The sequence below is a fragment of the Ammospiza nelsoni genome, chromosome 19 (assembly GCF_027579445.1).
Source record: "Ammospiza nelsoni isolate bAmmNel1 chromosome 19, bAmmNel1.pri, whole genome shotgun sequence".
NCBI classification, from domain to species: Eukaryota; Metazoa; Chordata; class Aves; order Passeriformes; family Passerellidae; genus Ammospiza; species Ammospiza nelsoni.
This window is the reverse complement of record NC_080651.1, coordinates 1,162,946-1,231,340: the sequence shown is the minus strand read 5'-3', so window position 1 is coordinate 1,231,340 and position 68,395 is coordinate 1,162,946. Positions and strand designations below refer to the sequence as shown.

Here is a 68,395-nt window from a genome sequence, read left to right as displayed (position 1 = left end):
ATGATCAACGGGGTCTCTGCAGTCAAATTTCAGTTTTGATAGGAAATCAAAATGTTCTGCAAGGAGAGAGGAGTTACTGATTCTTTCTGATTCTGCTTTTTTCCTTCCCTCCACAGCAAAGCTGAAATCGCAGGGCCAGTTTCAATGTGGGAATTCTGGGATGCAGCAATGGTCTGCAGTGGACGTGGTGGTGTGACAGGGATGGGTGACACTGCCACGGCCCAGCCACTGTGAGCTCCTCTACCCTGCCATGCTCTGCTTGCCCAGGCTTCCATGGGAGATGCCAGCTGGCTCTGTGAAATGCACACAGTAAAAGCGACGCCTCCCATGTTGTACTGAGTTTTAAACAATGGTTATTTATTTGCAATATAGGGTTTATCAGGATTTTCTCTGAGTTGGCTCAGTTTTCTTTCCTGTTAGCACATTTTCCACTGGTTTGATGGACAAAATCAGCAGAACCCCACTGTACCCACAAGTGAGCCCCCAGTCTAGGCAGAGGCAGCAGCTCGGGGTGCACCAGCCACCAGCCGTGACCTCCCTCTCTCCATTTCTCCATCCAGATGTGGTGTGTGATGTCCCTGCCTGGTGCCACCTCTTTCCCCAGCCCTGCTCTGGACCCCAGTGCCACGTGCCTGCTCCACAGGCACCCCTCACGCCGTGCCCGTGCAGGCCTCGTTAGCATTTCTCAATCAACGCTTTCTCATTAGTGGCTGGGGCCACTGGGAGCTTTGAATGAAGGTGGAGCCAGGCCAGAAAAAGATCCTCTCCTGAAAAATCATAATGAAAGCAATAATGGCTGGGTCCTTGAGCAATGCCTGCCTATGACAATTGTTGTCTGGAGGCTACTTAATTACGAAACTCTGTTCTCAGCCTGGGGCTTCACGGTCTTGTGCCTTTACTCTCTCTTGAGCAATGTTTTATTGCTATTGTCCTCAACCTCCTTCGTATCAAGTTCAGAGTATCTGAAAATTATATGAAATATATGATGGTCCTCTATTCTATTTGCACGAATTTCTTGTATTGTGGGGTTTGTTTGGTTTTTTATCGGTATCTGAAAGCCTAAAGCTGGGATTATCTGAAGGATTATAGAAGAATTAGGCACCCAAAGCCAATTGATTTTTCGCTGTGAATTAGCCAAGTGCATTTGGAGGACTGGAGGTATTGGTCTGTGCTCATGGTTTCAGGTCCACCTTGTAGCATCTCAGTAGAGAGCTCAGCACAACTTAGGTGGCCTTGAAAAGGTGCTGAAGCAGGAGCAGTGAGTAGGAAAGTGCAGGTACAGAGAGGGAGACATGGCCCTGGGACATTGAACCGCCTTTGAAAATCTCCTTCTGACTCCCTGAGGCTCTCTTGAAAATGCCACTCTAAGTTACCATCAATTTTGATAATTAAGCACTGATTTAATTTTAGAGTAACAATAATTGTCAACATTTTCCAACCCAAGCACCTTAAATTAGACACGCAGCTCTAAGGCTGGCGCGGGATCAAAGCGAGGTTCTGGGAGATGCTGAGCACACACGGAGGTTGTGCTCAGGACTTCACAAACCCAGGCCATGTGGGCTTGGGCCCCTGCCAAATGAGGTGCACTCAACATGCGTTTCAACACCTCGCTTTAGGCACCTCGGATTAAAAAAAATTAAAGGAAAAGAGTTGGCTGGGAGTGTTGCTGTGATTTTCCCCGGATGGTGAAAGCGCAGCTTGGCTGTGGTTCTGTGAGGGGAGGGCTGGGGCACACCTCAGAGCCCGGGCAGGGTGTGACAAGGATGTCACCAGGACGTGGCCAGGTGGATTCTCTGAGCCTCCTTCCCCAGGTTTGTTCCCCTCCAAAGGGACTCGGTGTCCCACGATGGCTTTGTGGTGGGTGCTGGCAGCAGGGAGGGGTGGCCAAGTGTAGCCCCACATTTCTCTTGACAGAGAGAAGCAAGGCACAATTCTTCCCAAGAATATTCTTATCTCATTTGCTGTGCAAAAATGGAATGCAACATGGAGATTGTTTACCCAAATTCATGGTGTTTTGTTTTCTTGGTCTATCAGGACCAGGTGTGTGTGGGGACTTTGGGGTGACAGTCACGAGATTCTGGGCAGTTGAGTACTTGGCAGATTCAGTTCAGATGTAATGTAACATAGTGTAATATAACATAGAATAATATAGTATAATAAAGTAATTAATTAGCTTTCTGATATCAACAGAGTCCTCCTCATCTTCTCTCTCCCCCTGCAATTTCCATAGCCAAGGCCCCCTTGGTGACAGGGGGTGCAGGTGCCAGGGATGCTGCTCTGGCAGGGAAGGGCAGGAAGGATTCCCTCTGGGGCATCCTACATGGGATGGAAGGCTCCCAGAGAAGGAATCCCCCGTGTGTGTCCTGCTGGGATGGGCCAGTCCCACCCTTGTTTTGGGTGGGGGTCCCTGCTGGGGCTAGGGAGGGTCCCCAGCGCCCACCCCATGTCCCGTCCTGCAGGGCGAGGTGTCCTGGCCAACATCAAAGGCTGACGAACCCAATCCTTTGCCCGTATCTCTCCTCCCTTTGATGAGGCTTCACCTCGCCGTGCTCCCCACGCCCAGCCCCACCCCGGGCTGCTGCTTTTGCTTTATTTTTAGCAGTGATTTGGAAATTGCTGGGGCTCCTCTTTTTTTTTTTTTTTTTTTTTTTCCTTTCTTTCACCCCCCCCCCTTTTTTTCCCTCTTAATCTTTCCTTTTCCCCCCTCTTCATCTTTCCTTTTTCTTTTTTTTTTTTTTCTCCTTCTCTTTTTCTTCCCAAGCTGTGAAGAAAAAGAGCCCCCCGAACCCCCAGCCCGCCGTTAAGGGCACATTCACACCTCTTCTCCTTGCCTTGTCTCCCCTTTATTCTTATGAAGCTCTCATTGATTATTGCCCTTAAATTCCTCAGTCCGGTCATAGATAAAAGGATAACCACTTCAAAGCAAAGTGTTAAGAGTTTAACCTCGAGCTAAAAGAGTGGACAACAAGGTAATTGAGGGTAATAACTGATCACAGACCTACTTTCAAAGGCACATGCAAGCTTCACTTTCAGATGGCTTTAATTTTATTAACATTTGTAGCAGCTCTAGATGCTTTTGAATCATTACAAACTTCAAAGCTTGAGGTAACACTCCAAATGGAGAACCTGACACCAGGTTTTTTGTTCGGGCCCACATCATATTGATAGTCTCTCTTGCAAGCATGTAACATCTCTTCTCAAACTATAAAAACCTAGATGAAGAAAATATTGCCAATAGAGAAGATCAAAGCCTGAACCTCCCTTTGAATGATCCCAAAGAAGTCAAAACAGAAAACAACAAGGGGAAAAAAATGCATCTATATGACTCCAACTGTCTTTATCCATATTTAAACTTGTCTGCTGAGGCAGATGAGGATGGATCATTCTCCCTGAGTTTTAGCAAACTATTTGGCTGATCCTCCGTTTCTCTTTGGGCATTTGGAGCTGGCCCTTTGTCTTTTTATGGCCAAAACCCCAAGAATTTGGGACCAGCACATAGAGGAACAGCCCTGACCCAGCTGGGAGGGCAGCCAGGTGAGGCAAACAAACAAACAAACAAAATTATAAACTGAAAACCCAGAGACAAAAATGAAAATTATAAAAACACCCACAGTGCTCCCTTCTCCAGCCCCTGATAATCCCAGGAATAAAGGTCATGTGTGGATGTTGAGCTGGTTTGCAGTCAAATGGGGTTGGTGCCCAGGATGTGCCCATGGGCACCCTGGGCTGGGTTTGCTGCAGAGCTCCTTGTGCTGATCATCCCAGGGGCAGCACGGTGAATGAGCCCAGGAGTTGATCCAGGGTATAAATAGCCATTTTCTTTGTCTGTTTTTTGTGAGGGAAGGGTTATTTTTAGCTGGGTGAGTTCCCTGAGCTAATGCCTGAAGCATTCACAATGAAGCGGGTGGCCCAAGGAAACGGGCTGGCCCTGCTGCCAAAAAACACATCCCTGCTCCCCTCTGCACAGGGGCTGTGCCACTTGAGCTGTGCCCAGGCTCTGAGCAGCTTCAGGCTCAGGGACAGCCTCCCCAGCCTCTGTAAAGTCATCAAGAGAAGAAAAATCACTTGGAATAATTTTTTTCTTGCTGGTTTTATAGTGGTGTAATCCTTTCCTCCTGATTTGCATGGGTGTAACGGCAGCATCGGGCAGGTTATTATTTTAGTGCACTCCAGGACAAAGGGCTGGCTCTGGCTGCAGGGGCTTGAGCAGTGTCCCAGCTGTGGCTGCAGCTGCTCCAGGGGTCACAGAGCCGTGGAAGGGTTTGGAGGGGAAGAGACCTTAAAGCTCATCTCATTCCACCCCCTGCCATGGTGGTGCCACCATTTCATGCCACCACCTTCCAGTGTGCCAGGGTGCTCAGAGTCACATCCAGCCTGGCCTGGGGCACTCCAGGGATGGGCACTGCTCCTCCTGGCACAGCTCAGAGCTCCCAGGGCCATCCCAGCTGAGCACAGGGGGGTTTTCAGGCTGGAGGCCAGGGCTTGGTGACCAACTCTGACCCGGGGTTTCATCCTCTCACTGGGAGCCACGGGTGACAGATCCACGTTCCCAGTGCTGGCTGGTGTCAGGTGTATCACAGGAGAGCCTCATTATCCATGTTCACTTCAAGAGTCAACGTGTCTGAGCTTGTGGAAACCACATCCTTTAAATGTATTAAATAGCTCTGCCTTGAGCCTGCTCTGATATTACATTCTCCATGAACTGAAATCAATTTCATATTTAAAAAATCAATTTAATATAAAAATTTTAAATTAAATTAAGTTAATTTTTAAAATAGAAATCTATTGAATACAATCCAGTTTATTTATAATAGAAATAAATATAAAAAATAAATTATAAATAAAAATTTAAATTTAAATAAATTAAAAATATTTATAAATATAAATATATTTCTCGAGATAAATTATAAATATAAATATAAATATAAATATAAATATAAATATAAATATAAATATATTTTTATATCTGCTCTTCGCTCGGGCATGTGCCTGTGTAACTAAAGGACAATGGTGTATTGCTTAAAACTATGGGATTTATCTAATTTTATTGTCTAAAGTTATGGCTAGAAGAATAGTCAGCTGTCCCAGCATTTCTTTCATTGAGTCCATCATCAGACAGGGTGGATAAGTGGCACCCAGCACTAAAACATGTCATAGGTGCCCAAGGGAAGCCCTTGCAGAGCTGGACCTGCACGAGGTGTGATCAGAAATCCAAATCCCTGTTCCTGTGACCAGTTGGTTCCTCTGGAGCTCTGCCATCCCCCAGGCCAGCAGGGAGCAGGAGGTGCCCCATTCTCCTGGGATCTGATCACCCTGCCTGTGACCTTCAGGGAGGGAAGTCCATCATGAGAGTGCTCTCAGTTAATCTGAGCAGCCAGCCATGGGATGGGGATCATAATCAAAGAGTTATTTCCATGATTTCCAAAGTTTTCTTTTCCATTCCCAAGCAAATTCCCTTCATCCATGATTGAGATGAGGTAAGTGTTCTCCTTCCAGCTTGCAGGGGGCTTGGGTGGAAGCTCTTATTTCCATTCCATGCACAGAGGTGAACAGACCCTAGATCTGAATCAGACCCTAAAAGTATCTCTGACAAATTCCTCAGAACCAGTGTTTTTTGGAGGTGAAACACCTCCAAGTGTTTTTTGGAGGTGTGAAACACCACAGCAGCGTGGTTGTCCTGCAGCCAACCTCACGCTGCATCACCCACAGCAGGATTTCAGCTTTTACTGCTTTCTAGGAGTTTTTAGGGCTTCCCCCAGGTGGAAATGTTCCCTTTACAAACTGAACTTATCTCAGGAAGCAGCAGCAGCTGGGACTCAGGAGGTGACAGCCACCTCCTGCTCCCCTCAGTGCTTCCTGCCATGGCCACCATCCCCTGCATCACCGCTAATGAGCTGATCTGCAGCTCTGATTAGTGTGCAGGGGGTGTGCTGGCCTTTTCCAGGGGAATTACAGCAAGGTAGGAACTGCTCCAGTGCCAGAGCATCCTCCTGGGGATGGGTTTTGCTCCCTGGGATGGTTGTTGGAGGAACAGCAGTGCTGGGGAAATGATTATCCAGACACTACCAAAAAAAGGGAGGGAGGATCTCTCAGTTGTGACGTGATAGTCTGGATTATGCTCTCAGGATAACAGGAGATTTGAGTTAGAATTGTTTTCAGATATTAAAAAAAAACCCCAAAGTGTTCTAATTTCAGTCCTGCTGGGAAAAGCCCAGAAGCTCGTTTGGGGCTGGGATGCAGAAATGGGGATTTGGGCTGATAACACTTCACTTTCTCCTGAGTTTCAGCAGTATGAGGTTCCCAGTCCCCCCAGTTTCCTAGAGAGAAAGGATACTGGGTAATTTCCAGCTTCTGTGAAAGGATTAGAAAGCAAAAGGAAAAAAAGATTAAAATAGTATTTTGATGGTTTCTCCCCCAGCATAAACATTTCTAGTAAAAAGAAAAATAATCATTAATGAAATGTATGTCCAGGCAGCCTTTTTGGGTCTGGCCAAGAGAGAGACTGACCTCACACTCAGCAAGTTTCCCTTCCTTTTAATGAAAAGGGAAAACAAAGCTGCCAATATTAATTATTTAAGGATTATGGTGGAGGTTCCCACAGAGGAAGAAAACACCTTTTCATACAATCAATAGGGCTTTGGCAGAGGAAGACACAATCTGCTAAAAGGAAATGTAGATAAACTGGGAGAAGGGGGAGCAGAAAAATGTGGTTTTAGATGAAATGGCCCCAATAATTTGGTGCTGGTTTGGGCACAGCTGCTCAGGAGGGGTGACCTGAGGATGTGGGGGTGAGAATTTCTCCATGCAAAGCCTCCTCTCTCCAGCCTGCATTTCACACCTGGAAATAAAAGCATCCTTAAGAAAATTATTGTTTCTTTTGTGGCCTCAGGACTGGTCCAGCTTTTGAGAGGCATCACCCAGCTCCTGACAGCACCACGGGGCTGGGATGGATCTCACACCCTTCACTGTCCTTAATTCTGAGAATTGAATGGACAGGCAGAAACAAACCAAAGCAGGTATGATTTTAGGGTATTCAACTCTGACAGCACACCTAAAAATAACCATGCACAAAGGGCTTGGGTTTGGTTTGTATTTTTTTCTACCTCTGGAACTGAAAAGTTTTATTTGACTTTATGATCTGCAAGTTTTCCACTAGTCAGGAAAGCCTGTTCTCTCCTAACTGTTGTCTCTCCTCCTGCTTTTTCCATTACCATCCTGCTCTGAGGGCTGTGTGGATCAGGATATTTGGGTCCAGGAAGGTTTTTTGGGATGCCCTGTAGCAGGCAGGGTGGGAGTGGGCTGTGGCAGCCCAGCAGGCACGGGAAGGGTTAAACTTCATGCTGCAGCTGCAAAGCCCAATTTCTTTATTTCCTGTTAATGACATTATTGCCTACATAAAACCATTGAAACATGTTTCTTTCATTTGTTTAATTTCAAATTCTGAGCACACTAGCTGGAAACTATGTTTAATAGTTAAACTCAAAACATTTGGATTTCCTTTCCCTCGCTGAGATTTGCAGGGAGTGCACTTCATCCTTGGTTGGGTTTTCAAGGAGCCATTTTTACACAGCTATAGGAGCCAGCCAGAAAACAAACCAGATTAAATTGCAGAATCAAATCACATCAGTTCAGGCTGGTAACACATCATATATTTCCCTTCCTCTGCAGTCAGGCCAAGATAGCATCAGCCCCAAGTCGTGTTGGAGCATCCAGAGCCAGGACACCCCTCTGTGCATGCAGGAGAAGGGCTTCCCTGAGCATGCCTGGAAAAAATGTTCCCGTTTCCATGAAAAAATGGAATGGAATCTCCTCCAGGCCCTGCTGGCAGCGATGCTCCTGTCACCTCCCCACATTCTGAGTGCCCCAGAAGGGCGGTGTGGGAAGGAGGAGGGCGCACCAAGGTGGATCTGAGCCACCCCAGGCTGGAAGGGAAACCCTTAAATCCGAGCCTGTTGGGCTGATAAAGCTGCAGGCTGCCATCACAGTGTCTGGTGATGGTTTTAGCAAAAGCTCTGTCCCACTGTCAGGTTTGTCCCCTCAGGGTGATGGATGCTCACAAGTTGCGTGGAGTGATTGCTTGGAGCGTCTCAAAGTCACTTCACGAACACTCACAGGGTTAGAGCGTGGAGAAACTGGGCTTTGAACCACTTCAGATCCAGCTTCTCCTTGGCACCGTGTGCTAATGAAACCCAGAACCAGCACTGTGAGCAAAAGCAGTGAGCAGAGGTGGGAAAATGAGGAATGTGGCCCTGAGCAGGACTTTAGGAAGTCATCACTGACATGACAAGAGAACCACACTCGTTGTTCTGCCATGGCATCAGGGTACATCCCTGGGAGCCACAGCAGTGCACAATTTCCCATTAAAAAAAATCTGCATTTGACAGAAAAACTCAAGAGGATTTAAATGTTACATTCCAGGGCCATATGCAGGGACACCTTCCATTAGACCAGGTTGCTCCCAGCCCTGTTCAGCCTGGCCCTGGACATTTCCAGGGATGGGGAATCTTGCTGTCCTTGTTACAGGAAGGTGGCAGAGGCTTTTTAATTTTTTAAGGATATTTAATTTTTTTTTTTTTTGTTAAAGGCTATTGATTAATTTATATAGGATGATCAGTTTTTTAGGTCAGCTTTAAAGTGGCAGGTTTTGACGTGGTTTTTATCACAGTCTCACTTCTAGTTTTGCTCATTTGTGCATGGTGAGGAAGGGGTGGTGGAAAAAATAAGCCATGGGAAGCTGGTCATAAATATCCTCATTTACCTCTTTTGCTCCCACCCTCTCTTCAATCTCTGTTCTGTGCAGGTGATGGAAGGAGTTCAGAAATGTTAATAGATAGCAAAGTGCTCGTGCGTGTTTTATCAGCTCTCCTGGAATGGTTAATGCTGATACCGTGCCCCTTTCAAGTCTAAAAAATCTGGGCAAGCGTGTGCAGATAGCAGGGAGTGCACTGAACAAAACATCAAGGCAAAGAGTCTGTGGGGGGGAATGGAAATGGTAAAAGGATTATAGGAGAGAAAATGTATCGGACTTATCTGGCGACGGTCGCTAACAAAAGTGTGTCAGTTTATGGAATGATCTTCAAACCCCACAAAACTAATTGTGTGTTTTCTTGTCTTGTTTGTGAGTATCTCTGGCAGTGTTCTTCCCCCCCACTGGAAAAGCATGTCTTTGTGTGGATAATACCCTGTGCCTGCAGAATGTGGGGAGATTGCACAGCCCAAAGGGTTCATACCTCTTAAACTAATGATGTTCAACTAGTTTATTAAAAAAAAAAAAGAAAGAATAACTTCAAAAGTTCACATGTGGGTTGCAAACCTCTCATGTCTTCTGTATACAGGGTCTTCCTCTTATTTTGATCAAGGCTGTTCCCAGCACTTTTGTTGAAACAGTCCCAAGCCTTTGATGTCGTTATCAACATGACCACCAGTGTGAGCTGGGTGACAGAGGGGACATCAGCCACACTGGGGGGCTGCATCCTCCCCTCTGGGGGAACCTCATGGGCTCTGCATCTCACTGGGCAGCTTTCCTGCTGGGAAAGTGATTTCTAGACCCTGAGCCCCTGGCCCGCTCTGGCTTGGGGTGGGAAGGGTGAACAGGGAAGGGAAGGCACAGGGATGGAGTGGGGGGCAGGAGGGAGGGCTTGGAGGGGTCTTGGAGGGGATGTGACCCCCAGTGGGGGCTGTGCATGGAGAGGAGGGAGCTCTCAGCATGCTTGATTCATGTTTCCTCTCTGTTTTCCATCCATGTCCTTGTGACCCCCTGGCAGTGCCCAAGGCCAGGCTGGACAGGGCTTGGAGCAACCTGGGCCAGTGGAAGGTGTCCCTGGCCATGGCAGGGGCATGGAACAGGATGAGTTTTAAGGTCCCTTCCAACCCAAACCAGTCTGGGATTCTGTGGTTCAGTGATCCTGCTGTGGTTTTAGCAGAGGGGCATCAGCACAGTCAGGGTCAGGCAGCAGCACCGTGCCCTGGCCTGATGGTGAGGTGTGGTGGCATCTCCTGGGCTGGACAGGTTGTGCTGGCATCTCCTGGTGGGTTGGACAGGCTGTGCTGGCATCTCTTGGCATGGACAGGCTGTGATGGCATCTCTTGTTAGGCTGGACAGGCTCTGGTGGCATCTCTCAGGTTTTTTGAGGTTCCCCATGAGGAAGGCAGTTCCCTGCCCACGCTGTGTCCCCGTGCACAGGGAAGGGCTCTGACTTTGTCCTCTGGTTTAGAACTTGTGGCTCCTGACAAGCACAGTGTGGGCACTGCTCTGATGTGCTGGGCTGCTGGATTTGATTTGATTTGATTTGATTTGATTTGATTTGATTTGATTTGATTTGATTTGACTTGATTTGAGCTCCTGGTCCCCTGTCACTTCCACAAAGCCCCTCAGAGGGACCAACAGGAGAGCCCTGGGCTCTGGGCTGGTGCTCTGTGGGAGGACAAGAACACAGAGCCATCCCTTTAGGAGCCCCATGGGCACACAGGAGCCAGCTTAGCTGGGTGCAGTCAGGAGCAGCCCAGGCAGTGTGCACTGGCACATCTGCAATGCTCTCAAAGACCCCTCTGCCGCTTTCTTTCCCACTTTTTTTTTTTTTTTTACTACCTGCTCTATAAAAAGCTCAAAGTAAAAAAAAAAAAAAAAATTAATTTCTCTTTATTGTGCAGCTTCGCTGTGAACTGATTCTTTTAATCTAAAATTATTCCTTTTTGGTGGCACAATCTGACTTGAAGCTTCTGTGGTGGCTGTGAACATGACACAGAGCAGCAGCCAGAGAGGAGGGACAGGCTGTGTCTGCCCTTTGCTGGGCACCAGGAGGGCTGAGCACGGCTGGAGGACGCTGCTTTAAACAGCTTTTTGCAGCCTTTTCTCCCTCATTTGACTGGGTTTTCATCTCAGATGCAGAGAAAGGCTAACAAATAAAATATAAATAGTTAATTTTCCCCTCTGCTCAACCTGGGAATTCAGATTCAAGTTTAGACAGGAAAATCAGAAGGAAATTCAAAGATCCTCCTCTTTCTTGATGACTGCAGCTGCTACCTGAACACAGAGATTCCCTGTAGATCTGTGAACAAGGACTTCCAGAAGCTGCTAAAGATGAAGAAAACTCTGGAAGACCTTCCTGTACCTGCCACCGCCTGCCTCGTTCACCACACTGCTTTCAAATCCCAGGCAGGACCTGACTCTTCCCTGTGAGCAGGAGCAGAAAAGAGACTCCTGACTGGACATGAGTGGGGCCACCTCTGCTCTGGGCAGGACAGGCTGCTCCCTGGTGCCTTGGTTTCAAAAGAAAGGAAGGCAGGAGTCTCCTCTGAAATGGAAAATTTAAATTTTTATTTTTCTGAATCCAACCCTTGCCATGGCAGGGACACCTCCCACTGTCCCAGGGTGCTCCAAGCCCTGTCCAGCCTGGATTTGGGCACTGCCAGGGATCCAGGGGCAGCCACAGCTGCTCTGGGCACCCTCCCAGGGAAGCATTTCTTCCTAATAATCAGTGTAGCTCTGCCCTTAGTCAGTGTGCAGCACTGCCCCTTGTCCTGTCAGTCTGGGCAGGGCAAGTGGCAAAGCCTGTGGCCAAAGAAATTATATATATATATAATATTATTTATATATATATATTTATATAAATAATATAAATTTATATATATTTATATATCTAATATAAATTTTTATATAAATAAATATATTTTTATATATAAATATATATTTATATATAAATAATATATAAATAATATATTTATATTTATATATAATATTATTATTAAGTTTTATTTTTATTTTTAAATTTTTTATTTGTATTTTTATTTGTAATTTTATTTGTTTTATTATTATAAATTATCACCTTCCACACTGGCTGTGCCAGGGCACCTCCTGATTAATGCCAAGGCACAGTGGACCCCCTCGCTGGCCCAAGAATTGCTATAAATTTTAAATTAAGGAGATCGCAGGTAAAAAAAATGGGAGCAGGGAATAACAATCAGGACACCTGGGCAGCTCCCCACAAAGCCACAGCCCCAGGGGCTCTCCCTGCCCTCCTTGTGTGCCCCCAGGGTCCCTTTGTGGCTGGCACAGAGAGGGTGGGGACTCAGCGGGTGTTTGGGTGGGCTGCTCCTCCGCACCTGCAATCCCCAGGGTTTGGTCAATGCAGTCCCTGTCTGCGTTCCTGCTTGCTCTCCCAGGGTGGTGTTATTGCACAACGGGATTTGGAGAGAAGCGCTGGGCTAAATGACGTTTTTATGAAACGGGATGAATGAGCCTTAATGAGATTTTCTTCCAAAGGGAACGAGTCTGAGGTTTTCAGCCTCCATTACGAGGTTTCATTTTCTGTGCTGTAGCAGTAATGGGACTAGGAGAGGTTTTATCCAACATTGTTTCAAAGAAAGTTGTAAGGAGAAAGGTGGTCAAGTCACCTTGTTGTGGCTGGAGGTCCTGGGCTGGAGGTGACACCACTGTCACCATCCCAAGGGGCCCAGAGGGACACAGGCTGTTCATTCTCCCAGGAAAGGACCATATTGTATGGCTCAGCAGCATCGTGGCACATTGATATTTGGCATTATGAGCAGCAAAAAAATGAATAATCCTAATAATCCATAACTCTTCTTGGGCCTTGAAAGGGCTTTTACTGTTCAGCTCGTGGGCTTGGCAGAACATTTGCTTTCCATGTCCAGTGGGAGCCATTCCTAGGCCTGGGAAATGTGTAACTGGGCAGCAACAACAAATTCACCCTCTTATTTTTTCATTATTAGCCCAGCAAATTCACCCTCTTATTCTTTCATTATTAGCCCAGCAAATTCATCCTCATATTCTTTCATTATTAGCCAGCTTGCCCAGCCCAGGCAGTTCATGGCTGTGTGAGGCTCCAGGATGGATTGTGCCATTGGATGGGTGACAAAATTGTGGCTCCAAAGGACATCCCATCCAGGGCCACCACAACACTCATCCTCTGGGGGTATTTGCTGTTTGTTCTGGTGCAGAGGGGCTGAGCAGGGCCTGGAGCAGGAGCAGCTCTGTGCTCTGGGGTTACTGTGAGCTCTGAGCTGGGGATGGTGCGAACCAGCAGCTCTTCCTCACAGAGAAGGTGGGAAGGGACAGGGACAGGCCTGTGGTTGTGATCCTGGCTTCTGAGCCCTCATTTAGGATCAGGCTGTGCCTGGGATATCCAGGGACATGCAGGGACCAGGGATGTCCACTGGAGCGTCTCTGGGGTGCTGCTGTCCCAGGATCCCCATCCTTCCCGTGGGGTTTCCTTTTGCAGGGCAGGAGGAGAGAGGGGAGGCGCTGGGAGCAACCAGGGAGCAGGGTCTGTCTGGGCTCTGTGCTGGCAGCAGGGTCTGCCTGGGCTCCAGTTTCCTGGGCTCTGGGCTCTGTGCTGGGAGCAGGATCCATCTGGGCTCCATTTCCCAGGGCTCTGGGCTCTGTGCTGGCAGCAGGGTCTGCCTGGGCTCCATTTCTGGGGTCTGTCTGGGCTCCAGTTCCTGGGCTCTATGCTGGCAGCAGGGTCTGCCTGGGTTCCAGTTCCCAGGGCTCTGGGCTGTGTGCTGGCTGGAAGGGGCAGCTCTGCAGTGTGCCCTGGATGTGGGACAGGGCCCGGGGACAAGAGCTGGGCCAGCAAGGGACTCCACTGTGCCTTGGCATTCCCCAGGAGGGGCCCTGCTGATGCTCAGGCACAGCCAGCATGGAAGGTGACATTTCTTTGGCTTTGCCACCTGCCCTGCCCGGAGTGACAGGACAAGGGGCAGTGCTGCACACTGACTAAGGGCAGAGCTACATTGATTATTAGGAAGAAATGCTTCCCTGGGAGGGTGCCCAGAGCAGCTGTGGCTGCCCCTGGATCCCTGGCAGTGCCCAAGGCCAGGCTGGACAGGGCTTGGAGCAGCCTGGGACAGTGGAAGGTGGATGAGCTGGAATGGGATGAGCTTTAAGGTCCCCCCCAACCCAATCCCGTCTGTGATTCTATAATAATGATAAAAACCAAGCCAAGCTGGACCCACCAGCTCTGCCAGCCAGGCCAAGGTGGGCTCTTGACAGAGGGAACTGCAGAGCCCCCAGGTCCAGGCTCGGAGCAGGCTGAGGAGGAGGAGGGCAGGAGCCTCCTTGGATCTGGAGGGCAGGTTTGGGGGCCAACCCCTAATTAAAACCTTTTGTATGAAGTTCCAAACCCTCCATTCCGTGCCTGGTTAATATTTAACAGCTGGGGCCGGAGATGGGAACACAACTGCGGCCGGGCTTTGGCTGCTGTGCCAGTTCTATTGCAATCAGGGATTGTTTAATTAGCCTGCAGAGCGAAAACAGGCCCGCGGATTATACATATATATATAAATATATAAAATAATAATAATAATAATACGGGGACCCGCCCCATTTTCTCCCCGACATGAAAACTTTTAGCAAAGTTTTTAATGCCGGGGAGTCGCCCCCGGCCTGCAGCGCTGATGTGGTCTGGGGAGGGGGACGGGGGATGCGCGGGGGATGCGCGGGCGCTGCGCGGGGCGGCGCAGCAAAAGGGGCGCTGCGCCTTTAAGGCGGCGGAGCGGCGGCTGCGATCGCTTCCCTTTGATAAGGTCCTGGCAACTCTGTAGCCGCCGCGGGATGGGCGCAAAAAATAAATCCTGACCCCTAAAAATATAAAATAATTTGATTTTCCTCACCAGCGCTGATTACGCGCCTTTCCTGCCGCCCCCGGCCGCGCTGGAGCCGCCCCCGCGCCCGCCTCGCACCGGGGATGCCCCGGGGCTGGGAGCCCCGGGAGGGGACAAGGGTGCTCCCCCGGCTTCTCCTGCTTTCTCTTTTTAATTTTTAAAATTCTTTGGGCCCTTTTTTCTCTTTTTTTCCCTCTTTTTTTCTCTCTTTTTTGTTTTTTTTTTAGTGCGCTACCGCCCTTGCAGGACCGCTCCGCCGGGCTGCGCTTTGATGCTGCGGGGGGAGCCCGGGGCGGGGGGCGGAGGGAGGGGGGGGGCGGGACCTGCGCTTTTGTATTTAAAATAAATAAAATAAATAACCAGGGGAGGGAGGGAGAGGAGGGAGGTGCGGATCGCAGTGGGCTCCTTCCCTCGCAGCCCCCCCCTCCCTTTACCCCCCTCTTTCCCGATGCTCTCCGATGCGGTTGCACCGCCGGGGAGGAGAGGAGGAGGAGGAGGAGGAAGGCGAGGAGGAGGAAGGCCGGCGGGGGGAGCGGGTGCAGCCTGCGCGCTGCCGGCGGCGGGGAGCGGCGGGGCCGCGGGCGCGCAGCGAGCTCCGGCTCGGCGGTGAGTGGCAACTTCGGGGGCGGCGGCCGCCGCTTCTTCTGCTTCAGATACGGAATTTTCTCTTCATTTCAGTTATTTCCTTATTTTTTTTTTTTTTTTAATATATACATTTTTTCCCCCGTGGGGTGCCCGCGCTGCCGCCCTCCGCGGGCGCGGAGCCTCCGCGCTCCCCGTGCCCGCCGCGGCTCGGCTGTTGCTCGCGGCTCGCTCGGAGGGCTCCAAGTCGCTCCGGACTTTTTTCCCCCCTTTCCTCCCCGTCCGACCTCCCTCCTCCCAGCCCGTCGCCATTTCTGGAGCAGGTTTTTATTATTATCATTATTATTTTGCACGCCGGGAAGCTCCAGGCTGGGGGCTGCCCCCCTGCGACCCCCCCTTCCCATTTATCGCCCCTTTTTCCGAGCCGGGGGTGCTGTCCTGGCTGCAGGGGGGATGCGGGGGGCCCGGGATGCCCCGCAGCGCCCAGGTACGGCCGCCTCGCCTTAGCCCAACCTCGGGGGTGCTTTTTGGCGAGGGGGGGGGCCCTGCTCCAGCCCGGCTCCCGCAGGGAAGCGCCCCAACATCGCTGCTGGCGTTGGGGGGGACACACGCGGGTCGGCAGCGCGGGGGGAGCGGGCTGGGCTGCGAGAGGGGCAAATGGAAACCAGATGCCGGGGCAGGGACGCCCCGAGCTGCCCAGGGCTGCGGGGGGGCCGCGCTGACACCCCCGCGCCGGCCCCGGCCCCGCTCAGAGTGAGCCGGGAGTTCAGCGGAGCGGATCTGATAGTCGCGATCGGGCTGGCGATAGAGCCGCGCTCCCTCTGCCCTGCCTCCCTCCCTCTCCCTCTCTCTCTCTCTCTCCTTTTCTTTCTTCCTTTTTTTTTTTTTTTTTTTTTTTTTGACTGTGAGGAGTTGAAAAGCCTGTTTACTTTTTTGCCTTTGATGTTGGGAGGATCTGGTTTTGATTAGATCAATACTCCTTTTTTCTTTCCCCCCCCCCTCCTTTTTTTTTTTTTTTTTTTTTTTTTTTTTTTTTTTTTTTCCCCCTTTGCAGAGAGGAGGCTCCGAGGATCCCCTGCTGACTCCAGGCAGAGGCAGGCAGAGGCACAAGGCAGCTCCTGAAGGCACCGGGAGCCCCTCTCCCCGGCCAGCTCCGGAGCCATGAGCAGCGCCGTGCTCCTCGCCCACCTCCCGGACCCCAGCAGCAGCTTCAGGGAAGACGCCCCCCGACCCCCTGTCCCGGGGGAGGAAGGAGAAGCACCATGCCCGCAACTCGCCAGCTCGTTCCTCGCCAAAAGCCAAAGCTTCAAGGCCATGCCGGTGCCTCCTGCCCCGCGGAGGAATGAGAACGGGCTCGGGGAGCCCGAGGGCAGCGCGTCCCCGGACTCCCCCCTGGCCAGATGGACCAAATCCTTGCATTCCCTCTTGGGAGATCAAGATGGTGCCTATCTTTTTCGGACCTTTCTGGAAAGGGAAAAATGTGTGGATACCTTAGACTTTTGGTTTGCCTGCAATGGTTTCAGGCAGATGGACCTTAAGGATACCAAAACTTTGCGAGTAGCCAAAGCTATTTACAAAAGGTACATCGAGAACAACAGCATCGTCTCCAAGCAGCTCAAACCTGCTACCAAGACCTACATAAGGGACAGCATCAAGAAGCAGCAGATAGATTCCATCATGTTTGATCAGGCACAGACTGAGATTCAGACTGTGATGGAGGAAAATGCTTACCAGATGTTTTTAACTTCTGATATATACCTCGAATATGTACGGAGTGGAGGAGAGAATCCCGCTTACATCAACAGCAATGGACTGGGGAGCTTAAAAGTTGTCTGTGGCTATCTCCCGACCTTGAATGAAGAAGAGGAATGGAGCTGTGCAGACTTTAAAAACAAAATCTTGCCTTCGGTAGTTGGACTATCCAGCAAGACGTTGAGGGTTACAGCGAATGTCAGAGCCACAGAAACGATCGAGAACGGATACAGGTAAGGGAACCCCTGGAAATTGTGCTTTGTTTTAACTTTAGGGACTTTTGAGAGTGCTTTTCAGAAGGCTGTTGGGGTGGGAATGGAGGGGAGGCAGGGCTTCCTGAAGGGCTGGGAGCACAGCTGCTTCCCCACACCTCCAGACGCTGGAATTTGTGGGGTGTTGTCTGAGTGTGGGGGTTTTTCCCCCTCTACAGAGGAAAACAAGATCCTGTGCTCTGAAGCCCTATTGGCTCTTTCAGTTCTTTTATAGATCAAAAACTTCATAGCAACTATGTCCTCCGGACATGCGTTAATTATTGGTTCAACTTTCAAACCTATTAAGAGCAGTAGTGGAGTGGATCACAGAGACACATGAATAATGTAACCTACCAGTTCCCCAACTCCACCATCAACCGGTGTTTAACGATGTTGGTTATGTGGGAAGCAATTGTGCGGTCGTGGAGGAGGAAATGTGTGCACTGACTGCATCAAACTCTGCAACTTGGGCGCAATCTGCTTTTATTTTGACTCGGTGTGTGTTGTGATGTGCAGCTTCTCCATGGCGTGGGGTGTCCGTGTCATGTCAGAGCCATCCAGGGTGGCTTTGAGCCAGTGCATACAGGAGGATACCTGAAATTCGAGTGTTTAAGGTGGTAGAGGCATTCCAGGTGTGGTGTTACAGATGTTCGGTCGGTGTTTGGTGCTCTCATGTTGGCCGTGAGCTCAGGGTTAGGCTGGTGAAGAGGTGGCTGTCCCCAGGGGGATGTGGGGACACTGTGTGGTGACAGGCTGTCCTTGTGCCCTGCTCCTGGGCTGCATCTGCATTGTCAGAGCCTTCTCTTTTGTTGGAATTGTTGATGGCACAGCTGTGCGAGGGTGAGGAAAGCAAGAGCCATCTCCAAGTGCAGGGGGGGATGGGAGAGAAGAGACTCTGATGAGCAAATGATGAGTTGTATAATCCTCTGAAAATGTATTCTTTCCTCTCCCCACCCTTGCCATAAATGTGGATTGTTGAATCAGGGCTGAGAGGAGAGGGCTCTGCTGCAGATGTGCGCTCTCCTCCGCCGGCCCGGCAGCCTGGGGGTTGGTATGGTGAGTGTTTGACATCTCGTTTACAGGAATTTTGAGAGTGTGGCTGTGATTCATGGACATCAAAGGGCACCAGCCTTCTCCCGGGGAGGCTTTGCTGGAGCGCTGCTCTGCTGCCCCCGGAGAGCTTCCAGCTGTGCCGGCCTTGCCGGGGCCGTGGGGCACTGGCAGGGTCCCCCCTGCCCCGGAGGGGGCTCCGGAGCCTCTTTGGGGTCTGCTGTGCCCGAGGCTGTCCTGCCAGCGGGGCGGGATGGAGGTGCTGGGCGTGGGGACAGCAGGGATGCTCTGGGGCGTGGGGACAGCAGGGATGCTCTGGGGTGGGGACAGCAGGGATGCTCTGGGGCGTGGGGACAGCAGGGATGCTGGGGTGGGGACAGCTGGGACAGCAGGGATGCTCTGGGGCGTAGGGACAGCAGGGATGCTGGGGTGCGGACAGAAGGGATGCTCTGCATCTCGGACCCCTCCTGCCTGGGGGCTGCAGGGGGGCAGTGCTGGCAGCTGCTCTGTGCAGGACTTGGGCTTTGGGATGCTCATCTCGTGCCTGAGCCTTTCTGCCTGAGCATCTGCTGTTCTCCAGAACTTGGTTTGAACTGCTGCCCTTCGCTGGCTTTCCAGGAGGGGGATGTTTGATGCTTTTATCTCTGAGCCTTTGTTGGGATTCAGAGCTGGAAGGGCTTGGCTGTATGTTCTACCAGAGCTGCAGGCCCTGCTAAACCCACATGTGCCTTGTCCAGGAGAGCTCTTGCAGTGCCGTGGCTGCTTGCCTGATTAGTGCTGGGCTTTTTTTCCTTTCCTTTCTCCCCCCCACCTTTTCTTTTCTTTTTTGTCCAGGGATTAATGCAGCTTGCTCCTCACATGTCAGATCTACCCTCCTAGGACATTAGGTAGTGCGTTTTGCTTTGATCACCTTCTGTTGAATTTCCAGGATCTTTTGCTCTCCACGGGGCCAGGAGATCTCAATGCAGAGAGAGGGGAGGTCAAGCTGAGATGCTGCTCAGTTCCTCCCATTTGTGAAGCCACTTGTGCGTGCATGTGGTGGGAGCTGATGAGCATATGGATGGGTTATCTCTCATCACTCAGCATTTAGGATTGCGGCTAGGATTGGAGCTGAAGCTCGCACAAAGTCTTTCCTGGTGAGTGGCCAAACCACACCTCCCTCATGTGTGTGTTGGAATTAAGGAATTTCTGCTCAGCGTGCTCTGGTTTTGAAGGGCTGTGCAGGCTCTGGCCATTCGCTTTGGTGGGTTTCAGTGTGATTATCCCAGCTGAGCCCACCTGACTGGGGCAGCCCAGCAGTGCCAGGCCAGCCCGGTGTTTGCAGGGGAGGCCACCTGGAAATCCCAGGGCAGAACCGCGGCCAAACCCAGGGCAAACGGGAGACAGCAGGAAGCAGACAAGCTGAGAGACTTTGTTTGGCCCCAGTGCTGGTGATGGACAGGAACAGGAGAAGTCAAGTAAAAACACAGAGAGTTTGCACCTGGCTGGGGAGCAGGCGCTTGCAAACTGCTGCCTGTGTGTTTGGAGCCCTAATGGAGGGAATATTTTGAAAGCAGGACCTCCCTCTTGTCCTGCCAGGCGACTCCGCTCCCCTCTGGGCTGTGCTGTGGTTAAAACTGGCCTCCCCAGGCTGCTGTGCTGGACCTGGCCCCATGCTCCAGGAATTCCAGCTATTATTTATACGCGCGTCTAAATTTATCACGCACGACTTTGTGTACACGGCGAGCTCCTCTGCCTTTGCTGTGCCGCCGGGGTAACGCGGCTTTGCTCGGCCCAAGGTGGGCTCATCTGCCTCCCATTAGGCCCCAGCATCAGCGGGCCTGGCCTTGCTGGGGCTTGCAGATGGCCTTCTGCCTGCTCCCAGTGCTTCCTGGCCTTTGAAAGCGCCCGCTGGTGCAGCTCCCTGTGTGTGAAGTTATTGGAACCAAGTTTGGCTTCAATTATCAAAGTAAATGATGCCATTGTAAAGCTATGCTCCAAGCAGTGTTCTACAATTAGAGAGTGGAAGCTGTGATTAACATAGTTGTGTTAAAATATACTTTTTTTTATTCAGGTTTGTGCATGTGTGGGTTTTTTTGCCTTTTTTTAAAAATGTTTTTAAACCCATGGTTGCCCAGTGATGTTTGTCCCAAGAAAATACTTAATGAGATTCAGTGCTGCCTCCAACTGCTCCTTGTACAGTTTTTCTCTCTCTGTATAAGTCTGGTTTGACCTGCCCAAGTGCTTTTATTTCTAAGAGCAACCTGACAATAAAAAAAACACCCCCCACACTCTGAAATTGCACTCTCATAACAGGGGTGATGACCAGGAGCCCCTCTGAAATTTTCATGGCATTATAATACCTCTGATACGGCCATTGCTTAACATAGCAGAGAGAGAGAGAGTTACTCGCTGTGTGTCATTGCATCAAGACAAGAATAGGCTGAGAAACATCAGACATTCTCCTTGAAGCTCCAGAGCAACTGCTACCTGACAGCTGAAAACACTTTGCATATTGAGTTTGGAGCTGGGCTGTGTTTGTGTGTGCAGCATCTGTGGCAGGGGACCACCACTCTCCCTGGAATTTAAAACCCTTGCAGGCAACTTGATGCATCTGGGTGCAATTACTGGAGTAAGGTGGTCAAATTAAAATTGGGAGGAAAAAAAAAAATTCAAAACCATTAAATGTAGCAAAACTGCTCCTGCTGGTTTTCTGAAAGGATGGGGAGATTTCTTTTGGACGGTGTTGGATGTGGAGCAGGGATGAGGACTTTAAACTGTGTCAGCTTTAGGGGTTATTATTTGTTTCCTTGTCCACGCGGTGTTGGTAGGTGAATGATGCTGGGGAAGATGAGTTAGTTCCGGCCACTTTCTCTAATTCTGTGTTTGGACACACCTCCCTCTCCTGTGCCATGCCCACAGAGCTGCTGCCTCCGCCCCCAGCTCAGCCTCTGCAGGATGCTCCTGTGAGAACAGCATGGCAAATCCACCCCTGGGCGTGCCAGGGGTGACAGACACCTCCCAGCAAGGTGCTGGGGAGCATCCTGAGCCTCCTGGGGCATCCTGAGCCTCAGATGCACTCTCAGAGCTGAGATGGTTTCAAACCAAAGAGTGGGAGAGCTGCATCCCTTACACATTGACCCAAAAGCCCACCAGGGCCCTAGGAAGGGTCTCTGGGACTGCTCATCCCCCTGATCCTGAGCAGAAAACTGCATGGCTTTTAGAGGGACTTTGTTGTAGTAGCAGCAGGATAAGTTTGCTTTCACCCACATGTGGAATTAATTTGTCTTTGAAGATTTAACTTCTTTCCTGTGGCATTCCTTACTATCTCGTTTTTTTTTCCCCTTCTTCTTCTTCCCAGATATATATTTTTTAACATCTTGATCTCTCCATCAGAAATGCCTTGGCCTCCTTGGAAAGGAATGCAGCCCCGGCTGGGCTGAATACCTGCCTGCAGCCAGCCCCACACTGCTCATACCAGAGAGGCCCATCTTCCCCACCAGCCTTCCCCCTCCTTTTTTCTACTTTTTTTTCCCTTCCCCTTATTTTTTAAAAACTTAAACCTCACTGAGGCTCCTGCTTTTGGTGCTGGGGGAGGAGGGATGGGGTGATGGGGCGCAGGGATGAGGATGGAGATTGAGAGGGGGCAGTGGGAGGATGTTGCTGTCACTTCAACCCAGCTGGTCCCTCCAGCCCCAGGGGGGCAGGGAGATGGAAAGCCCATTAAAAAAAACCTGCCGAGCCTGCTGGCACATTCCTTAGGCCCCCAAGTCCTGGGTAAGTGGCCCTAATTATTAAAATCAGCAGTCCTTATCAGATGACAAGGCCTTTTGCTTTGATATACAAAGGCAGAAGCTTAACAACCCCATCTTGCCCTGGAAGAGGAACAAAATGTGCACCTTAACATGCAGCTTCCAAACCTCCCTGCATAATCCCCTTATCACCTGCCAGGATGTGTATATTGATCCTGGCTGGGGTGGTGGAGGCAGGGGATGCCCGGGGGGGGCTCCCATGCAGTGACCCTGCCGTGGTGACCTGGCCCTGCTCCATCACAGCCTCTGTCACTGCCTGTGAATCCTTCGCAGAGCTACTCCTGAGTGCTCAGCTCCAACATCCAGGCTGGGCTTTGGGTTTGCTTTTGTGGGTGAGGAGGTGTCGGGGTCAGTAACCCATGTGCCCGTTAATACAATGTGCTGGCCTCTCCTCACATCTCCCATCCATCCTCCTCCTCCCCATCCAACTCTATGCCAAAAAACACGAGTAGGAGGCTCTCCTAAAAGCGGTGCCTTTTTGGCGTGTGTTTTTACAGTGCCAGTGTTTTTACAGTGCATCTGTCATTGTGAGGCCAGGCCTGGGACTGGAGATCTCAGCCCTGCCCTGTGCCTCTGACACGTAGGGGTCCTGCCCCTGTAGTTCCAGGCAGTTCTCCTGGTTCATAGATACCAAAAATTTGTGTTTCCAAAGGGATCCTAACCCGTGTCTTCAGAGTAGAACTAAGCATTGCTGGCTGGTTCCTTGTGCCTTTCAGTGGGACTCGAGCTGTGAACTTCTTGGACTTTTCCCTGCTGGTGCCAACAGCAGAACTCCTGCTGACCTCAGCAGTGCAGTATCAAGCCTTAAGGACTGAGTTTTCAGGGTATCAAAGGAAGCTTTGGGATTTTCCAGAGCACTTTAGAAGATGCTAAAAGTGTTTAAGGTTGTGTTTTGGGTGTGTTTAGACTCAGCATCCTGGTTTAGGCGGTGTGCTGACTGAGTCTGAGCAGCGCGTGGTTGGTTGGCTCTGCAGAGGATGAGTGTGGTTCCCACAAGGATGGCACTGCCACCAAGCCCAGGACTGTGTGCTAACTGTTCCTGTCCTGCCTGTGCCAGGTCCTTCAAGAGGAACGACCCTGTTAACCCCTACCACGTGAACTCGGGCTATGTCTTCGCGCCGGCCACCAGCGCCAACGACAGCGAAATCTCCAGCGATGCCCTGACGGACGACTCCATGTCGATGACGGACAGCAGCGTGTGAGTACCTGCTGCTGCTGGCCTCGCTGGGGATGGGGCACCTGCAAATCACCTCTGTGGGGCTTGGGGGAGCAATGGGCATCACCCAAAGGAGTGTGTGCCCCAACCAGGGCATGGCAGCCTCCCTCTGTCTCCCCCTCGCGCCGTCGCCGCAGGTATGGGATACAGGGAAATAACGAATCCCTCTCTTGCCATTTTGCAGCTGCAGCTGAGCAAACATGTTCTGCCCTGCCTCATGGTGCTGCCTGACTAACCCAAGGAGTGAATGAATCTCCCTGAGCCTTTGTCTTAAGGCCAGGCTTCCTTAACTAGTTATCAGTCATCAAAGAGGAGATTACTTCCTGTAGGAAGTACTTTCTGTAATTAACGTTCGTCATTAGTGTCAGAATGTACATTAACAGGGCCAGTGACCTGAAGGGGCAAATAGCTGCTCATCTAGTGTGGCTGGGGCAGTCTTCAAAGAGCCATTTGGATGGAGCTGCCTGCATCAGGTGTGGGTGTTTCAGGAGCATACAGGCATGGGAGATGATGCTGTGGCTGAGCTCAAGAATTGCAGGCTCTGTTTTCTCCTGGCTGCTGAGGAGCAGGGTTTGACTGTCAGTTTGCTTTCCCCAGCAGGACAGAAATGGTGCTTTTGTTTCTCTGGAGGGGACAGCGAGGCTCACTTAGTGCTCCTAAGGACCATTTTCTTTAGCTTAGCAGAAGGCAGATGTTGCTGTTTGTGTTTCATGGTGTTCACTTCAGTGCTCTAGAAGTGCCCACCTGTAAGCAGAGTGCTGCATTGCTGGGTTTTCATCTTGAAACTTCCCCAGTGTCTCTGTCAGACATGTCCAGTGGTCCCTGTGTGCTCCTCAGAGAGATTTTCATGCTGGGTTTTTGAAGTCAACATGCGTGAAGATGCACAAGGGAAAACAGGATTTACCAAAAATCCTCGATGCATAAACAAAACACCCTTTTAAATTTTTTTTTTAAAGGCACATGTGTGTTTTGAACTGATATTACGGGAAAAAAATAGTTTGTTGTCCCAGCAGATTCCCTTATTGAACAATATTGGCATTAAATAAAAGAGCTGAATCATAGGGTGACTTCTTTATTTCTTCTTACTGGCTCTGGTTGTATGTGATCATGTGTCAACAGAGCATTCATTGGGTTAGTCATTTCTGGACCAGTGTAGGGTCACTTGGGATTCACAGGGCTAGGATTATACCCTCTCTTCACAGCAATGCCAATTGTAGGCCTTATACAGATGAGAGCACTGAGTGAGAAATAAAGTGCATGGTGGATGAAAGGCTTAACTGAATCGCTTTCAGCCCATTGTTAGTCCAGGGGAGCTTAGCGGGGATGAGAGGGCAGCAGCCCGCTTTGAAATTTGCTTGAACAAGTGAATAGGAGCTCCCCATAAAGCAGCCCTGAAAGGAGCTGCCTGTTTTTTCCTGCTGTAACAATGGCCCTGTGCAGGCTGTGAGAGTTTGGGGAAGCTTGGCTGATTAAACTGCCTGCAGCTCCAGGCTGGGGGGCTGCAGGGAGCCCAGGGGTGGCAGAGGGGCAGAATTCCTGCCTGGGAGTGGAAGAAGGGCAGATTTCCTGGTGACAGAGGGGCAGATTTCCTCCCTGGGGTGGCACAGGGGCAGAATTCCTGCCTGGAAGTGGCAGAGGGGCAGATTTCTTGCCCAAGTGTGGTAGAGGGTCAGATTTCCAGGTGGCAGAGGGGTAGATTTCCTGCCTAGGGTGGCAGAGGGGCAGATTTCCTGCCCTGGTGCGGCAGAGGGGCAGATTTCCAGGTGGCAGAGGGGCAGATTTCCAGCCCAGGGGTGGCAGAGGGGCAGTTTCCTACCCTGACCACTTTCCAGCCCTGGAGCTGGCACTGGGCACACTGCAGCTTTCTGCAGCTAGGAGAAGAGTTAAACTGGCACTTCTGGAGGCTGGGCCTAAAGTTCAGGCTGGTGTAAAACTTCCTTTGCAGAGGAGGAGGAGGGCTGCTGCCAGCATCTCCAGAGCAATGGGGATTTTGGGTGCTGCTGGAAGCTGGAGGGGCACAGAGCCACCCTGGCTGAGCCCAGGTGCTCAGCCCTGTCAGGTTTTATCCCCCTGGAACAGGAGGCCTTGTTCTGTTCCAGCAGCCTGAATGCAAATTAGTTCTTTTGGCTTATATTGGTATCAACTGAAGAGGAAAAACTTGTTATGGAAAAGTCTGTCAGACATAGCAGTAAAGTGAGTTTGGAGCTTTTTTTTTTTTTTTTAAATAAAATAAGTCTGAACTGCACTGGGATTAGGAGAAATCTCCAAATAATGTGTAATCTGCCTTTTTTCTTTTATTTCAGAAGCCAGGGACCATTCTGTCCCTATATATTTTGTAATAGCCACAAAGCATCATGCAAATTTCTATTTCCATTTCTTGATTGGGGGGGGGGGGTGGGAGGAAAGGGGATTTTTTTTTTTATTTGCTTATATCTTATTTATGGATTTACTTTGGACACAGGGGAATGCTGCTGAGCAAACTTCAAATATTACCTTATCTTACAAACCAGGCTTTTGATGTTGGCAAGATCAGAGGCTTGTTTCAGAGCCGTTGCCAAATGAAGATGGGAGTGAATGCATATGCGCATGAGTCTGATATTTCAAAGCAGCAGTAAAACTACATTCAGGTTAGGTCAGGCACATCTGAGTCAAAAGGCTAAGATAATTGGCTCAGCTTAAATGGCAGCTGACTGGGTAGAAGACTTCAAACTAGTGTTTCCCCCCCAGAAAACAGATTGGCTTATCCCCAGCCCTGGTTAGCTGCAATGTTTATAATTAAACTCTACTGTTTAGTGCCTCAACTCTGGAGCTCTTCGGCTTTTAGTAGCCAAGAGAGTGAGTGCAAGTGTTGGCTGTAGGGGCAGGGGGAGAGGTGGCACCTGGAGAGCTGGGCTGAGCCCTTGGCCTGCCCCAAAACCTCAGGCCAAATTCCGCCCTTTCATTTCCAAGGTGCTTTGCCCTGCTTGGGGGATCTGCTCAGCATCAGGGCTCCCCCTGTCCCCCTTATCTCTGGCTGGTGGATCCAGCTCCATCCCTCTGGCCCTCCTGCAGTCAGGGGTCAATTGGTCACCCCTTGTCCATTTTCCCCTGTTTTCCAGGAAAGGGTTTAGGCAGCTCTCAGTAAAGTGGCTGCTGAAGTCCCTTCCATTTCCCAGGCTGGCTTTCCCAAGCTGCTCCACAGCCTTCAAATCCCATGGAAATACCTCTGGGGGGTTTTTTTATTCTTTTTTTTAAAATTCTGCACGTTGTTACAAGTTGCAGAACTCTTCTGCCAGGGCAGAAGCAGGGAGCTGGAGGATTGATGTGGGGCTCTCTGCTGTAACCAGAGGAATTTTAGTGGGAAGGGACAGTTCTTGTATCAACCTCAATGAGGGCAAATCCTGAAGTGAGGAACCCATGCTGTTGGGTCAGTGTTGCTTTTCCTCCTCCTCTTTTATGACTAAACCCCCAACTCCTGCCCCACAGCCTGTCCCAGAGCTGTCCCTTTGGGCAGAGATGATCCTTGTGGAGCTGGGAGCTTGGGGATAGCCCACAAGGAGATGTGTGCCACAGCAGAGGGGCTGGGGACAGGGCTGTTGGGGACAGAGCTGTTGGGGACAGCCTGCAGGGCTGGAGAGAGATGGGGGATGCAGGGGGGCCTGGTTGTATCCTTGTGGTGCACACACAACCCTTCAGCTGCTTCCCTGCTCCTGCCCATGCGGCCTCTTGGCCTTCCACGGACACAGGACACCTCCTTTCCCACTGAGTGTGTTGATGGTTCATACACTCATTTTTACTTTCCTTTGAAATGCCTGTTACTGGGCATTCCCTGTGCTGAAGGGCTTCCCTAAGAGACCCTTGTCTCAGGAGGCCCCAGTTAACAAACTCATCTCTGAAGGTGCAGGTGGTTTTGTCTTCATCTCAGATTTACTTTTCTCCCATCCTCCTCCAAAACTCAGACATGTCATGTGTCCCAAGACTCATTGCCCCATGGGTTTGTGGAGCAGAAATACTTCATGGGGAGGGGCTTGGTGGCCACCAGTGGCTCTGCTGGCTGTTCTATGCTGGGCTGCTTCCCACTCCTATGCAGTGAGGACATGGGGACAATCAGCTTCTTTCATTTTCCATGTCACTTGTGCTCAAAAATTGTGTGTAGAGGAGGTGCTCACCTTGTGGCCTCCAGGGCCTCCCAGCATGCTCGTTTTTATTATAAAGATTTTTCCGAGTTTATTAAGATGGGATTGCTCTGATCCATCATTCCAGGCTTTGCAGCTTAGTCTTGCTCATTAATGGCAACTGAAAGGTTTGGCCAGGATCTTCACAAAGCTCTGCCATCGCCTCCTTTGAGCTTTGAGAGTGGCATCTGATCATCCTCCTGCCGGGGAGGGACATGGTGCCTGTGGGAAGGTGTTATGGTGTGTGGCCACGGGAGGGGACACTTGGGGACACTGTGCCACGCTGGCTCCCCTGGCAGCAGCGTGGGGCCAGCTCTGTCTGCTCCTCCTTGGGCTGGAGTTATTTTCTCCTCTCAGGAGATGAGTCAGGTGTGGGGGCAGGTGGATGAAAGGGACAGCACCAGAGATCAAGGCTCTCCAGGCAGTCTGAGGGAAGTGCTGGAATGAGACATTCTGGATCTCCAGGCGTGCTCTTCGGGCTGGCCCCGCTGGCTGGGGAGGGCCCTTTCATCCTCTCTGGGGTGATTTTTTTGTGTGGCTGGGTAAAGATGCCTGGGGTGGGACGTGCAGGGGGCTGTTTCCACTGGAGACCCTGGAGCTCCTGGCCTGGTGTCTCCTCGTGGCTTCCTGGCAGGAGCTGGGGTGGCTGTGGGCAGCAGTGTCCTGTCCAGAGGATGTCCTGTCCATGACCATGTTATGCCCCGAGGTGTCCTGTGCTGCCCAGCCTCAGGGCAGGGGAAATCCTGGTGATCCTGGATCTTAAATGGGACTAGAGATGGGGAGCAGCCATCCATCCTCAGCCTCTTCCTTGTTTCCACTGTGCCAGCAGTTCATGGGGTGTCCCAAAGCTTGAGGAACGTTGTGGTCCTAGAGAGCGTAATTGGATGGGGAGAAACCTGAAATTACAGGTCAGGAGCAGAAACATGGTGTTGGAAAGGCCTTGGAAGTGAAGCTGATGGGATCTTTGGACGTCTGCCCATGTGGAGTTGCCTTCAGCTTTTCAGCTTTTGCTTAATTGCTGCACATCCATGTGCATCCTTTGGTGACGCAGGCCCTTCCCACACCGCTGGATATTTGAGGCTTTGGTGTCATGCAGAGGGCCCAGCACCTCTGGAACGAGGCCCTGCGGCTGCCTGGGTGGCTCCAGAGGGGATGGAGAAGTGTCTCAGAGCGTGGGGACAGCCCCAGCTGACGTGGCCTCTCTTCCCTGTGCAGAGATGGGATCCCCCCGTACAGGATTGGGAGCAAGAAGCAGCTCCAGCGGGAGATGCACCGCAGCGTCAAGGCCAACGGTCAAGTTTCTCTACCTCATTTTCCGGTGAGTCCAGGAGGGAGCTGCAGGCTCTGGGTGGGCCTTGGGCAGTGCTGGGGCTGGGGACAAACACACGTGGAGGGAAGGGAGCAGGGGAGGAGAGCATTTCCACCCCAGGGTGATGCCACAGGAGAGAGGTGCTGCTGGGTGTTGCGCAGGAGCCATCTCAGCATCATTCCAAACCCTCCTTGGGCACGGTCACATCTTGGTCCCTCCTGAAACCAGCTGCTAATGAGGAGTTTCCAGGGGCACTGAATTTGTCCTGTTGGTTAAACCCCAAGTGGAGATGTGTTGGTTCAATCCCAGTTGGGTCTAGTGGGAGCCTTGGCTCTGGCTGCCCCCCTGACACTCCTGTGGTGCTTGGCCTCGTGTGCATGGCTGTGAGAGCTGGTGTGTGAGCTGGGGGTGAGCAGGAGCTCCCAAAAGACAGAGCTGGCAGCAAATCCCTGCCTGGCTTTGAGGGATCTGATGCACGGTGCTGCCCTGCTCTTCAAAATTAACTCGCTGACTTGCTAATTCAGTTGACTCGCAGCCTCTTGATTCCTGCAGTGAATAAACTGTTTACACAGACAAGTGTAAACTTATCTTGTCTTGAGATTAATATGCTAAAATTCCTCTTTCTGCTGTCTTAAGCAGCAAGAAGTCAAAGATGATATTTCTGGTGGAAGGTCGGGGGGTGGTTTATGTGGTTTTTCTTTTTGGTATTTTTTTTTCCCCTTCCTTCCTAAAGAAAGTTCTATAGCCTGAGCTTGTAAATTAGATTATTTTGTCCCAGGGCGTGCAAATCGACTTTCTCTGTAAGGCAGTGCTTTGATCAGGGACTGAATAGAGCCAGCTTGTGTAAGAGTGACAATTTCCAGCAGAGTGGCCTTTTTCTACCCTCACATCATTTCTGGAGCTAAGTGGTTGCCGGAGAGAGGCCCCACCTCATCTGGTGGGTAGTATGTGAAAGAGTTGGCAGTTCAGCTTTCTGCTTTCGGGGGGGAGAAAGAGGGAGAGTGGGGGAGAGGAGTGGGGTGTGTGGGGATGGCAGGAGGGAGGGCAGAGTCAAGTGGGTGGTTTCTTTTTCCTCCTTTTTTTTTTTTTCCCTTTCCTCCCCTTTTCCTGCCATGTTTGCTTCTTTTGGCAGAAATTCGCGTTTTGCCTTTTTATATTCTGCACTTGATTTGGAGATGTTCCCTTTTTCCCTTGATAGATCTGCTTGAGGCAGCCAAGCTCAGCAGTGTAGCACCGCTAGCCTGCAGCAGCTTTCTTCATTTTCTGTACAAAGAGATGGAGGGGGGGGGGAAGAGATCTAGGACACTGTTGAGACAACACTACCTCAAAGGTGCCCAGTGTGTAGCCAGGAAATAAATTACCAGCACTTCTCTGATCTGCAACCGTTTGACTTCTTTTTTTTTTTTTTTTTTTCCCTCCTTTCCCTTTTTCTCCCCCATCTTATTTTTTTTAATTTCCAACTCCTTTCTGTTTATACTCACTTTATTCCTTTAGTTAAAGTCTCTCTCCCTCCCACCTCAGAGGTTTTCTTTTTTTTTTTTTTTTTTGATGTTTGACAACAGTCTTTGAAGATTTTCTACTTCAGAGTAGCTACTGATGGGCTGGTTGTACTACAGAGAGAACAAGCGGGGTTCCTCAGAGTGCGACCAACTGCTCCTGCCGAAGGCAAACGCTGGTGGGGAGGATGTCACTCCATGAGGCCACAGCACTAGCTCATAAAAATCCAGAGCAGACCATGCCTAGTTGCGGTCGTCTTTTCATCCAAACATGGAGACACAACAAGCGTGGCGGGGCCGGCGATGCCGCGGCGGCGAAGCGCCCGCGCCCCGCTAAACACATTGCCTTGTGCCTTCTGTCCCCGCTCCTTGTAGAGGACCCACCGGCTTCCCAAGGAGATGACCCCGGTGGAGCCAGCCGCCTTCGCCGCCGAGCTCATTTCCCGGCTGGAGAAGCTGAAGCAGGAGCAGGAAACCATGGACTGTCTGGAGGAGAGGCTGCAGCAGATCAAGGAGGTAGGATTAGCGCTCCCAGAGCTCTGCGTGCCACCCGGCCGGCGGGGCGGTGGGAGGGGGGACATCCTTGGGGGGGGGCATCCCCGGGGGGACATCCCGGCACGCGCCCCACCAGCTCCCGGCCCCTTCCATTCATTCCCCGCCACCCCTTGTCTGGCAGGACGAGGAGAAGGAGGGCGCCGAGCTCCCTGCCAGCCTGCAGAGCGGCCGGGACGCCGCCAACCCGCAGCACCCGCTGTCGCTCCTGCCCTCGGGCAGCTACGAGGAGGACCCCCAGGCCATCCTGGACGAGCACCTGTCCCGCGTGCTGAAGACCCCCGGGTGCCAATCGCCCGGCGTGGGCCGGCACAGCCCCCGCGCCCGCTCGCCCGACCGGCTGCCCGCGGGCAAGCTGCCGCCCGGCACGGCCTCGCTGGCCGCCTGCGCCCTGCTGGGCAAGGGCTTCATCGCCACCAAGCAGACCACCAAGCACGTCCACCACCACTACATCCACCACCACACCGTGCCCAAGAGCAAGGAGCAGATCGAGGCCGAGGCGGCGCAGCGGGTGCAGTGCTGCTGCCCGGCGGGCGGCGACTACTACTGCTACCCCAAGTGCAAGGGCCACCCCAAAAACACTGACCCCCCTCTCTCGCCGCTGGAGCCCTTCGGGTAAGTCACCAGCATCTCCACGGCACCCACCCCAGACATCACCCATCGTCCTGCTGTGGTTGGTGGGGACGGGGCTGAGTGTCCCTTTTTGCCACCAGCAGGACGGGCACGCTGCTGAAGAGGCCAGGCCGAGGAGGAGGGGACAGCGTGGCCCCCGGGGACGGGGGGCTGCCCGGCCCTGCTGGGGTGCAGCTCCCAGGGGGCGAAGCGGATCGGGCGCAGAACGTCTGGCAGTGGATGCTGGAGAGCGAGAGACAAAATAAGCACAAGACCCATAGGTAAATACGCAGCTGTCTGCAGCAATATCGCTCCCGGTAAATATTTATATATTACATGGGCTGTCTATTTTTACAATCGCTGAAAACAAATGAGACTCTTTGCTCCTCCGGTTTAATATAAAAGCTGTTCCGCAGAACCAGAAAAACCACAGAAATGTCATGTTTTTGGCAATAAACCTCCTTTCATGTTATGACAGACTTTTGAGAGGGAGCGAGCAGAATAGGAGCTGCTATTAAAGTCATATTTTCCAGCTCTTCTAACCCGACTTCTTCCCTTCCCCAAGCACACAAAGCACAAAGAAGGCCTACAGCTCCGACTGCGCCAAGGGGGCCCCCGGCCGCCACCACCCCTGGGGGACGGGCAGCCACCCCCGCGGGGCACAGCCCGCCCACCCCTTCGTGCAGGACCCCGCCATGCCCCCGCTGACGCCCCCCAACACCCTGGCCCAGCTGGAGGAAGCGTGTCGCCGCCTGGCCGAGGTCTCCAAGCCGCAGAAGGCACGGTACGGCCAGGGCAGGGACGGTCCCTGTCCCACCATGGGGACAAACGGGGCTGGGGGAGCTTTGCTGAGGGTGGACGGGGATGTGACCTGCCTGTCCAGGCAGAGGGACAGCCATGGGGACGTGGGACAGCCATGGGGACATGTGACAGCCATGGGGACGTGTGACAGCCATGGGGACGTGTGACAGCCATGGGGATGTGGGACAGCCATGGGGACATGTGACAGCCATGGGGATGTGTCCTGCCTGCCTGAGAGGGATGTGACAGCCATGGGGACATGTGACAGCCATGGGATATGTGGCAGCCATGGGGATGTTCCTGCCTGTCCAGGCAGAGGGACAGCCATGGGGATGTGTGATGGGCATGGGGATGTGTCCTGCCTGCCTGAGAGGGATGGCCATGGGGATGTGACAGCCATGGGGACAGCCATGGGGACATGTGACAGCCATGGGGACGTGGGACGGCCATGGGGACGTGTAACAGCCATAGGGACATGTAACAGCCATGGGGACGTGTGACGGCCATGGGGACAGCCATGGGGACGTGGGACAGCCATGGGGACGTGGGACAGCCTCCTGGCCGAGCCCGGAGGATGAGCCTCTGTTCCAGCCCCACCCTGCCCCGGCACAAACAGTTGCAATCCGAGGGTATTACTTCCACTCTTTTGATGGCTGCAATTTGCCCGTTTTTCGTCTGGGACAGGCTCCAGCTGCATTCCAAGTGGGGAATTGGACTGGTTATCGTTCATTTGGGTACGGGAGGATAAATTAGCCCACAGCATTTTTAATTCTTCCTTTGATTGTTTACAACATGTGAGGCTTGATACAAAGAGCGAACTTAACGACCCACAGGAGACTTCAATTAGGGAGATTGTATTTCAACAATTTTTTTCTTAAAGTTGTTTTTTCTCTCTTTTTTTTTTTTTCCCCTCATCCTTCCCCACTTGCTTTTCCCCTCCCCACTTCAGATGTTCAACCTCAAATCAGCAGAGGGACCGAAACCACTCCGCTGCCATTCAGGGGGGCAGCTCCCCTTTCTGCAATGCAAGTCTAACGACAGAAGAGTGAGTATTGCACATGCAGAAAAGGGAAATAAATAAATATATATATATATATATATCATAATTATATTTTCATTAAATGGATTGCTCTTTTAAAGGAGAGGAAATTCTTATATCTGAAATTTCCCCTTTCAAACATTCTTCTTAAAGAAAGAACAAAACATTTTCAAATCTTGTCTCCGGCTCTTTTTAACTTGCATTCCTGTAAAGTGGACAAAGATTGGATTAGTCTAATTACAGGATGGTTCTTTTAACAAGAAATCTGCTACAGAGAGGTCTAAAATGGCCTAAATAATTAAAGTTTTCTTTCTTACCCTCTTCATCTTAAGCAATGAGTAATGTTTGAAGTCCAGACTGAGCCACCTGACTAGAGCCTTTCATTTTTAATTGGTTGACCTTAAGTCCACCAGCTGTCTTTGCTAGCAGCTTTTTTTCTGAAACCACTCTACAAAGACTTAGAACAAATTAGGAAGACTAAATTACTGCGGACTAACACTTTGTGACCTTTTGACATGCCAAGTGTACATTGCCTCAGAAGCAGTTGTAGATTTGCCTGCATGGTATTCACTAGAGTGTTGCCATTTTGCTGGGTAATATTGTTTTAATTATTCTTTAAGAAGCGTTGCTTGGGTGCAAATGGCAGAATCCAGTTAATTTTATCCTCACTGGGAAAAATAAGATTACCTGGGTGCTTGAGGTGGAGCATCTGGCAGGGGGTTTGGTGGTTGCAGGTGGGTTTGGGCGCAAGGAGGAAGCTTGGGAGATGTTTTATGTGATGGCAGATGAAAAAAAGCCTTTAAAATCCTGGGGGTGCAACGCTGGGGCTCTCTGGGGAGCCCCATCTCCATCCCTCAGCTCCCCTTCTGCCATGCCATGATCCCAGGGGGGAATGGCTTCAAGGTGAAGGAGGGTGGATTTGGGTTGGATATTAGGAAGGAATTGTGGGGGTGCCCTGGCACAGGTGCCCAGAGCAGCTGTGGCTGCCCCTGGATCCCTGGAGTGTCCAAATCCAGGCTGGACAGGGCTTGGAGCAGCCTGAGATGTGGAAGGTGTCCCTGCCCATGGCAGGGGGTTGAAACTGGATGATCTTTAAGGTTCATTCCAACCCAAGCCATTCTGTGATTCCCACTGTGGAAATCCAGCAAAGAGCTGTGCAAACACAAATCCCAACAAATTCCCAGCAAAGGCAGTACAGGAATATCTGATTTTCAGGGCAATTTCTGACAGCATTCACCAGCTCCACTGCTGGTTGGAGTGAGGTGAAACAGCCTGTTCTCAATGGAAAACCTGAGGGTTTTGTGTTTTCTGTTTTGCAGTCACAAAGAGCCAAAGAAACTGCCAGTTGTTCACACCTCTCAGTCTGGTGAGCTGGTTGTCACCTATTTTTTTTGCGGAGAAGAAATTCCCTACAGGAGGATGTTAAAGGCCCAGAGCCTGACACTTGGGCACTTTAAAGAACAGCTGAGCAAAAAGGGAAATTACAGGTAAGAATGTGTGATTTGTTTGTTCTTTAGTGTGTTACAACAAGTCAGAAGAATTAGCAGATATTTTGCAGGGCTGCTGCAGTGACACTTTGGATTTTCAGAGGCTGTGGATCTTCTTAGTCTGTTCCCACTCAGAGCAGGAGCAACATGGAGATGGAGAGAGGAGCCTTGGCTGTAGGGTCACCTCCTCCCTTCCACCCCAACCTTTTCCCAGTTGCATTCCCTGTGCTGCAGCCCTTCTCCAAAAAGCTTCAGTAGCAGGGAGATGGGATGGCTTTGTGGCAAAGGCACAGAGCAGTGGGATTCAGATTCCAAACTGGGGTCAGGGCTCACCTGGGTGCTGGCCTCCTGCTTTGCCTGCTGTTTAACTATTTCATTTCTGATTATTTTTTGCAATGCTGTGGCCATCAATGGGCTCAGTGATGGGTGGGATGGTGCTGCTGAGGGACGTGGGGATGGAGCTCGCTCCCTTTTCTCTTCATGAGAGGGCAAAAAAACTTCTGCCCTGCAGGGAAAGCTCCACCAGCAACACCCAGTTCCTCCTCAGAAACACCAACAAACCCTGCTGCTCTGGTTTCTAGCTCCCATCTCCCAGTTTAACCAGTTTGCTGCTTCCTCTGCTCAGTTTGCTGCCTTGGCTCAGCTATGGCAGTAGCTTCACTCTGGCTCTTTTTGGCTGCCCTTTCCCAGTGGATCTGGGCACCTTTGGGATGCCCTATTGGCCACTTCTGCAGATTGAGCAGGACAGGGACATTCCAGCTATTTTTTTTAATTTTTCACTGAATTTGGTGGTGCTTCAGAGAGCTGGGTGTCCTGCCCTGTAACTGGCAGCCTCTGATTTAAGCTGCAAATGTTCATTTTGGTTTGGTACAAGGAGTCCCCAGCTTGTTGCCCCATCACTGGCCTCTCTCTGGGTGTGGAAATTCCACCTGTACAAACCAGGGGCTCTTGCACAGTAGGGCTGAAATATTCCAGTTCCTCTCCAAACCTTTGCAGCCCACCCAGCTGCCATTGGATGGCACCAACCAACAAGTGCATCCAACCTGGACACCCTGCAGGATAATCCCTGGCTTCTGGCACCCTTGTGCCATTTCCCAGCCCCTAAAGCCTGTCTCACTGTGCTCCTCCTCATCTGCAGACCAATTTCCTTGGCCTCACCACTGCTCTGCCACTGCCCAGTGGCTGTGTAGTCCCAATTCCTCCCAAAATCCCCAACTTTTTAAAATGTTTATTGGTTGTCTGTGACATTTTTCATGTGATGCCCAAGTGCAAGACTAGGCTCCTGAAACCTCTGTGGCCCAAAAGCCCCTCCAGGTGCAATTATTTGTGCCTTGTCGGACTGTAATTACTTTAGAAAATGTTTTTAAGTGACTGACAAGGATGAAACAACATTTTGCTTAGATCTCACCCCTTTACACCTGGGTAAAGACAATACAGAAATTTATAAAAGGAACTTGGGTACGTGCCCAGTATTTTATCTTGCACAGACACAAGGTGAAACTAATTACACAAATGTGTGTACCTCCAGGGAATCATTTTGATCTAAGCTTTGACTTTTGGCTGGACTTTGAGTGAAACTGCGGGTGACCTTCAGGGGAGAGGTCTGCAGTGCCCGGAGTGGCGTGTGTGTGTTAGGGGAGGCACTAACTAGGCTGCTTTGGTCACATCTGGCATTGATTTCTTTTTAAGGCACATTTAATAAGCGTGTCTTTGAAGCCCTTGCCTTTCATTTAATGCACAAAGACATGCAGAAATGCTCCACTCTCCAAATTCTTTATTGATTGGATCAGTTTGCGAGGCGCGGGTACCTCGGGCTCCCGCGATGCCAGAGCCCCGCCGGGGAAGCGCTGCCTTGGCTTTCCAACCACCCCCCCCCCCGCCAAAAAACCCCAAAAATTAAAATTAAAAAAAAAAAAGGAATTAAGCAGTGATTTAATACTGATGGCGTTAACAAAAAACAAACATACACGCACAGAAAGAAGTGGGTGGTGTCGGGTAATCTGGGGATGGCAGTGGTTCAAAACAGAGCTGCGAGGCCGGGCCCGCGTGCCTCGATTGGTGCCAGATGTCCCAAAAAATAAAATTTAAAAAAAAAAAAAAAAAAGGAGCAAAGCTTGCCACATAAAATATGTTTCAATGGAAAGCCCATTGCTGAGCAAATAAGAGCAGAGTGACTTGTTTGAAGATGTTGTGGGGGTGGATTTTTTTTTTTCTTTCTGCTTTGCCTCCTCCTTTTCTTATTTTTCTCCGTTTCTCTGCGAAATAAGGTTGTAATTATGTAAAAGGTCATAGCGTGTTTTCTCAAATAAAAATTTTGTAAACACAGCCAGAGTTTGGGCTTGGGGAGGAAGTTCTAGGGAAGAGTGGCTGTTATCTGGACAGGGGAGAGGGAAGGGAAAGTTCTTTGTAACTCATTCAAACTTTCCTTGGGTTTTTTGGATTTATTTCAAGGCTGCTGTCCTGAAGAGTTGTGGCCTTGACCTGCAGCACGGAAGTTGGTGGGAGTTTGGGCCATTGACTTCTCTGAGTGCAGGCTCTGAAGGACTCAAATAATAAGTCTTTTCCTTGCTGAGGCATTAAAGATGCAACATGTGTCAATTCTGCTTGGAATGACTTCACAAAAATACATCCTAACCATACCTGTACTAATTAGAGGTGGTTTCATCTCATTGACTGAAAAGAGGGATCTTTTATCCCCCTACCAAAATTATTTTCATGTCCCTGAAAATAAAGAGATATTTCAAAAACACATCATAAAACAAGTAAAATAAATAAAAATGTCTGATTCCAAGGCCCAGCTGTGGCTCTTCCAGTTTTAGTAGTAAAAGTGAGCTTCATTTGATCTCCTTTGCCATCCTAAAGGAAAAATCATAATTACAAACCCCTTTCTCCCTGACAAACATCTGCCAACCCAAGTTGTCAGGGGAGGAGTTAATTTTAAATATATATATATAATTTTTTAATATATAGATTTTTTTTTTCTTTGCAATCCATCTGCTGGAATATTTTCCATCCCTGGCAATCAGATGGCAAAGCCCTTTTCCAAGGGAAAGCAGGAATCTCCAAGGAGGTGTTGGGCGGCAGACGGACAGACTCCCTAAATGCTACCCCTCTGAATGGAAGCCCTTCATTTGTGCATATGCAATTAAGCAGCCTTAGAAGGAAGACAGCTCCAAACGGGATAAAAGGAACCTTTAATCAAGAAGCTGAACGGTCTAATTCAGGATAATAGAGGGGTCCTTAGTGTTTGACACGGGAGGGGTGGGGGTGCTTTTTGTCTCTGCAGCGTTGGCTTCGTGATCTGACGACCCGGAGCAAAAGAGCAGGAATGCAGGACGCTGCTGCTTGACCCCGCCGTGTCACGGCCCAGGGGCTGCACCAGCTCTCCAGTGCTCCTGAGCCTCGGGAGGCAAAGCAGGAGTTTGTGTCCCTTACTTTGCCCCCGGTTGTTCCAAGTCCATGGGGGTTTTTTCCAGCGGGAGCCCTGCAGAGTTTCAGCTCCTGCGTTCGCTTTTCATCCGTCCTTTTAATAACAGTTGCTAATTTTAATGTTGGCCTTCAGCTTTGAAACGAGAAAACACATGAAAGAAGGAAGGTGGGGAGAGAGGGGAACCTTGAGAATGCTTGGCTTTGAAATCCTGTTTATTTATTTTTAAATGAGATATTTGACCAGAAATCACCGTGCTTTCTAATTTTCTTTATGGCTGGGGGTACCACTGCCGGGGTGTGTAATCTGCTCCCTGGAGAAGCTGTTGTCACCCCTGAGGAGCATTCACAGCCCTGCTCCTTCCATCCCACCCCATCCCTGCTGCCCCAGGGATGCTTTCAGGCCACCAGACCCGAGCGCCCCAGAGGTGTTCCTGGGGGAGCATCCTCAGGAGGGAGAAACTGGAAACTCACCCTTACAAAAGAACAAACAAAGCATCCTTTGCCTTTTTACCTTTTGATTTATTTGGTTTTTAACCTGTGTTTGAATTCTCTTTGGCACAGATACTACTTCAAAAAGGCCAGTGACGAGTTTGACTGCGGGGCGGTGTTCGAGGAGGTTTGGGAAGATGAAACCATCCTGCCCATGTACGAAGGGAGGATCCTCGGGAAGGTGGAAAGGATTGATTGATGGCATCTCTGCTCCTCAGCCTAGGAAAATCTTTGGACACACAACAGTAGTGATGACAAGGAAAGAGGAAGAAAAAAAAAAAAAATAAAACCACTCTGAAGGAAAAGTTTTGAACCAATGAAGAAGAAAAAAAAAAAGTGAAGTCTGTGAAGACTTTGCTGAATTAGCCTTAGAGGAAAAGAATGGCATTTATTATTCATGAGTTGGGTACTGAGATGATAAAAACCCTGGACTATTTATTAGAAACATGACCACTGTTGGCTATTGGAGATGCAGACCGTGTTTGAGAGACTTCCATACATAATATATGATTTCCTGGGGATCTGAAATCTATGGACTAAGAGAAACTGTGTATAGCTTACCTTAACAGTAATCCTTATTGATATTTATTGAACAGTCTGTTTTCCCCTAAGTCCAGTTTTTGGATATGCTGCTTTAACAATGGAGAAGAGAGGGGCTGGGAAGTGGGGTGAGGGGAGGAAGGAGTATTTTTATTTTTTTACGTTTTTCCCACTGTCTAAAATTTACAAGTTTGGCGATGAGCACATTCGTGATGGTTTTTTGGTTTTTTTTTTTTGAAGGGGGAGAAGGGAAGGAGTGAGGTCATGCCCAGTATTTCTCCAAGTGAAGATAAAACTTTCCTAAAGAAATAATATTAATAATAATAGTAATAATAATAATAAAAGCCGGAATAAAAAATCCATTCACCTAGAGACCGGTGCATTTTAATCTATGCTGCTCTAATTTGAAATAAAGGTCTTAAACATTAACTCTATTTAGCTGCAATATACAACAACAACAGCAACAGGTTATTGTGTCCATGGATTTTGGCGGGGCGAGGTTTTTGCCTTGCTGCTCTCAGTGGTGCCCAAGGCAGAGCAAAGCCCCGAGCCTGGGAGGGCTGTACCAGGAGCCATCCCATTCCCGTGTCCATATTTAGCACAGCTCGAGGTTAAAAAGGTAGGAAAGGCCCGTGTGGGTTCCACAGAGCTGAAGGTTTTTAGCTGTTGGATGTTGGCGCTGTTTGTGTTTCACGGCCGCGTTCAGCTCGGTGTGGAGCGTGAGTCCGTGTGTGCTGGCGTTTGGTTGGGTTTTTATTTTTGGCTGGGTTTTTCTCTGCCTCCCCTTGAACCCCCACAGGAGATGTGGGTGAAGGCTCTGGGAGCTCTGTGGGGTCGGGTTTTTTTGGGGCAGAACGAGCCTTTCCCGAGAAAGACCTTGCATTTCAACAGTTGGGTTTTGTGTTGATTAAGTTAATCTGTGCATTCTGTTTGCCATTGCTACTTTGTGTAAGTCTGTATATATTGTAGAAAGTGTATGGTGGAAATATTAATACACTATCTCTAGTGTTTTTTAAATTTAATCAGTACAGTACCTGTGCCTGCATGGTGTTACAGACCATGCTTCGCCCTATATTCAGGGTTCAAGCTTTCCCTTGCTTGTTTAAGGGGTTTATGTATAAATATATTTTATGCCTTTTATTACAAGTCCTGTACTCATGACTTTTGCCATGGCATTTTGTTCTACTTATACTGTAAATTATGCATTATAAAGAGTTTCATTTAAAAAAAAAATTACTTGGTACAATAATTATTGTAATTAAGAGATGTAGCCTTTATTAAAATTTTATATTTTTCAAATTAATCTTGTCTTGACTTTTTTTTCACCCTTAATACCTTAAAAAAGGGGGTTTTTCTCATCTCTGGTGGTAGCAGGAAAGAGCTGGTGAGGGGCTGTTCCTGATGGGAAGGAGGCAAGGCAAAGGCTGGAGCTGCTCTTCAGTGTGGGGATTAAATAATTTACAGCTCCTTCAGGTTTTTTGTTTTTAGAAGCAAAGGGATTCTTGGATCAATACTCAATTTAATTAGAGATCATAAATCTGACAATACTGAGGAGCAAATGCTTCAGAATGAGATCTGAAGTGGTTCTAAATGGGCAAATGGAGCAATCTATCCACAGGAACGCTTTTACTTTGAACACCTGCACATTGAACCTGGTCTTGCTTCCAGACTGCCCTGCAGAGCTCACCTGGTGGAGCCAGGCTGTGACACCCCAGGGATGTGGTGGCTCTGATGGGCCAGGCTGTGACACCAGAGGGATGTGGTGGCTCTGATGGGCCAGGCTGTGACACCAGAGGGATGTGGTGGCTCTGATGGAGCCAGGCTGTGACACCCCAGGGATGTGGTGGCTCTGATGGAGCCTGGAGCCAGGCTGTGACACCCCAGGGATGTGGTGGCTCTGATGGGCCAGGCTGTGACACCAGAGGGATGTGGTGGCTCTGATGGAGCCAGGCTGTGACACCCCAGGGATGTGGTGGCTCTGATGGAGCCAGGCTGTGACACCACAGGGATGTGGTGGCTCTGATGGAGCCAGGCTGTGACACCACAGGGATGTGGTGGCTCTGATGGGCCAGGCTGTGACACCAGAGGGATGTGGTGGCTCTGATGGGCCAGGCTGTGACACCCCAGGGATGTGGTGGCTCTGATGGGCCAGGCTGTGACACCAGAGGGATGTGGTGGTCCCCAGCTGGAGCTCCTGTCATGGCACACGTGGTGGCTTTGGGATTTGGGGATGGTCACAGCCCTGCCCAGGTGTGATTGAGCTGGGGCTGCCCCCTGCATCCCATGGCAGAGTAAACTCAGCTTTGTGACGTTCAGGGCCATGCCCAGCTCTGTAAAGCCCAGCTCAGGTGTCCACGTTGTTCAAGGTGACCTGGGTGATGTTTACTGGTCAGGACAGGCACTGGGAGCTCCTTCCCTCTCATGGTGGGGGCACAGCTCAGCTCTTTTACAGCTGAACAGGCTCGGTTTGGTCCTCAGGGGAGCTGCCCATGCCATGGGTTTGTCTCCCAGCTGTCACCCAGACCTTCCTGGCTCAATGAGAAATGCTGGGAAGGCAATTGTGGAGCAGCTTTTGGTCTGTCCTGTTGGTAACCAGGGCCAACCCTTTGCTTCTGCCTCACCAATGGCACTGACTAGGGCTTTCTTTTTTTTTTTTTCCTTCCTCCCCTCTCTCCACCCTATTTTTTTCTATGAGGTTTCAAATTATCTGGGTTATTTTGTGTGTTTGAGAAGACTTCATTTAAAACATCAGTAAAACTTGTATCAAAGGGCTCAACTTCACACTGAGTACACAGAGCTGAGGACTGAATCCTGCAGTTCAAGGGAGCTGCAGGCAGTTTTACACATTTAAATGGATGGTGCCTTGTTTTAAAAAAAACCATCTGAAGTTCATGGGGTTCATCTTAATTGATAAGCTGGACATAACGGATGGGTGTAGGGAGACTTCAACAACATAAGGGAAGAAAGATTTTTTTTCCCCCCTCTCTCTCTTTTTTTTAGTCTACCATCAAAGGTTGGGAACTTAGCACTACATCGTAGTATTATTTTTCTTCTGCTATTAAAATGAATCACACTGTGCCTAATTCTTCTTGGGAAGATGAATGTGTTTGAGGCAGCTTGAAGCCATTCAGTGCCTCACAAGCCTTTGCATCTTTCTATCAATGTTCCAAAATACTCACCTCTGTTTTTTTGGATGTCTGTAGAAACAATATATAAAATGGCTTCAAATACATGGCAGGCTGTTTAGTGGAGATGAAAGGGTATTTGAATAGTCTTTTTAAAATGAATGAAAAGTGAATACTCTCTTCTGTTTCAATTATAAGTGGGACATGGAGCTCGTTAGACACCACCTTAATATGTGACACTCTGAAAAATGTTCACCTACCTTCAGCAGTTCAGAAACATTTTGTTTTTTAGCTTGTCTCGGGATAAAGATGGTGATTACAGGTCTGGCATGTTCCCTGCTAAATGGAGAGGCAGCGTGGGAAAGTTCTGCTCTTGCAGCTTGAAAGTAACATCCTACCAAATTTTTTTTTACACAGTACAGAAGATTGAGAGGGAGTAAGAACCTTATTTTGACCCAAGTTGGGGTTTTTTTTAAGTTTAGCTGAAGTTTATCAGGTTTAACAAAAACCCATGTAAATTCACGCAGAAAAAATGTGCCCACAGAGCTGCTCGTGGTGTCAAAATATCCTGTGTTAGATCTTTGCAGAGGAGGGACCAAAATGCTCCAATTCGGGTCCTTTAACAGAGAAAGGATCCAAAATATTCTGTCATGGTTCCTTTTCCAGAGAAAGGATGCAAAATATCCTTGCTTGGCTCTTTTTCCAGAGGAAGGACCCAAAATATCCCAAATTTGTGTCGTTTTACAAAGGTAGGACCCAAAATGTCCCAAATCTGTGCCTTTTCCATAGAAAGGACCCAAAATGTCCTGATTTGGATCCTTCCAGAGGAGAAGCATCAATAACAAGAGCTCTGCTCCACAGGAGCAAACCTGAGCAGGGCTTGAGCTCTGCAGCAAGTGCTCCCCAACCACTCCACACGCTCAAATCACGCTAATTCTTAACACTTAGAGCAATTATTTTGCCTTCAAAGCAGCCTGGAGAGGCTCCTGCAGCCCCAGAGCACCCACAGAGGTAGGTGGCCTCAGCCTGTGGTGGATAATTGCCGGGGTGAGTGGTGGCCAGAGGAGCTTCAAAGCCCTGCGTGACCATCCAACAAAAACACAGCCCCAGCCACTGCCCAGTCCAAATGTGTTGATGGACCTTTAACAGTCCTTGGGAGCGTTTGGGATGTGAAGCCTGGAGGCTGGGAATCATAAGCAAGCCCTGAGGTGCTTTACTTGGGAAAAAAGAAACACTTTCCCAAGTGTTTCACAGCTGGAATTTGCTGGGGCGTGTGGCCGCCGGCCACAATTCTCTTGCTCCATCCCAAACCAAGGCTGGAAGCAGTGGGGAGTGGGGATGGGCTGAGTGGGGAGGGACAGCTGCAGGGCTGCTTCTCCTCTCTGATGGGGACAAGGACCCTGGAAGCCTGCATTTGGTTTTCTTCAGCAAAAACCAGGCTGCGTTTGGATGCATAAAAAACTTCCCAGCCCTCGCTCCTGGGCCTCTCTGCTGGCCTGGGTTGATCACAGCAGACACAGTGAAACATTTTTGTGTTCTCTCTTTGCCCTGAATTATGGCATCCCCTGGCCCAAGGAGTGCAAAACATCCAAAAACTGCCCCTGAGATCATGGAATAAATAAAAAATAAAATCCCCTAGAGAGACACCATACGGTACTTTGAAAGGCACCACTACTGGGAGGATGCTAAGTACCATAAAATCCCCTCCTTCCCCCAGGTGCTGGCATCAGGAGCATCTCCAGCTGCCCCCAGCCTTTCTCAGGTCTCCCTGAGGTTGTTTCCTCCCCCTGCCCTGGGAGTTTATTCCCCCCAAAGCCATGAGTCAGCTGGGCTGGAGCATCTGCTGGTTCCCGTTCTGCCTGCCTCACGTTGGCAGCTGTATTCCCTTCCTCTTTCACCTTCCATTAACCTCATGTTCCTCAAACACCTTCATCCAACTACTCCGTTCCGGTAGCAACCTCAGATTAATTAAAAAGGAGGAAAAAAAAAAGAAAGGAGCACACTGTCTTTAAATGAGGTTCCTATCCCATTGCTTTCAAACACTCTCTCTTAATCACAGAGCCCAGAAAACACCCACACACTGGAGGCTGGAGAATTATTTAAGGCAAATCATCTTCCTTCCTCTTCTGAAAAAAGATCAGGCTGGTTCTGGATGCTGAGAGCAGCTCTGGTTCAGGTCCTTTCCATTCCTGCCAGCGCTGTCCCCAATTCCTACCCGCAGCCTTGCCCAGGCTCCCCACACAGCCCTGCTCACACTCCTTCCCCCCTTGCCCTCATTACCATGTTACTAATCATAATGAAAAGTCCCAGGATGAATTTTTCTAACATTTAAACCATTTAAACCATGGCCTGCCATATGTTTTAGCCTCCCTTTTAAATTAAATGAGTGTTGTGGTGCGTTTAATCTTCAGGGAGCACTGAACTCGCAGAGTGAGAGAGGAGGCTAATTTTGGACATCAGATCTAGGTGATAGCATAATTTCAGACAATTCTGGCTGACCTCCCTGGGCAATGCCCTTCATCTCTTTCATGAGAAGATCTATTTTTAGGGAAGAAAGCCCATTAAGCCTTGCCTTCCTTAATTCAGCCCTTCACATGATAAGATTTGACAGGTAGATCTTCTTCTTTTTTTATTATTATTATTATTATTATTTCTAAAAAAGAAAACAGAAAGACCCTCTGGGAATTCTGGCTTTCAACATTTGTCTTGGGCCCTGCAGGAGTCTGGAACATCTCTGAACCCCACGGTTGGTCCTGCTTTGAAAGCGCCGCCTCGTCATTGCTCATGCACGGCTCCTCATCTGCAGTCACAGCACTCCCTGCTCCCTCTCCCACTGCCCTGGCAGCTCTCCTTGCCTTCCCTCTCCTCCTGCTTCTGCTGTGCTGGCTCAAAGCAAGCTCTCACTCCCCCCAGGTGCTTCCAAAGGCAAGGGATAAATGGGACGCATGGCAGGGGTGGTGCTGCCTATCTTGGGTCTCCCCTTTCCCCTCTCTCACAGAGCTGAACCCTCAGCATTGTCCCAGTTGAGCCCAGCTGGCCCCTCAAGGTCCATTTTAGGGCTGGGTGAGACCTTGGCCCCCCAAGGTCTTACCCAGGGGCAGCACAGAGCCCACCAAAATCCCTCCAGCCCTTCAAAGCATCTGCAGGTGGAGCTGGGAACAAAAGGTTTGTGCCTTTTCCAGAGCTCTGGTTTCCTGCAATCCTCACATCCCTGAAGGTTTCTGGGATCTCTACAGACCAACCATCCTTTTCCAAAAGGTTCCACAGCAAACATCTCTCCTCTGCAGGCACAAAAATTAAAGGAGGGTCTTCACCTCCAGGGACAAACCAGCCACCAGCCCAGCAGAACAGAGGCCAGCTTTGGGATTGGACACTGCTCTGGGAATGATGCTGTGACACCAAATGGTATCCAAAGGTGATTCAGGAACAAGGAGACAGTGGTGAAATGGTCAGTGAGGAGGCCACTCTGGCTGGAGGAGCTGAGGAGGGTTGAACCCTCCCCGTGGTGCTGCCCTGCACAAACCAGGCAGAGCTCCGGGGTTTTGCATTGAGATTCAAATGCCCAGATCAAAGCAGAGCTCCAGGAAGGAAGAGCCAATTTAGGTTGGAACCAGAGAAAACTTTCTCAGCTAACTTGTGGGAAGTGGAACAAGCAGGTTCCAGAGAGCTTCCATCCAAAGGGAGAGGAGTTTCCGTGGGTGCCCTCATCCTTTCCCTGTCCTCCAGACACGGAATTATTGCTGGCCCCCGGCCCCCTCACACCCATTCCTGCTCTTTGGGAGCTGTCACTGAGCTGTTCTTGGCCAGTCTTGCAGAAGAGGATGGGCTGGAGCGGGTCCTGCCATCCCTGGTGTCCCCATGGCTGTGGTGGCATCGGTGGCATCAGTGTTCCCCTGATCCAAACCCCTCGAGCCACAGCTCCTGCCCAAGCTGAGCTCCAAGGCCCTGGGGATGGCTGCAGGTCCCACAGCCAACATTAGATGGACTAGCCAAAATGCTATTTCCAGCTTTTTTTTTTTTTTTTTTCTTTTCTTCCTTGCTGTTTATTCCAAACCAAACAAACAAATGAAAAAAAAAAAAAAAAAAAAAAAACAGAAAAGACAAAAAGAAATGTTCAAGAGTTTAGCTTTGCTAATTTATGACTCTGTGCTCTGCTCTTTCTCCTTTGGGATTCACTGGCCTGACCTTGGATTCGAGGGGAAGAGGAAGGAGAGCTCTCACCTTGCCAGTGTGAAAGGTTGCCAAAGCAGGGAGAAAATGTCTACTCACTCCTCCTAGGAGCACACAGTGCTTTTGTGTTTCAGCTCTTTGTAGATTTGCAATGCCTTTACAACCCCTTGCAACTGTCCAGTGTGGGGTGGTTAATTACCAGGTAAAGCAAATTTTTTTAGACTCCATTTAATTATTTGATTGCACAGTAACCAAAGAGTGTAAGAGGGCTGTAGCCAGAAGGCACTTCAAAGCAAGGCCTTGATGTTTCTTAGTGGGCATTAATGGTTTCTGAAGGCAGGAGATTGTTTAAAAAAAATATTAAAACCCTCCTCATGATCCCGCCAGCAATCTCAAAAAAATGCATAAACACTGGAATCCTCTGCCAGGGAAGAAAAAAAAGAGTTCAAAGGGATCTGAGAGTTTTCATGTAAAGTTTAGAGTTTAAGGCGTGACTGTTGGCTACGGAGCCCCACTGTTTGAACTCTTGTTTATTAAAAACAGTTTCCCAGCATTTCACAGGGTTCAGAAAGACAACAGCGAAGTGCAGCCTTTTTCACAGCACAGCCTTTAAAGGCTCCATTGATTTCTACCTATGTGTTTTATCTTCTTTTCTTCTTTTTTCTTTTTTTTTTTTTTTTTTTTGATCAGATGCTGAAGTTTAGCACAATATCCACGGCTGAGCTGGGGCTGTGGTGGAGAGAACCACTCTGGAATAAGAGTTTGCCACGATTTTTAAAACACTTTTTTAACAGTTCACTCCAGACTCTGCAGTGTCCCAGAAGGCTGGATGACAGCAGCAGCAGCAGCAGAATTAGGAAATGACAACTTGGCTGGCCCCAGACTCCGACTGCCTTTTTGCTATTATCGCCAACCCTCCAGCCTTTATCTGAGCCTCAGCTCTCAATCAATGTCCAGCCAAACAATTGGCCACTGGGAAACCAAAAGTCTTTTTTTTTTCCCCTCAGGATGGGAGATAATCCTTCAGCCTGCCCTGTCTGGGCACGCATCTTATTTTTGATGAGCCCACCAGCACACCTAGAGCAGGCTCATTCTTTTTTGTGCTTACACTTCTCCCTCTCCTTCAGCCAGCCTCATGTGTCCAAAAAAAACATCCTGGTTTTTAAAGAGAAGGGTTTTCATCCAGGGGTGAATGAAGGGGAATCTGCAGCGTGTTGCAGCTTGGTGCTGCTGGCCATGGCTGGAGATGAGCTGTGCTTTGAAGGGGCAGCTGTGGCAAGATGCCTCAATTCCTGCAAGGGCAAGGAGAGCAGGCACACGGGAGCACTGGGAAAATCCTGCGCTGTCCTGGGAAAAATGCTTGCAGCTGAGTGTTTTAGCAAGTCCTTTAAGTCTGACTGCAGAGATCTGAAGATAACAAAGCTCAGAGCCGCCCAAGCTCTGCCTCGAACAACAGAGGGGTCTAGAAGTACTGCCAGAAGATGTTATAAAAGGCACATTAGGAGCAGAATTAAAGTCAACATAAACCAAAACAAACAGAAACATCTGCTGAGCAGGTAGCCTGAGAATAAACTCCTTATTAAAGCTGTTCTGCAGGCTGAATCCCCAGCCCGGTGCTGCCAGGTGACATCGGCCGCGCCTCTGACGCAGGAGAGAAAGAGCTAAAAATAAAAATAGTGGCATGTCAAAACCCTGACACAAACACACCAGAGGGGAGGGAAAAGGGGGTGGGAGGCACAAACAGGGGGATGCTGGAGTTTCTGGCTCGGTGCTGCTCTGCAAGCGTGGCTGGGAGCTAAGCAGAGATGCTCCAGAGAACCTCTCCATGCTCAGAGGATGGAGAGAGGATTTCTAGGGCTCCCTCGAGGGAAGAGGGTGTGTGGGATGGAGTAGGGCAGGTCAAGGTGAAATCACATTTAAATCACACTCAGAATTTTGCATTGGAGTCGTTGTGTTCAGACCTGAGCACAAGGAGCTCCTCTGGGCTGAGGAGATCTTTGCTGTGGTGATGTGAAAATGTGACACCTGCTTTGTACTTGTGACCGTGTTCACAGGGGTCTGAGGATGAGGGAAGAGATGAGGATCTGACTCCGTGTTTCACAAGGCTGATTTATTATTTTATGATATATATTATATTAAAACTATACTGAAAGAATAGAAGAAAGGATTTCATCAGAAGGCTGGCTAAGAATAGAAAAAGAAGGAATGAATAACAAAGGCTTCTGTCTCAGACAGAGAGCCTGAGCCAGCTGGACTGTGATTGGGCATTAATTAGAAACAACCACATGAGACCAATCACAGATGCCCCTGTTGCATTCCACAGCAGCAGATAATCAATGTTTGCATTTTGTTCCTGAGGCCTTTCAGCTTCTCAGGAGGAAAAATCCTAAGGACTTTTCATAAAAGATGTCTGTGACATTACTTACAGAGGTAAAATCAGATCTTTAATGCAGTGGTGGGAAAAAACTGAAGAAAACAAACAAATAAAAAATCTAAAAAAAAGAGAAGGAGCATAAAATTTCTTCCTGTGCACAGCTGATGGCAAAGTGCTGCTCCAGAGATGCTCCTGGAAGCAGGCACAGTGCAGAGCTGGGGTTATCCTGCTGCCATCCCCACTCCCAGCAAAAATCTCCTCCTTCCCAACTCCAGAGACTTACAGAAAATATGAACTTAATTTTGGGCTCTGTTTTCCTTAAATCGGCGCAGTTCCAGTAAAATCAGATTAAAATACCTCCAGTTCCTGATGTTTGGGGATATTTAAAGTCAGATCAAAGCACTTTTAACCAGTCCTTTTGGTAGCAGGTTTGATGAGAAACACAGGTGCAGGAATACATGAAGCTGGGCTGATTTAAATGCTGCCTTGCAATGCTGCTTCTGATCCCTTAAATATCAGCTGGGGGCGGGCAGAGGGAATGGAGGGATAAGGGATGATGTTTTCATAGAAAAATACTTTTTTTTTTTTTTTTCTGGATGCAATTTGAGCTGCTTCCCTTTCTGCATGAAAACTTGAACTTGCTGCTTTTTTTTTCTTTCATTAATAATTACTTGGAGAAAGAGACTCAGACGATGGAGACACATTTCACCAAGATCAGGGATTTTGGGGTGACATATTCTGCCAGGATCAGGGATTTTGGGACGACACATTTCACCAAGATCAGGGATTTTGGGACAACACGTTTCACCCCGATCAGGGGTTTTGGGACAACACATTTCACCAAAAACTCTTGGTGCTCTTGGTCCCTCTCATACTGCCTCCAGACAATACCAACCCCATTCCAACACACCAAACTGAAGGCAGGTTAAATGAAACCATTGACAGCAGCAATTAAAAGTCATCACTTTTATAGTTCAGGGAAATCAGTGTTTCTTAGAAAGGATCCAGCCCTGTTTGTTGACAAACGATGTGACCCCAGCAATTCATCCCCAGTGGGACAGGATGGGAAGTACTATAGGATTTTCTCTGCTGGGAGCTTTCAAGTTTTATTGTGTGCAATTAAAATGTAGATGAATAACACAGTAAAATAATAAAAAGCTCCTCATAAAAGTGCCCCAGTGAAACAAAACTGTCAAAACACAAGAAGAAGAAGAAAAAAAAACCCAACAAAAGAGCAAATATTGCTTCCTCTCAAAATATCATGGAAATTTAAACAAACTCTGTTATCAGGAGACCCCAAAGGCAGTGGTTCAATTCCAGCTTCCTGCCTGCTCATCCACAGCTCCTAAAAGTTGGGTTGCCATGCAAATCCCAGCCCCACATCAGCCCTGGGTCACCTCAACCCCATCACCACTCCAGCCACCCAGAATAAAGAATAAAGCCAGACACCAATTGTGATCCAGCCTGGGCTGGTGTGGCCACAGGGTGGGGACAATGTGGGGACATGATGGGGACACTCTCCTGACTGCATCACCAACCAGAGCCTGGTCCCCAGCCTGGCAAATCCTCTCCTACAGATCCATCCACCATTCCTCCAAACCTCACTTTACACTGGACTTTTACATGAGCAGCAAAAGCACAGGAAATTAGTAATAATAATAATAATAATAATAATAATAGTAGTAGTAGTAGTAGTAGTAGTAGTAGTAGTAGTAGTAGTGGTAGTACTAGTAAATCATTATGAAAATAATAATACATTAATATAGAAATTAAACGATTATTATATAATAAGTTGTAATCATTTATATTATATTATATTATATTATATTATATTATATTATAGCAATAATACAATACTATAAAATAAAACAATAAGAATAATAAAAATAATTATTGAAATAATAATACATTAATATTTATTATTATTATTATTATTATTATTATTATTATTATTATTATTATTATTATTATTATTATTATTATTATTATTATTATTATATTAAGGAACAATGTTTCTTTTGGGGTAACTGACAGGGCTGAACAGAAAACAGGGCCAATAACAGAACTGAAAAACAAACAAGATGCAGAGCCCAGACAGCCAGAAGGAAATCAGACACTAAAACTGAGGGCCAGCAGCTCTCTGGAGCCTTTGAGCCTCACAGCTGGGCACCCTGAGGACAAAGCAAGGGCCAGTTTGGACAACACACCTGCACAAGGCAATCCAGGCACCTGGGCTGGCAGTGAAGCAAAGCAAAGCCCTAAGCTGACACTGCTGGGGGGTGAGAGTTTCCTGCAGCCTGGGTTCGTGTGCTCAGGAGAGGCTGGGGTGGGTTTGGGGTGGTTTCTAAGATGAAATTATTGTTATTACCTGACCTCGCCTTGCACTGGCTTCATGCTGGGGCTTGGAGCATCCTTAGTGCTCTGCACATCATTAACCATTAATTAACCATTAATGTGGGGCACAGCAGGGTCCCAGCCTGGCACTGAGCCCTGGGGCTGCTGATTGCTCTGTGCAGCACGAGGGGAGCTGGAACCCTGAATTCTGAGCAGCAGCTTGGGTCAGGTCATGGCTGAGTCCAGAGCACCCTGTAAAGTCGATGCCTTTGTCTGACACAGCCAATTTGCAGCCCTGCTCCTCCTGGATCTCCTGTCACATCAGCCTCTGTTGCTCCCAAACAGCAGATGCAGCCCTCCAGATTCACAACAGCAGGGTTTGTTCAGTGTGGAGCATCTCAGAGCAGCTCCCATCTCTTCCTCAGTGGCTCCTGCACTCACAGTTGTGATTCCTCTGCTCTTTCATGAGGCCATTGAACTCCTGTTATCTCCCTGAATTAATATTAATGGCTTCCTCTAAGCTTCTCCTTCAGCTCTCCCTTATTCCAACAACTTTTTGATGATTTTGATTCCTCCAGAGTCCTTTCTTGCTGCTTGTCTGCTCTGATCCCAGCCCTGCCCTGAGATGGCCTCGGTGGCACTTGGCCTGTGCAGGGGACAGGGGCTCAGGGCTCTGGGTGAGGGTTGGGAGCTGGGATGAGGGGTTGGGAGTGATGCTGGGGCAGCTCTGGGGATGTCAGGGCACTCACTGAAGATGCCAAGGGCAGATCTGAAGTGTCTTGGCCAAGTCACACTGCCCAGGAGCTCTGCCCCAGCACTGAGTGATCAAAGTTGTTCCCTTTCCCTATGTCCCTCCAAATTACAGCCAAAATACTTAAATCTGTGGGGAAATCCTATTATGCAGGTTGTTCTGATCCACAGAAGAGTCTGTAGAGGCCTTTCCCAGCGCCAGGGGGTGTCTCTTGGCACTGCTCAGCAGCCCCTGAGCTGTGGTGAGGCCTGAGCTGCTCCTGAGCCCTTCTCATCTCCACCAAAATCAGCTCATCCCATGGAGCACTAACACAGCATCTCCCAGAGAGCATCCAGAACCCAAACCCCTGTTTGGGGCTGTCCTGGGCCCCCTCCCTGCTGGGAATGGAGCTCACACTGGGCACTGCTGAGCTCCCATCTGACCAAGCTGGGCCCTGAATTCTGTCCACACTGACACAGAAACAGATTTAATTTTTTTTAATTATTTTTTCAAACCATTGAGCAATACCCAAGCACATGCCAGTCAGGACTTTTGCCTCCTGCCAGAGCTCTGGGATGGAAGCTGAGGATGCTGATGGGTTTGGTCCCAATTTTGGGGCTTGGCAATGCCTTTAACCCCTGCAGGCTGCTCAGCCTCTCACCCTGCCCCTGCCCAGCCTCTCTGCACAAAGACACCAAAACAGGGGGCACAGCAGAGCCTCTGGGGGGTTTTTGTCCTTGTGCAGCCCAGGAGGGACGAGGCAATGCTGATCCCAGTGCCTGAGTCAGCCTAAATCCATCCTTTCACTGCTCTAAAGTGTTTGCTTAAGGCAGAGCCTTCTCTGGGGTGCAGGATCTCCTTCTTGCATTTTATGAGTTTTTTCCCTAATTATGGAATCTCTTTCAATCTAGCCCTGCTTTGATCACAGCTGGCCCCAGAGAGAGCTCCTCTTGTCTGGATCGACTGAGGAGAGAAAGAGATGAGAGGCAGCAGTGACCTGCCCAGGGTGACTAAGAAAACACACAGCAAAGCAAAGGGTGAGCAGCAGCTCTGCACAGCCACAGCTTTGGAGAGAGCTCAGGACAAACCCTCCTCGGTGTGATCAGTCCCCACCTCCTCCCAGGTAAAGCACATTTCAGGGGCTGAGCCACCAGGGAGAGCCTCCTGTGGCTGTTCTGCTCCCATTTGCTCCATTTTGCTCCCAGAATGGACCATCCCTGAGGCTCCCAAGGGAACTTCTGAGACAGGACACCTCAGTGGCACAGCAGAAACCATCCCGGCTCACCCCACCCTGATTCAGCTGGCAGATGACAAAGGATCCCATACAACCCTTCCTATAAAACCCAGCTGAAGGAGATTTCCTCAGAAAAATGCTATTTTCAGTGCCACTCTGATTATTTGCCCTCTGCTGTCCTCCATAAAGGATACTGTGAAGTTAATGATCCAGCCATGGAATTTTAAATAGCTGCTTCATGACTAACAACATGTGCTCCAGATCAGCTCCAGCCTGTATTTACATATTTCCCATGATAAGTCAACATATGGTTCTTGTTTGGAACATGGAGTTGCTCTCTTCATATTATTACCTTTCTTTCCCCCCTTTACTTCTTTTCACAATTACAGGGGGAAAAACATTTTCCTTTTAATTCTTGTTAGCCAAGTGCCAATAAGAAGGCATTAGGGTGACCAGGAGCCTGCTAGTGGTTTTATTTTGGTTCCCACCCCATCCTGAGCTGGGTTCACAGCACCATTGGATGAACAAGGTCACTCCTTCCCCAGGATGAGATTTCACAACCCTTCCCTGGCAGTGGCACTCTTTGGGAATCTTGCACTAATGGTTTGAATTTTTTCCCTTTTAAATTCACAGTTCTAAGCATGTAGAAAATTTGTACCATTTTTCTTGGGTTGGTTGGGGCTTTTTCCCCTCCGTTCCCTCTCTTTTCTTGCCCACATCAAAGCATTGGATGTGAGTGTCCTAACTGCTCTCATGGCAGGGCTGCAATCACAGGAATTGGCATTTCCACCTCCTGGGTTGTTTTCCCTGGTGCTCCAAACTCCCCTCTAACAATTTCACCTATTTCCTTAGGGAGATTATTCCACACAGGAACTGAGCTCTAACTTTGAAACAACTTTTCCTTCTACCCATCCACAAAGATTATTCCCTTTATTTAATCTCATTACTCCCATTTAAACCAGTCTCAATAATTCCCATCCTCCTGGGGTATGTCCACCCCTCTGACACTTGCAGACAGACACCATATCCCACCCTGAGCCATCATTTTGCCAAGCTAAACAGATGTAACTCTTTTAATCCTGCCTCATAAATCAGCCCAGCCCTTTCATCATTTTTATTGCTCTCCTCTGAATCCCGCCCAATTTGTTGACATTGTTCTGTTCTTTAGGTGCTCAGGGGATGGATATTCCAGGTGAAATTTGCCTGGGGGCACATTAGGAGGTTAATTAGCACAGCTTCCCTCTCTGATTAGCTGCACACAGGTCACAGGACAGGCTTGGTGCTGCAGCCTTGGCTGAGGGGAAAATGGACCCTCTGACATCCCTGAATATGGGATCCTGAGTGCCTGTAAACCCCATTTATGACCAGGTCTCAGCTCCTGTCACCCTCAGGACCCTCAGAGGCTGATCCTGCACATGGGGCTGCCTCAGGGCAGGGATTTGGCTCAGCACCATTTTCTGCTCCAGAAAGGCCAGGCAAGAATTGAACTGCACATTGAAAAAACCTATTTTAGCAGCAGCAGGTGTGGGACAAAGCCCCTCCAGCCCAAAGTTCCCAGGGAACCAAGGTTCTGTCCTTGACCCTCGCAGCCAGCACACCTCAAGGTGACCTCAGCTCCTCTGTGGTGACTCCAAGTGAAAACAGAGAACAGGGAAACTCAGCACCATTTCCTGCTCCAGAAAAGCCAGGCAGGAATTGAACTGCACATTGAAAACCCTCCTAACCTTCACTTTTAGCAGGTGTGGGACAAAGCCCCTCCGGCCCAAAGTTCCTAGGGAGGTTTTGTTCTGTCCTTGGCCCTCACAGCCAGCACACCCCAAGGTGACCTCAGCTCCTCTGTGGTGACTCCAAGTGAAAACAGAGAACAAGGGAAAATCTCTTCTTGCACCAAAACTTCATTTTCTGATCAGAGCTTTGCCTTCAGCTCAGACAGAGCCATGTCCTGGGGAGCCCCATCCCACACCACTCATGGTCCTTTCACCTCTGGTGGGGCCCTGCACCCTCCACCCTCTCACCAAAACCCCCAGGGTCCTGCAGCACAAAGGGAATTCCCTTCAAATCTCAGTGATGCCACTGAGATTTTGAAACATTTAGGCTGGAAAAAACCTCCAATGTCACCGGTCCTACCTTGGACCAAAGGCCACCATGGCCACTAAGCCATATCACAATGTGCCACTTGATTTTTGAGCACTCCTGGGGATGATGACTCCATCATTTCCCTGTTCCAATGCTTAACCACTCTTCCAGTGAAGGAATTTTTCCTCATATCCAACCTGAACTTCACCTGGTCCCACCTGGCTTAGGGTTAGACAAATAGTCCACGATAATAAATACCTCAGCGAGATCAAAAGATCCTTAAACAGCCTTGATTAAAAAAAATAAAAAGATCAGAGCAGAGCAATTTGGTTCTGCTCTTCGCCACTTCTCTCCTCTTTGGGAAGGTAACTTTTGCATTTCAAAGAGCAAGGTCCCATTGTGTGCAGGGAGCCAGGCTGAGCTCTTTGTGCTTCCCTGGTTTTGTCCGGTGGCTGTCCCACTAACCAACCTCCCGCCAAGGGAAATGGATTGCTCCCTTCTCCTGCTGACAGCAGCTCTGCTTTGAAAGTGAGAGTTGTCTGCTTCTTAATTAGTGCTGCCATGAGCTGGTCACTCCAGAGCAGCTCAGCCATTCACTCCCTGCACATCCTGGGCAAGGATTCCAGCCCTGCCTCAGCTGCAGCCGCCAGGAGCTCCTGGGGATTCTCCTAATGGCCCCATTCAAGCCATGAAACACAGCTCAGAAGCCTTGCAAATAAACGCCGGCCACTTTGGAGATTGATTTGTTATAAAAGGGTTTCCTTTCAGCCCCCAGGTATCCTGAGGTGCTGCACACAATAATGGGATCCTGCTCTGCTCGCAGGCCCAAAGGCTGCTCAGCCACACACACAAAAGTCATTCAGCTCTGGAGACCTCACAGCACCTGTTTGCACAGGCACACGTGCAGTTCTGACTCTCCCCAGTGCTTGTGTGTGGTACAAAAGCACCTGAGAGGAGTCCCAGGGCTGTGGGATGTGCCACAAACCAGCACAACTGATGGGACCATAAAGCAGCTCCAGCCATTCCGTGAGCTCCATCACCCTCCATGAAGTCCAATAAAAGCCATTCCATCAGCCTGCACAGCTTTCACAACCAGACAAGTGCTCCATAAAATTCCTACCTTTATTATTTTTTAAACTCAAATAATATTTGACCTTGAAAATATTAACAGCAAATCAAGTTGGAGACTTTTCGACCCAACTCTGTTGCAGCCAGCCTCAGTGCAGACCCCAGCTGATTGCTGGGCTCAGAAACATGCATCTTTTCCTTTCTGTGTTGATTTGAATCCACACCAAATACAGGATATTTCTTTCCTTTGAAGAAAGTGGGAAAGCAGTGTGGCAAGGAGCCACTGAGTTACTTTCTGTAATTCATATTTTCTCTAATGAGAGGCTTTCCAGAAAGATATTCCCCTGGTCGTTCTGCAAGTCAGACAGGTACAACAACAAGAGCAGCAGGCTTGTAATCCAGAGAAGGCTTTGAACCTGCTCCCAGGACACAGAGCACTCCTGAACTTTAAAGGTATTTAGATCCCAATCTGCATCTGGGCATTGTGGTTGACCATTTACCCCATTCCCCCATCATATTATACAAACACATATATATATCTTTATTTTTTCAACAATGACCCAGATGAAAACATGAGATGGGAACAACTTTTGACCTCGAGGCAATTTGTTGGCATCTCAGTTTTTTGACTTATGTTGGTAAAAATCAGAGGACTTCCACAAACGTGCCTAGCATATGACTTGCAGCATTTTCCTGAAAATATCACTCCATTTTGCAGATTAGCCCAGCTCAGAGCAGTTAGAAAATAAAATAAAGCACAGTAGGAACACATGTAGCTTGTGTGGTTCCCATGCCAGAGCACTTTATCAAATCCCACATTTTTCCTGCTGGGATCAGCACAGTAACTTCCTCAGGCTTGAGACTGGAGATGAGGCAGGACCCTGAACAAGTACAGGATTCCCTGACGTTACTGTGATGCCTTCATGGGAAAATCAGAATTTCAATGAATTCATCAAGAGGTTTGCAGGCCAGGAGGGAAAGTAATAAAGATCCATAATTCAGGCCAGAGCAGCTCCCTGAGTGCAGTCCAATAACTTACAGATCTCAGATGAGAACAATCCTTTTACTCCTCTAATGGCATTTCAAATTTACTGCTCTGTGGAGAGGTTTCAGATTCTTTGGATGAGTTCTGCCCCCGCTACCCACAGCCCTGGGCTCCTGCTCCTTGCCTGAATACACTTGCAAATGCTCCACCCTCGACATTTCTATGAATTAAAACAATTAGTTCCCATGAATTCATCATGGATACAACTTTGAAGTGCTCCTTTTGTGAGCACTGGGGTCATTCAGAGTCACTGATGGCAGAGACTGAGGAAAGGAGTCAGGATGTGGATGGGTGGGGACAGCCAAGGTGTAATTTCTACACCTGATAATCAGCTTGGGAGAAAGTGTCCCTCAGGATTTCCTGGCATCACTTGTGCTGTTGGGATGTATTACAGGAGTGGGCAATGGCATCTGCAGAATCTTTTCTCTCTACAATTACATTTTCAACAGGCTTTAAAAATACAAGTCCTAATTTCCTCTCTCCTCATGGCAGAAGCACCCATGAAACGCCAAGCTCAGTTTGGCCCTCGAGCTAAACCCAGTGGCTCTCACAACCTGGAAAGCCTTGGCTGTGCTAACAGGGAGGAAAAAAAATTCTTGGAAGAGGAACTTTTCCTTCTTTTGAAGTCAGAATGGATTTGCAAGGGTCTTAAGTGATGAGGGGACAGTTTTAAGTAGAGGGGATATGTGTATAATTTTAACCATGTAAATAGTCCTTTGCAGCCTGGGAATCTTCAGACTTTTCAAAGCTTTAAGAAGTTGGCACTGCATACTTGTTAAAATCAGTTTAACCACTTGCCAAGAGGTTTAAAGAAAGACGACACCTATTTTGCATGAATAGTAATATTACTCTGATGAATTTAGTTATACTAATGGGAGAGCTTAAAGAATATGCTCCTGCCCCTGATGGAATTTTTAAGGCAAATAATAAGGTTCTGGAGGGTGTAACCTAAAACAGACATTTTATAAAAGATTCATCCTTGAACAAAAATGTCATGAAAGCATGAAATGAAAACTAGACGACAATCAGAATTCCTCTTGAAGTGCTTTGTAGTAATTATTTTTAAAAATCCTCACAAAAGGCTCTATTCAATTGCAGAATAGCAAGTGAGGTCTGGATGGTTCAAGGCCAAATAATTTCTGCAATGGAAAAAAACAGGCTTCAGTTCTTCAGTTCTGATGTAAGGTATTTTAAATGGGCACGAGCTCCAATTATTGCTTTCTTTTCCCCAGCTTCTGTGGGACATGAATTGCCCACAGATAAACCCCCTGCTCTGCAGAATGGTGACCAACATCATTTGCAGCTCTGATGCCCCTGATTCCACAGCCACGCCATGATCTCCAGGTGAGGGTCAGGGGCTCGTGGCACCACAATTTCATATCTTTATTCTCCCTTCTCCTGGCTGGTGCAGGAAAAGGGAGCTGCCAGAACCCAGCCTAGCCCTGCTGGGTGAGCCCTCTGCAGCACAGGGTTGGAGCACAGGCTGGGTACAGCTGGGATTTCCCAGTTCCTCAGCAGGGAAAAGCCCTTTCCACACCATGGCACGACCATTCCCATCCCAGGGGTGTGGGATGTGCTGGACACCAGCCAGTGGCCATCCCCTCCTTTTGGGGGTCACAGGGGGGATCCTTGGGGAGAAGAGGAGCAGGCAGAGCAAGACCAAGGCTTGCCATTGCTCACTGCACATACAGCTGTTGGTGTTTCCAGTTCCCTCCAAGCCCACGCCGTGCCTGCTTTGCCCCAAGGAGCCAAACTCACACCCTGCACACCAACCAGTGGCCATTCTCTTATTTTGGGGGTCACAGAGAGGATCCCTGGGGGGGAAGAGGAGCAGGCAGAGCAAGACCAAGGGTTGCCATCACCCACTGCATGTTCAGCTGTTGTTATTTCCAGTTCACTCCAAGCCTACACCGTGCCTGCTTTGCCCCAAGGAGCCAGACTTGTGCTCTGCTGCACACCAGCCACTGGCCATCCCCTCCTTTTGGGGGTCACAGGGAGGATCCCTGGTGGGAAGAGGAGCAGGCAGAGCAAGACCATGGCTTGCCATTGCCCACTGCACATACAGCTGTTGATATTTCCAGTTCCCTCCAAGCCCACACTGTGCTTGCTTTGCCCAGAGGAGCCAGACTCGCGCCCGGCGTCCCCGAAACGTGGGTGACAGGAGAGCCATTCTTCACCCAGACAATAGGGACTTGTTCACAGCTCGATGGCAGCCTGGTAAAACTCTGAGTTTTCAAGTGTGTTTGAGTTGGGGCTTAGCTAAACAAAACTGGTTTTCTCAGCCAGGCTGAGGGATTCTCTGCGCCTCCTTGTCCGCAGCTCTGACTTGCTCCCGGAATCCTTCCCCTCTCCCTTCTTGTTTGTGCTGCTCACCCCTTTGGCAATTCTAATTTAGCACTGAAAATCCTCCTGCTCCTTCTTAAACTGAGGGCTGACCTGTGTTTAAGACCGTGGTGTTTGAAGCAGAATGCATTCCCCACCAGAAGATTTTAATTTTAAGCTAAGTGCTGTGCTTTGTTTCCAAATGCTTTATTTAAAATTGCTTCAATGTGTAGCATTCTGAAAAATTATTTCCCCTATTCTGAGGCTTTTCTGGCTTTGGATTTTTCCCTTCTGATTTTTAGGACTTATCTTTTTTCTTTCCTGATGAACTACTACCCCCCAAACCAGATCTCCTGCAAAAGTGCCTCTGGTCCTTCCTACAAATGTACAACCTCTCCATGCCTCAGTTTACATAGGTGTAAAAACCCAAGGAGCATCATTTCCCTGCCTCAGAGAAGTACGGTGAAACTCAATTAAACCAGCTAATGCCTACAAAGAGATCCCATATCCTCAGGTGGACAATCTATATGGAAAACACGCTTCTGAGAGAGTGCCACGAGCACTTCAGCATGGAGATGGAGCAACAGGAGATCACACGGGGACCTGGCTGTGCTCCTCCTCCTCCAGCAGCTCCTCAGCCTGTGCATCTGTTTCCCCAGAGGGACTTGTTGGGAGCCTGCAAGGGGAGAGGATGGAGGGGAGCTGGGTGCCTGGATCCTCTGGAAGGGGATGAGGACAGAGCAGGGGTGGCAGTGCCCAAGTGCAAGGTTGGTGCTTGACCTTGTGGAGCTCCTGGAGGGCACAAGCAGCTCATGCAGGATCTCCCCTTCATCCTGAGCCCCTTCAAAACCTTGGAGATGACTGAGCTGCAGCGTTCCTGGGTTGTGACAGCCAGAGGAGAAGCTCTGGACATTGAGGAGCCAGAGCTGGGTAATGCTCAGGCTGGGCTTGGTGCAGCTCCTGCCCCAGGGTGGGAGGGGAAGGTTGGGATGGGGCAGGTCCTGCACAGGACAGGGACAGTGCTGGAGGCTGATCTCAGGGCTGGAAGGGGTGACACAGGGCTGGACAAGCTTTGCCTGGGGGGCACATCCAGCACAACCACGGGAGCCTCCGTGCCCGGGGCTGCCACCAGTGCCCTGCTCCACCCCGGGCATCACAGCAGGGCTCAGCCCCACCTGCAACCAGCACGGGCACTCCTGGGGTTTTATGGGGTTGCTCTGCCCTCGGGGTGGGTTTTTGGAGCAGCCTGCTGATCCTCACTCCACGGCACCCCACCCTGCTGGGAACTGCTGCCCTCCTCTTCCTCCTCCTCCCCGTGCACCAGGAACTCTTCCCAGGGGAAGTGAGCTGGGTTAATATGCATGAACACAACCCAAAAGCCAAACCAGAGCTCCATTTCCCAAACAGACAACATGCCTGCCACCCTCTGCAGGCAAACCTGGGCTGCCTACGTGATGAACACAAAGCCATGACTCTGCAAGCACGAGGAAATGCATATTTCATCACCATGGCATTCCAGCCACCTACAACCAAAATAATTAATGACTGCTTAATGGCTCCAACAGGCTTTGCTTTGTAAGTAGATGAACTTTATTCCCAGTGAAAGAAAAATGGTATAGATCACTTTGACCTGGAATAAAATAGCTATTAAATACACTGTTATGTATTTATCTAGGTCAGTAATTTCTGTGTGACTTAAATAACCTTGGCTTTTTAATTTTTTCTCTTTTGTACAACTGTATTTTTCCTCAGTGTTTCCAGAAATGTTGTTCTGAATTTTTTCAGCCAGAAGGAAACACTATTTTTGGTTTACAGCAGTTTCAAGGGATGCCAGTGGAAATGAAGCTAAACCAGCCCCAGTGACAGGATGTCTTTGGCCACTGCCCCACACGAGCCATCAGCACTCGTGGTGCCTGCAGGAACCCCATTCCCGAACAGCCAAATCCTTGGAAAGAGTAGTTGGGATGCCATGGGGTGAAAAGTGTTGTTTTGTGCAAAGCCTGAAGGAATTAAATGCATTTTACGGGTTCAGGGAGCTCAGGTTTCCCATGCTGGAGCTTTACCCTGCCATGGTTCCCTCCACTCAACATTTCCCCCTGTCCCTGAGGGGCAGCAGAACCCTTGGAGCCATGGCCTCCCTCACTGCCACTGCAGCAGCCACAAGAGTTCTCCCACTTTCCTCCCACACTGGCATTTTTTTCTTAATTTGTCAGTCTGTCTCCTGTGATTTAGGCAAGATCTAGGCCAGCAGCATGGAAGGGTTTGGGAAATCCCTGCATCTCACCCAGGGATTGGGATCCCAGGTAATTTGGGATATCCGAGGAGCACCAGCTATTGTTACTTGCTGCAGCTTTATTGCAAAGTGTCACTACAATATTTATGAAGTGCTTGGCACTCCTGTGCTAGACTGACACGTTTTGAGAAGTCATAAACAAATCATCTTTTCAAGTGGAATTTAAAGCTGTTTTGCAGCATTGTGTTTTCTCTAACAGCCCCATCACTTTTAAGGAAGAAACGTTCAAAATTCAAGTCCTGCAGGTGCACTTACTACTCTTTTACTACTCCTTTAATACTATGAGCATCAGCATTACTCAGCTGGAGAGCAGGACCAGATCCCATCTCACCACTGGAACCACATCCATTTCAAAGCTCTGGTTTTTAACCAGACTGTATTTCTCCTGACTGGCTCTGTTTGGAAAGATATTTAAGGACTTGGTCTCCCTACAACATATCCTACCTCTGAATTTGTGCATTTCTCCAGCAATTCCTGGAGCATTTCACAGCAATGACAATCAGAACACACCCAAACCTCTCCCCATCATGATTTTTCATGATGCCTGCTCTTCCAAAGTGCATTTTCCCCAATTTACTGCTCTGCCCCCAGTTCCTGCTGAGCAGGATGGAGACCTGCTGGTGCTTTGATAATTTTCAGCCAGCTCCAAAACTGGGCATAAACACACACAGGGGTTCAAGCACCACTGGGCAATCCCAGCACTCAACTCCAAACACAAGGTGAGTCTTGCGGGAAAGTTAAAGCTATCAAGCTCTTAAAAGGCATTTAAAACTAAAATACAAACTTCAAACAGTCGCCATGGGGACAAAATATTCAAGTGACAGTTTAAGCTGTCAAACATTAACTTTTGATATTTTTATTGCCTTCCATTGGCTACCTTTGGCACATCACCCATCCCACTAATGGCTGTCCTGTTATTAAGGATGGATTTCATGGTCATTAACTTGAGTTCAGCAAGTCACAGATGACTTTATTAGGCATGACTTCAATAATCACCATTTTAATTGCACAAGCTGTCCTCTGTGCCCACCCTGAAAACACAGGCTATTTTTAAGTTGAAGCAACATTATCCTTTCCACTGGGCATCATCACACAGGGCAGCCTGCCAGAAAAAAAAACACAAACCCTAAATAAAATGATTCAGGGTAAGAGCTCACCCATTTCTGTGCTGCTTTGAGGTACAAGCCACATCTGATAAGGCAGAAATGAGGCCACAAGAACCACATTCTGCTCAAGGTTCTAATAAAAAGGCTAAAGGAGAAAGGAGGTGAGATGGGGCTCAGCTGACAGACTGCATCAGGCTGTCTGCTTCAAAAAATACCAAAAAAAATCCTTTTACAGCAATCCTGTAATGTGTGGCTGCGTCCATCCTACAAGAGTGGCACAATCAGGTGGCACCAGGAGCAAACACCACATTGCCCTGCTGAAAATTCCCCATCTTTCCATCACTGTGGAGCCCCAAGGTGCTTTCCAGGATGGACAAACCAAACCCCTTGGCTGGGTCTGGCAGGAGAGAATTGATCCTCTGCTGCCAAGAGAAGGGGTTTAGAACTAAATCTGAAACAAGAGGTACTGGAAGGTGGGAGGTGTCCCTGCCTCTGTCAGGGGGCTGGAACAGGATGATATTTAAGGCCCTTCCAACCCATTCTATGGATTTATGACGATTCTACACTAGTCAAGCCCTTGGCCACCACCTTGGGTGCTGGCTGGTGCCTCAAGGGCAAAGCAACATCTCCCTCTGCATCATCAGCATGAATAAAACCAATCTGTTCTCAGCACTCAGCCTCTCGGGGTAGGAGTTTTCCTCCCCTGATCAAAACCAGCCCTTTCAGACCTGGATTTCCATGGGGATATTCCATGGGGATAGTGACCTGTTGGGACAGACACCCCCCAGCACTCTGCCCTCGCTCATCTGGAGGGAGCATGACCTCCTTCAGACGCCAAAATTCCAAACCCAACATTCAAACAAACAAGAGACCCACCCCAAACAAATCAGAAATAAAAACCAAAAAACCACCACCACCACCAACAAAATACTCCTAAAAACAAAAAAACAAACACTTTTAAAGTTTATATTTTTTCTACTGCAGTGTGACCGACCTGGAATAGGATTTTTGTGACACTTCAAATTTGGAAGTGTAAGAAAAAGTGGATCAATATCCACCAAACTGGATTCTGTGCCAAGCTGGGCTGTATGGCTGGCATGGACAAATTCATTTCTGCATGAACTGTGCTAAAGCACATTCACATCCCCAGGGCATGCAAATGTGGGGTTACCATGCTGCCGCTGACACCAGCCCAGATATAATTCTCAGCTCTCAAAAAAAAATATCCAAACCCAAACCTAAGAAAGCCCCAAGAACTAAAGCACAGCCATCCCAGGTCAACAGATCCTTCCACAGGCAATGGAAGCCCCCAAGGATATTCCACAGGATCACAGCCTCAGATCTCCCCTTCAATCCTGCCTTTTACAGACCCTGATAACTTTTGCTGCACACTTTAAGAACATAATATAACATGTAATAAATAATTGTGTTAAGCATGCATCCATGAATGGCTTTAACTCACAGCTTGAGCTCAGTAATGAATGTCAAAAGATGTGCTAATAAAAAATTAAATCACCAGAGAGCAGTGTCAGGATACACACTTTGGTAACCTAATGCTGCTAAGTTTCCATGTCATGCGAGCTGCAATGTACAGTAGCAAGGAACAGGCATTCCCATTCCCTTTGAATTGTACAGATGTTTTGTGCTCCCAGAGAAAATCCTAAAGAGAGACGCACGCTCTTAGTATGTATCTATTATAACATTATTAGCCACACTCCTAATTAATCCTTAGGAATTCCAGGCATTTTTCATTTAGTTCTTAGCAGAGGAAAGGGAAAAAAAGGTGCCTGAACAACTATTTGTGTCGTAGAGTTCATAAATGAGCCCATCACCCTATACCAGAACTGCTATAATTTTATCGGAATGAAAACCATTCTCTTTGATCTCTTTTAGTTCTTAAATCCAGCAGTTGTGTATTCAAACATCAATGGAAATGTGGTTTCAAGCTTCCTCTTTCATTATCTTTCTCAAAGATAAAAAAGAGCAAAAGAAAAAAAAAGTTCTGAGCTTTAGAGATGAGGCAATATTTTTACAGTAATTTCTTTATCTGATTTCATCCTGTTTACAGAAGCTGCTGTTTGGAAGATCTCATCCCCCCTCCCCATTTTCGAGATGGCTTTTCTTTAAATAAACGTATATTAAAAAATAGAACAGACAACAAAGTCGGCTTCCTGCTTGCTCTTTATTGTAAAGGAGATAAGGTTGCTAAATGCTGCGTTATCTGACTTTGGTTGGGTGCGTGACCTACATGGATCAAGATGGAGATTTAATGATTAAACTTAACTCCTTTATCTTCAGCAAAGGGGGAGGGGGGGAGGAAAGAGTACCCAAACAAACTACTTATGTTCTGGTGTGATAGAATTACAGTTCAACACAATAATTAACTATCTGACACATTCCTGCGAGGCTGCAGATGTCAGTAATGGCTCTGAAATGCCCCCTCTCTGTTGTCATAACCCAGCAGCCAAAACATGCACGTCCTCTGCAGGATCAGGGCTGGCAAAATGCGTTTCACCCCTCCTCAGCTGATTCACACAGACCACAGGTGTGTTTCATGCTTCAGGTACCACTGAGAGACAAATTTAGGAGCAAATTCAATTAAAACGAAATGCATCTTTAATTTACCAAAACCACAAAAGCATTTTAATCTCTTATGTCCATGGGCCTGGACTCCAATCTTCTTGTAAGATTCTTTACAGCTCTTGAAACGTTTTTCAGCCTCTCACTCCCAGATAACACAGCTCATTTCACCAACCACTGCGCATCCTGTATCTCTGAACAACCCAGAAATGGTTCCCAGTCTCCTCCTCCTGCACCCTATCAAACTCCTCACAAGTAGATCCTGAAAATCTTGAATTAATCTGCGACACAAACTTCAAAAGGCCTGGCACTTCGGTTTCGATGGCTTGTAAAAACTACACCTACCTATGTGTGCAAAAAGAATTAATGACTGGCAATGAAAGCCAAAAAATCCCCAATCCCAACATGGGTTCACCATGGAGCCCCTGGGTTTGGGACAGCTCAGACTGTGGATGCTGGCAGAGGGTTTTTAATGCATGAAGGCCACATGACAAGCAGCAAGTTTAATGAAGTTTGTTCTTAGCATTATTTCAAACCTCCAGGGCTGCTGTCACCCACATGGATCAGAACAGCAGGATTTATTTGCATCAACTCCCACTGGAAACAACAAACAGCAGCCTTGAGCCCCAGCTCCTGCAAGATCTGGAAAAGCAAAGAGCTCCCTCCAAATCCAGCAGCAAAAAGATGGGGACATCAAGGGCAGGACTCACTCCCCACCTCGGAGCACCAAATTTCATTAAAGCAGAGAACAAATTTAGGATCTTACCTTCTAGAAAATCCCCAGAGAGCTGCAGGACCAGCTGTTTCAGGTGCCAGAGGAGTTTCCCTGCCTGAAGTCCCAAGGCAGCCCCAGCAGCACCCATTGCCTCCCCTCCGGGAGCATTTACCTTAATTAACAAACCCACATGGGGCTGAGGGAGGCATTTCTGCCCCCTGCTCCTCCTGGAGGGCTGACAGCAAACCTGCCTGATCAGTAATAAGGGGTTCATAGGAGAACTGGTTTTTCCCTGCCACCTCCCCCATGTTGGAATGGAGTGGGAAGAGTGAGGTTCTTGTGCTGCTGGTGGCACTTCCATTCTCGGATAAGCAGCTTGAGTGAAGACTGGAGTTATTTTATCACTTCCCAGAGCCTTCTTCTCCTATCTTTAATGGGCTTCCTATGTTTTCCACCTCCCCCTGACCATCTAATAGCACAACATCACAAAAATATGACTAGGAAACCAAATGCCAGCTTAATCCTATGGACTATTCCCAAATTAAAGTGCTGGAAGGAAGCAGCCTGCAAACACAATGCTGAGCCCTCATCAGGGGAGAGAATTTCAGCCTGGAAGGATGAAACTGAATCTTATGAATGCTGTCACAGCCAGAAACTGAGCTGCTTCCAGAAGGTGCTCTGCAGCTCAAGGGGAGATGCTCAGTGAGGTTGTGTTGGCCTCTGCATCACCTGGTACTGATCATTGTGTTTTCTTGTGAGCAGATTTAGATTCCAATGGGCAACCACCACAGCTTGGCATTGGAGTGCTGAGAAATCAATTAGCTGGTCATGGGAAAGCAAATGGTGGTATAAAAATAAAAAGATAAAAGAAAGAGGGGACAACACCCACTGATCACTCTCTTGCTCCCATGTCTTTCTGAGGAAGTGTGGGAAGGAGAGTGGATTTAGGGGGATTGCCTGGATGCTGTGATGAGCTACAGCTGTCTTGGGCTGGGGGATGGGAAATTCAGAGGATGCTCAAGTCAAACATCAGGGACTTGAGTCATGCATGGAGCAGCAAACACAAACTGCTTTGGTATTTGGGGACATCTGGCCTCGAAGCTGATTCAGTTCCTAAACTTTTTAATAAGCTTCCTAAAAATTGCAGCATGAGGCATTTGGCAGGGGAGAGCCAGAGATGGAAAGCAAATCAGAAGGATTTCCATGCTGCCACACGAGCCATGGTGCTTGGCAGGCTGATGGATTGGGGCCGTTGTATGAAATAAAATGCGAAACAATTAAACGGCACGTGACTGCAGGAGGGGGTAGGTTTACTTCGCAGGATTTGCATCAACATTTTCTTTGGCTCCCATCCAGGTGGCTCAGCACCCCTTGGAGTCACTTAAACAAACCCAACTCTGAAAGCAAAGCTCTGTCAGAAGTTCTGAGTCTTGCCCAGCTCCGTGTTCCCATCAGGGGGATGGTGAATCCCACACAAGGTGGTTTCAAGGGTGACAAATCTCCCTGAAGGTCTCTGGTCTCCTCACACACACTCTGCTCTCCTCACTGGAGTTCTTATATGTTTTTTAAGCCTTGTGATGAAGACTCAGCACAGCCCTGTGCAGTCCAGTAGGAAGATTTCTGGTCAGGGCTCTAACAGAGAGATAACTCCCAGCTCCACCTTCTGTCCTTTGGGAAGTTGAGAGGAGATGGTCAGAGCAGGGATTTTGGCCAGCACACTCTGGAAGAAGGGTTTAGGGGGAGCAAATGTTGGGTCCAGATGTGCCCCCTTTCCCTGATGCTGAGCAGTCAATGGATGATCTGGGGCTTGACTTCAGACTTGTGAGTGACAGAAATTTTGGTAAAATAACCTGGTGCATATCAAAACCCAGCTCCATGTTTGTTTCCAGCAGATAGTTATGGTTTATCTATTTTATGACATGGTTTGCAAGTGCTGAGCAAACTTTTTGTCCTGTAAATTTGGGAGCAAGGTGCTGGCTCACACTAATAGCAGCATTTGGGGCCTCGTGATTATTTTATTTAGAGCTATTTTTTGCAATTAACCTCGTCCC

At 48.9% G+C, this 68,395-nt stretch overlaps 1 protein-coding gene across 2 annotated transcripts; it reads left to right on the top strand.

Annotated features, from left to right (window-relative positions):
• Nucleotides 1–16,304: 16,304 nt before the first annotated feature.
• On the top strand, nucleotides 16,305–40,438 carry AXIN2 (axin 2). Of its 2 annotated transcripts, none has more exons than XM_059485967.1 (10): nucleotides 16,305–17,189; nucleotides 23,106–23,246; nucleotides 28,634–28,736; nucleotides 30,599–30,739; nucleotides 30,900–31,390; nucleotides 31,492–31,668; nucleotides 31,953–32,171; nucleotides 33,138–33,233; nucleotides 34,547–34,714; nucleotides 38,705–40,438. In XM_059485967.1, exons 1-10 carry the CDS (start codon nucleotides 16,366–16,368, stop codon nucleotides 38,829–38,831), a joined length of 2,487 nt encoding a protein of 828 aa, XP_059341950.1. In that variant the 5' UTR covers nucleotides 16,305–16,365; the 3' UTR covers nucleotides 38,832–40,438. The 2 variants fall into 2 exon arrangements, with proteins under 2 accessions (XP_059341950.1, XP_059341949.1); XM_059485966.1 differs by having other exon boundaries at nucleotides 31,489–31,668.
• The last annotated feature ends 27,957 nt before the right edge of the window (nucleotides 40,439–68,395 follow it).

Bases quoted from the DNA above. Each gene is read 5' to 3' on its own strand.
- AXIN2 (XM_059485966.1), top strand. From the start codon at position 16,366: ATGAGCAGCGCCGTGCTCCTCGCCCACCTCCCGGACCCCAGCAGCAGC. The intron at 28,737-30,598 runs GTGAGTCCAGGA...CGCTCCTTGTAG, and splicing joins TTTCTCTACCTCATTTTCCG to AGGACCCACCGGCTTCCCAA. The intron at 32,172-33,137 runs GTACGGCCAGGG...TCCCCACTTCAG, and splicing joins TCCAAGCCGCAGAAGGCACG to ATGTTCAACCTCAAATCAGC.